Below are 72089 nucleotides of genomic sequence, written 5' to 3'. Positions count from 1 at the left end.
AATTATTGATTAGGTCATTGATTTAGTCATTTATTTTTGTTACTTGGTAGTTTATATAGTAGTTTATTTGGTAGTTTTTTGGGTAGTATATTTGGTAGTTGATTTGGTAGTATATTTGGTAATTTTTTGGGTAGTATATATGGTAGTATATTTGGTATTATATATGGTAGTATATATGGTAGTATATTTGATAATATTTGGTAGTTTATTTAATCATTAATTTAGCCATATTAGGGCATGATGGAATTGAACCACCATCCTCCTACTTATAAAGCAGGTGCTCTTCCATTGAGCTAGTACCCTTAAAAGAATAATACAAAAAATTAACAAAATTATCTTCCCAATGATCACTGTAACATGATATACTATTCTCAAAGAACACAAATTATAGTTATTATGAAAAACAATAATCTAAATCTTTATCAATAACAATTCAACAATTTTAAATTCTTTTGTTCGATCTTTTTAAAATTATATTTCATGTCAATTACACTTTTCTAAATTATTGTAGTGATAGACTCTTATAAAATATAATTTGGAGCACTTTGGCCACACAAATATTGTTTCTTGTGCTAACCTCTATAAAAATAACCTATAAAAAAAGAAAATAATGGACTAGTAAAGTTTGGTATGCAATGGCTATGCTTCACCTATTGATAACCCCAATTAAAGGATAAGCCCCAGAGCCATATATTAATGGATCCTGAGATGGTTGATCATAACCATATTCTTTGTATCCTTGAGAATAATGTAATGTCCTATTTTTAGAGCTAGATTTGAATGATAATAGAGCCTAAATACAAATTTAAACAAAAAAATTAAATTAAATATAATCATAATCATAATAATAATCTTGTTAATCAAATAAATAATAATACACTATGGCATTATTATTCAAATTATTATAATTAAGAAATAAAATATTGTTAACAATATTACATAATATAATTTATTATTACAAATATGATTAAGAAGTGACATATAACATAATAGTATGAATCATATATTTTAAGATGACAAATATAATTAAAATAAAATATTAAATTATGACTATAATCTTATCCCAAGTCAATATTTTAATATTATAGATATAATAATAAATATAATATATCATTATAAATAAAATAATAACAAACATCAAATATGATTAAGCTACATGTACTTAGTCATGGCACTTCAGAGGGATATATATAGAAATGTGATAAGTAGCTTACATTGTTATCACAATTGGGCACTTCCCAAAAATCATTTGCATCCACAAAATATAACAATAGCTATTGGATCTAAAATTTCACTATTTTGGGGAGAAAAACCTATGTTTTCAAAGAATTCCTGGCTATATTTCCATATCTATATCCCATTCAAGATAACCCACTTAGAAACTGCAAAGATGAGGCATGCCAAGTGTATCATTATGTCATCCATGTCACTCTTGTGCAATTATTATATTTTTACTAAACCAAATTAGTCGTAATATTTAATTTATCAATTGAAGCCAATTATGACCATCTGCTACAAAGGAGAGCTTAGAAAAATTATCATCAAAATGTACATTTATTCAAAATGGAAACATAGTTACATGTCACCTATTCCCCATGCTCAAATCATACCCTACACATGTTTGTATACAAACCTCATAAGACCTTTGGACTCCATAAATGACTTATCTTTGCTATTTCACCAATGCACACTTTATGGAGTTGGACAAAGATGGTGAAAATTCTATAAAGTGGGAATGACCAGAATGCATCTCAAAGAAATAAATTGCATTAATCTAACATTATAGAACCATGTAAAATAGACAAAGTAAGATATAAAATTTTTATCTGGCATAAAAGCTAAAGCCATTTTGAGGGGCAAAAAATGAAGTCAAGATTCTGTAGGGGGAGTATTAGAATACTAGTTTAACTTTAAAATTTAAAAAGCATTTACACTTATTGGTTTATGAGGTGGTCATAACCATTATCTGTTGTCATAGCCAAACTAGCATCAACAACCTCTACTTGCATTCTAGCTCTTTTGAGAGTCACATCACCCTTGATTGATGATGGAGAATATGATTTAACAATTAACATGCCAATCAAGCATTATTATCAATTCAAAATTGAATGAAAGGAAGGTTGTATGGCTGAAGACCAACAACTATGGATGGTTTCCATAAGAGAAATGACATTGGGTGTGTGTATGGATGTATTTAACCTTCCAAGCATTCCAAGCAAAAGATTTTTTTCTTAATGATCCACAAAGGAATGAAAACTAAATAAATGTGTGAGAGGCAAGTGTATTGGTCACTTCATCTGTAGGACCTTAGTAAAGTCCAATTAATTTTTTTCATTCCTAATTAGCAATGCTATTTTTTGATAGTTATGCCTTGTCTGATAAGAAGCAAGCTTACAACTGAATGAACAACAACATTAGGACTATAACCAGGCCTTTTGGCATGGAAAGAAAATGAAATGATGAAAAAAAATAGAAATCATAAATAATTACAAAGCTTTTAACTTGAAATCCTTGAATACGCAAAGAATTATCAATGTTCAAATCAAACATAACTAAATAGAAAGATTATAAGCTGCCTACCTCTTACCCCAAGGTGCTCATTGAAAGATATCATGTTGATGTATTATGGGCATTGAAATATGCAAGGGAAGCAAAATAAACATGTCTAAATTATTTAATAGTGGATTTTCTCCAAACCTCATAATAATATCTGAAATTTCAATCCACCCTATCAAAAACACAAGCATTGCCCCTTCTCCTTCAAATTGATAGATGTATTCAATTGTCGCTTCTACCTGAAATAAATCACATAGAGAAAATAATAACTCATAGACCATGCCAACATAAGTTATAATACAAAAATTGTAGCTCATTATTTAGATTGGAAAATTCTAGTATATTGAATTAGCTAGATGATACAATCATCAATTAGAATAGAAATATCACATCTATTCATATTGTACTCATCATCATTTCTTAGGGTTGAGTTTAAAAGTACAAGCAACAATAATAGAAAATGTAAATTCACACTTGGAAAATTATACAATCACATCATATAATGCAAATCGATATAAAATAATTGTAGTTTCCAAATAATTACGAGGCATGACTCAAGTATTGCAAAGCCAGGTGGTAACTTAAACAATTTGATTATAAAATGACATTGATTGTATAAGAGCCATTGTCACCTATCACTGAGATAACAACAATTAATCAGAAACTTTAAATACAAGGATAATTATCGCAAACCTTAGGTACTCAAGAAACCAACAACAAAATATTTAATCATTATCAGAAAAAAAGTGAGAACTAAAATGCCTCATTGTGTCATCCATGCTGCTACCTATACAAACTAGCTAGGGGGCTATGTTTGTGCTGCAAAGTGGGCTTGAATTAGTAAAGCACATGAGCTAGCTATAGCACTAGCATTAGAATGTTATTGGGAGAATTTATTATAGAATTTAAAATAGAAGCCTTCACAAATAACGAATCATTAAAAGAGAAAAACTCAGACATTGGTTAAACATTGAAATATGCATAATACTAATACTCTATTTAGAATAGAGAATACTCTATTTTGTTGATGCAACAAACCTATTTTGTTATAGCTCATGAATGGTGGTGGAGAATAGGCATATTATGTTATGAACATAGAATACTCTATTTCATTGGTGCAGCAATCTTATTTATTACAACTGATGAATGGTGATGGAGAATAAGTAGTGGATGTAGAGTTTGCAATCCAGACAATCTTCCATGTGGACAACATAAACCTTCATTTACACCTATTTCATTTACTCAAAAAGCATTAGCAGAAGCTCAAGAAAGACTCTAGAAAGTTTTGCAATTCTATAGAAAGAATTTTTGAATACCTCAGTGAAACCCATTACAAATATATATATATATAGTTGATATCTCAGTGGAACCCATTATGAATCTTTTTGAATATCTCAAAATAATGACCACTATGAATATCTCAAACTCTCCCAAATGAGTGATTACCTATAAGGGTCATAATAGAGGGTACAAGAAGGATGAAGTTATTCTAATACAATAATACAATAATGATACAATCCTTATCCTAACTGACCATCACTAAAGTTTCCTTAGAATTGATTTGAAGTTGTCCTAATGACACTTTGTGTTTATTATAGTTTCTGCCACGTATTTCTTATTTAATGTTTTTCTAATCATGTCTTCTTCCTACCACACAATTTGTGTTCAATGTTATAAAAACGAGATGCTTGATATAGTTGTTACACACCAAAATTTTTGCACCTCTTGCACCTTGGATGATCCTTGTTATGCTGCAAGAGTACTACAAAAACCTATAAGTTAATAAGGTTCATACTTTAAACTTGGTAAAAAGCACATCATTTCAAAAGACAATTGATTAAAAGTATTCATATTTTATTGTAGAAAGTTTCAAATTAGTATGCTATAGTTAATACATAGGTTATCTCTTAGTTGCCTTTGGATTTGACTGTGCATCTTTTTAGCATCAAATCTCAGATCACTAGGGTATAATTTAGTGGCTAATATTCGTAAATTGGCTAATTTTAGAATTTTTTTGCTAGTAATTTGGCCAATGATTTAAGATTTGATACAACCTAAATCGCCATAGTTTTATAAAATTTGGTTATAGAATATTTAAAATCGCTCAATAATTTATTTTATTCAAAAATTTAAACTCAAATATTCGCCACAATATTTGTTACATGAATAGATTTGAGTTACCTAAATATAATATATTATTGGAGAAATTAAATTGAACTGACCAATAATTATCATAATTATTAGATACTTTAGGGATATATCACCAATATTTATTTTTCACTATTGATTTAAAGTATATGTAATGATTCTCATAACATTCCACGAAGAAAAAAAATGTTCAATTTTGATTTGTAATATTCCATGGTGATTAATGAACTTCCTATTATTATTGAGATTTGTCAATATTTTATACAAAAAAACTTATGATTCAAAAATAATTGCCAATATTAATCATATTTAGAATAAAAATTTGAGAGATTTGCCAATAGAATTTTATTTTTTTAAGATAATGAGAGATTTGCCAATATTTTATTTCTTTATTTGGAGGTGGCTTTCTTAAAGTTTACCCTGCAGATCACCCTCTATGATTTACATCTCCTTGCACTCTTGAACATCATAGAGCATGAATCTTAATGATGACTCATAAGAGTGTTTTTTTCTTTCTCTTGCATGAACACAATTAAGGTAGCATCTCTACAAAGAAACAACTATAGATTTTTTTTCTCTTCCATGAACATCCAGTAGGACAATATTGTTTTATGCTATAGAAATGTAGATAAATTTAAAGGCAATCCCTATAGACCTTAGCATCTAGTTCAATCTCTTTAGGAAGAGATCAGTCATGGTACATGGCTTAGCTATTTCAATCAAAGTTTTGTTGCCATTTGCATTTTTTGCTAGAATTTTACCCAATTCATCTATAGGTTGAATAGTGAATGATGTAGGGGAAGTTACTTTGTCTTTTTGCTAGAATTTTCCCCAATGATTGGGCAAAGGTAGATTCAAAAGTAGGGGCATTAGTCTACCAAGCAAGAAATGCATGTCATTAGAAAAGAGTAAGCAATAATGTTGGAAGAAAATACAAAATAGAGTCTTCAAAAATTTGTTCTTAATGGGGTGGGGCTAAAAACATATAAACACTATAGCCAAACAAAAGATGAATTTGAGAATCAAGATGTAGTCCATCCTACTCTTGAGGGAAATCTCTTGATGGAATATAAGGCAATGACATAGAAGGTGTGGGAATATGCGACTGTCCTAATGATTCAGTTTGATCTGTAACACGTTGACCTCCAGATGGAAGAGGGGCTTCAACTTATCCACCTGAAATACAAGATGCCAAATTATTTGATAACCATAACCACTTTTGGACCCATGAACTTGAAGAAAGATGACATTCTTTAGAAATACCAAGTGTTGAGATTTTAGCAGGCTACTACACTACTATCAAATTTGATGCATACATGACTATGTTGATATTCTTGAATCTAGATAATGATAAGCTAAACTAACTATGTTGCACATCAAGTAGGATGTTATAATTTTCATTGTCAAATCCAATATATGCATCAGTAAGTATTTTTATTTGAATGCAAAAGATGATAATCCAATGTGAGCGAGTTATAACAAGTATGCCATCCATCACCATGTTTAATATAATGAGAAATATAGATATTATAAATTAATATGATATCAAAATTCACTCTTTCTTGAACCTATTCCATTTTGCATTTGATGTTCACTTAGGCTCTACACATGTTTTGTACAATCACTTCTATTATTTACCATCCTAAAATATACAAATTTTAAAGCATTGAAAGATAAAAAATTTACCTTCTTGCTATTATTGCTTTCCTCCATTCTATTTGTCCTCATCATTTTTATGAAAGTACTCCAATTTTCATGACAGTGTTCAACTTCTTTTAGCAGGATGTGCAGTTGTTGGAGATTGATATGCTAGAACTGTATTAACAAATTTTCTTCCATGAGTCATTGTAAATTAGAATAAGAGTGTCATGCCCAAAATACGAGGGCAAGAACACAAAATTTTGTTTTGAATAATAATTAATAATTAAAAATGCTCTAGATTTGATATGGTTGTGATCACAGTTTAAGTATAGGTTCTCTACATTGTTAAATTTTACTCTCGTTATTAAGTTGATATCAACAAAAGTTATGTTATTACATTATCTTTCTACCAAATGTGCAAATTAGGTAAATAACAATTTAAATAAGTTCATTCCAAATTATTTAGAGAATATCAGATCAAGGTCTCATTAAAGGAAATAATAATTGAATTATGTCTAAAAAGAGAATCTAACTTAATTAAGATATTTCCATTAAAGATAACGATTACCAAAATCAAACCAAATAATAATTAAATAATTCTTATATATACTTGAAATTAAATAATGCTAACTACTAAGCAAAAATAATAATTAACTTAATTCAATAAATCTATTACTAAACTAACCAAAAAAAAAATTTAATTAAAACTATTCTAAATTTCATAAATTTAAAAAAAACTTAACTTAATTACATACTAAATTTAACTAATTATTAAACTAAAACTAACTAATCTTAAACTTAATAAAATATCAAACTAACATCCATAACTAACACCTATTACAAACTAAATTATAATTCTACAAATTATACTAATAACTTAAAATACATTTACAACTAAACTAATAACTAACTTATAACTTTGATAAATTAAACTAATTACTAAAATAAACTAACCTTCTTAACTAACAATACTATTAAAAAAAATCAAAACACAATATAAAAACTAACAAACATAACATAACTTTAACACTAATACTAACAACTAATACTATTAGAACAACTTAAAACTACAATTAAAAACTTAATATTAATTTAAACTAACTTAAAACTAACATGCTAAATCTAAAATAACATACAATTTAAATAAATTAAACTAACTAACAAAATAAACTATCCTAACACTAACCCTATTACTAACACCTATACTAACCTAACATCATTACTAACCTAGCCCACTTGACAAGTGGGTTTCCTTTCCCACCTATCAAATCCACCCACCCCCCCCCCCCCCCAAAAAAAAAAAAAAAACTTCCTTCCCAACATGCCTAGGCGAATTCCTAAGCTGCCCCACGTAGCCCAAGGTCTACAAAATGCAGTCCCATTAGCCTTGGTCAAAGTACGTGGGCTGTACTAAGACAAGCCCAACAAAACTAGTGCCTCCCATGCAAGGAAAAAGGGTAAAAGAGGAGGAGAAAACATAAAGAAAAGTTAACACTACCATTAGCAATTCACATGCATCGACCTGCGTGAAGGGTATGGCATGATGGCACCTTGTCCATCAACGCCTAGGAAGGAGGGGGAGACATAAGTTTAAAAAGTTTATAATGCTTGTTTTTTTTAAAAAAACAATTTAACTCCCATCCAAAACATGAAGTAAGTTCTCAGAAGTAAAGGAGAAGATGGGGGATGTGACATGGTGGAAGGGTGATGTCACCCCCCCATGATGAAAATTGACTTTGTTTTTAAACAAAAACCATTTTAAATTGCACAACCAACTAACGCCCAAGGAAAGATGAGCAAGCATTTAAGACATAAAGTTATGTAGTTAGACTTAGGATATTTTAAAAGTTTATTTTTGCATTGATATATAAATTTATTTATAAATTTGTTAATTTAAAAATATATTTCAACCAAAATATAAGAAGGAATCTTTTAAAGATTCTCTATTGCAATGAGGGGAATTAAATTGCCTCCTCATACAAAATCCAGAGAGTTTTCACTCTCTTGGAATACTTTTTTTTTTAGAATTTTTTTCTAAGTATAGATTATAAAGTTGATATCTTACCAAGAGGGGGTAATATTATTTTATTTTTATTTTCAAAGCAAATCTAAAAGGATTGTTACAACTTGATATACCAAGGATGTGAATTATTCGTTTCATTCAATAATACAATAATTGTTTGATTCTGATAATCATGAAAACTGAATCTACATCCATAATATTATTATTATTTTCTTTTTTTTCAACATACAAGAAAACTTGAAATATTATTCTAATTAAATCAACATCATTTCCATCCTATTTTTGATGTGCATCCATCTAATTTAAAATTACGATTAAATCACATGATAACCAAATTATACTCAATCACCAATTTTATTAGTGAACCTGATTCAAAGGCTCAACTAGGAAAGAACCAGGAAGAAAACTCGGCTTCATTGCCATTACAAAAAAGTTTGAAATAAAAATTACATAGGATTTCAATCCCAAATTACAAAAATTTAATTGAATTTTCTTCATGACCCTCATCAAGGGATTCATAACAATTTCTGCAACACATTACTAGAACCATGGAGGGAATAGAATCTAATCAGGTGACAACAAACATGACCAAGAGACAATTCAAACATGCATATTCATACAAGGTTTTCACAATAGGATTCACAATGAATCAAAACTAGGGAAAGGTGGATTTTTCCAATAGGAGATGTCAGACACAACACCAAACCAGGTGCCCAATCAGGGCTATAAATCAAGAACTTTTGTTCTTCCATTCTTACATGCCAAAACTCATACATGGTTTGTGCTAACAGGTAGGGGCCCATAACACCCTACCCTCTCTCCCTCTTCTGATCCTGAGAAGAGACTCTACACTATTGGAGTCTAACTAAAAGGACCTTTCCCAAAATTGGCCACTTCTACCCTATCCAAGGGTGAGTAATACCAAAACACACATACAAGAAAATCTCAAAATTCAAACAAACATGAAAGAAAAACATTAAAAAAAAACATGGTTTTCAATCTTCTCGACATACCCACAATCATACAAGCATTCAAACATCAACAAGATAGCATAAGCATGAAACAAACATGAAAATTTGAACAAGGGAGATGAGAATTCCTACCTTCACAAAGATTTAATAACAAATGAACAAGTTTGAGTAGAGCTTTTCCCTTCCTTGCTTCAATCTTCCAAGACTCCTCTCTAAATGTAGAGATTAGGTAACAACCTCCACTAGACCAAGAAGGGCCTTTAAATAAGCCTCTAACTCAACCACCAAAGGGATCAATAACTTCTCCCACCCACCTACAAATCTAAAAGCTCCTAACTCAACCCATACTATGGTTAACCACTAAGTGGAGGTGAGGTGAGACAACTCATGGTAGCCATAGTCAATTTTCGCACAAAGGCAAAAAGAGACTTTTTGAGTGACCTCAAAAGTTAATAAAAGGGGCTTAGGGGTTGGAAAAGACCCCCAACCCATACCCATACTGCTTGGGTATAAATATTTCATGTTTTAAAGCCTTAAGAATAGGTTTAGAGCCAAACAAAAGCTAGGAATTAAATAGGACCATCTAACAACTCAAAAATGCAGATTAAGCACTAAATCAGATTAAGGGTGACTAAACTCAATTATGAACCCAATTAGAAAATTGACACTAACTCAATCCGACTTAGGTCCAGAGGTTACATAGCTAACCCTAATCAGCATGCTGAAGAGCATACACAATTCACGAGTGTCAAGTGACACTAAAAGAACATAGTTAGGAACATTAACATTCATTGAACACAGAAAGAAAATACATACGTCTCACAGTTAAAATACTTGAATTATGAACAACAAGGTTTCCAAGATTAGCACATAGGGATCAGTTCTATTCCTCCGTCAATTTTCTCGACTACAATATCTGCACACTCATTGCACACATCAGTAGTCCTGAAAATCACATGTACATATGTATATATACATATCAAGAATCACATAAATTAAAACATCCATCTATAACAAAATTAGGGTTCCTCTCATCCTATTCAATTCTTAGCCATTTAGAATGTCTTAAATCAAAGTATCAATCCTACATTTACTGATTTCATCAACATACATTTACATAAAATATTAAATGACAAACATCAAATATCTGAAAGTAACATCACACAGCATGAAATAATATAATATGTTCTAAGCATCAGATAATGTCTCGACATCTCGAGTCATGAGTATCAAAATAATAAAGTAACAACTAAGGCTATGAAGGGTCAGGGTGAGGCCTCACATCCTCCCCCACTAGGCATGAATTTCCTCCTAGAGTTCATCAAAAGATAAGGGTATTGAGATCGCATCCGTGCTGCATCCTCCCAAGAAATCATGACCTCATTGTAACATTCCCATTAGACCCTAACTTGGTCCAGCTCTCAACCTCAAGGAGCTAGGGTCTGTCAGGAAATAATATGGATAGTCTCTAGTGCTAACTAGCTGACCAACTCCACCTATAGCCTGATGCTCAGTCTGGCAGTTGTCAACTGCTGTAAAAACTCTATGGGACCTGCCCATGTCTCCAACTATCAGCTCTGAAAAAGCTCCTCTCTGACCACTAGATGACTGTCCCTATGGACACTCTCTAGCTATGTGACCCATGCCACTACAAGTGTAGCATGGTCCTTGGGTGTAAGATCATGCATCCTATGATCCAGACTGTTGTGGGCCTCCTGACTTGCTAGACCCACTGTATCCACCCCTAAAAGACTGTTAAGTCTGCACTGATGGTGACTGTGAGGTATGTACTTTCTAATCCTATTGTGACTACCACTGCCTGGACTTAGAGCTCTGATAACCCTATGAGGTTTCTTGCTGCTGCTGCTAAGACTGTTGGCCCTTAGAGGAACCTAGTGTATAATTTTGATTCCCTTTCCAAGGGGGTCTCTACTGAGTAGATTTTTGATTTTGAGATCGATCCTGTGACTCTTGCCTACCTCGAGTATCCTCAACGACTAGTGCTATCTCCACTACCTATCTGAAGGTGGTAGGGAAGGCCATCTGAACTAGGCCCTGAAGTGAGAAATTCAAACCCATGATAAAGCGATGTACCCGTAGTTTCTCATCCTTCATATATTCCACATAAGGAAGGAGCTTAAGAAACCTGCTCTCGTACTGAGCCACTATAAGACCTCTCTAATAAAGAGAATGAAACTCCTCTATTTGTTTCTATCAAAAATGCTCTGACAAGTACCTCTCTCAGAATATTTCTTGGAAAGACTCCAATGTGAGGGTGTCCATCCTCACTCCACCTATGATCTCCTCCTGATGCCACCAATTGGAGGCATCCCCTCTCAACTGATGAACTACTATGCATGTCTTTAGATTACTCCCATAGGGTTGTAATCCAAAGCACCACTATAGGCTTTGCAACCATGCCTCTGCTACTATCCCCTTAGTGGAACCCATAAATAATGGTGGCCCAAGTCGAATCAATTCCCTGATATCATCTCCTACATGTCTAGGAGGTCTGTCAAGTGGGGGTCTTCGCTAATGTATTGACTCACCTTCATGCTCATCCTACCCCTCTAACTATCTCAGTGGGGGATTCCTAGTCCTCTCTCTGCCTCTGGGCCCACCTCCTTCGGGCCCCTTTTCTTCCACTATAGGAATCTGCTGAACTAGCTGAACTACAAGTACTACTCTCTACTGAAGTACACCGATCAAAGTTTGAAGTGCATCTATAATGTCTTGGTTCAAGTTAACTTGGGCCTTGCTATTGGTTATAGATGGAAGAATTCTTCTAATTTGCCTCTAGGTGGCTCACTGGAAGATTGACTGGAACTATCTTAGATATTGGCTTCTAGGGAGTGCAACTCGTTGTAGGAACCTGATGTTTTGGCTTGGGGAGGTGCTTCTTCTGAAAAGTATTCTATTTCTTCTGGGTACCTTGCACTGACAAAGAAAATTTTTGGTGAGGTGGAGGTCTCTTGGTGGAAGAAAGTTTGGAATAGTTTTTCATGGCCTAAGTGTAACTTTTTCCTCTGGATTTTGGTTTACAATCATTGTCTCACTTGGGATAATCTTTACAAGTGAGGCTTCCAAGGGCCTTCCATATGTGTTCTCTGCCGCAATAGTGAAGGGACTATATCTCACCTTTTTTTCCAGTGCCCCTTTGCCAAACATATTTGGCACCTCTGGCAGAGTGTGTGGGGATGCACATGCTGGCATGTGTCCTCTTTGTCTGAATTTTGGGACCGTTTGGACCATTCCCCTTCCACGACTTCTTTTCTTCAAGTTGCTTGGACTATCGGCCCTTCCCTTATTTTATGGCATGTTTGGCTTGAGAGGAATAAAAGGATCTTTCATGATTTACAGTTTTAGATCAGGCACTTGTGGGGGAGAATTGTTAATTCTCTTTAGGAAAGACTCCTTGCTAAATGTGACATTGGTGGGGGTTTGGATCCTATTGATGTTGATATTTACTCTCACCTCTCCTTTCCTCTTCAGGGTTGCTCTCCCTTGATCCCCCACACTTGCTCTAGGAATAGAGCTAAGCAACACCCTTAGCGAGTTAATCACTAGGGACATTGGTCTCCTCCTAAGGTGGGCACTCTCAAAATCAACATTGATGGTTCTTCTTGGGGAAATCCTAGTTCGGTTGGTATTGGGGGAGTTGGGCATGATAGTTCTGGTGATATCTAGTTTTTGTTTTCTATATACAAGGGTTACCATACTAATAACCTCATGGAAGCCCTGGCTATCTTGGTTGCAGTGGAACAGTGTTGTCTACATGGCTATAAAAGAATCATCTATGAGACTGACTCGTAGGTGGTTGTGAACTTATTGCATAATAGGAACCTTGTGCATGTAGATTGGCATTTGGCTCTGGTTATTCAACAAATCATTCAATTATGCAATTCTCTGGATTTTGTGTCCTTTATGCATATCCCTCGTGAGTGGAACAATGTGGCTAATTGTCTAGCTAAATGGGCCTCTGAGTAGGGGCCAGCTTGGAACATTCTTGATCCTAGGATGCTTCCCCTTGATTTATCTCAGATGTTGGAACAACTTGTGGACTAGGATAAAGCTATGTAGTTCTCTTTGTTTCTTGTGTTGTTCAGATCTCTTTGATATTCAATAAAAATTTTACCCCTCTTTTAGTAAAAAAAATCAAAACTATTGAATCAAATCTGCTCTAAAATTAAATCAGTCCAATATTATTCTTGAAATGTTTTTCAAAGTCATTAATAAAATCAAAACTTTTGAATAAAATCTTCTCTAAAACTAAATCTTCTCTAGAAGGGAATTTGAGAATAAAGAATAAGTTCCATAGAACATTCCAAAGTCTAATAAAATCAGATTTTTTTAAAACCAAAATCTGCTCAAAAGAATTCACTAACTTAAGAATTCAATACTTGAATACATACAATTCCATTACACTATGAATCAGCCTTCTCACATTAATTGGATTTCTATGCCATTCTTAAATCTGATACCATGCATAAACCATTATTTTTGAAATGAAATTGAAACATACAACCAAAATTGACTTACACCATTACTCTATTTCCACTTGAGGCTTTCCAATCTTCAAATCAATATTGAAACTAGAGCAACTAGAGCATGTTGTTGCTAAAAGTGGAAATATTGCATTTCTTGAAAAACCAATGATACTACAAATGGTAGGAGTTCCTCTCTTGCTTATTCTATGGTTACCATTATGCTTATTCTTTGTTTATAATTCTCATAATATTTATATTTTAGACTCCATGAATATCATAAAATATGGAGTCTATCATTTTCACTCAATTTTGAACATCAATAGCAACTATAGTTAAAACATCTTTGCTTGTTGTGCAAAGATGTACCTAAATTGTGATGACTAGCATGTAAAAAGAATCTCTATGTTTAATTATATATATACCAATAATGATGTACTGGTTTGGAATGCCTAATAATCAAATAGACCAAACGATATTAAAAAAATGTTGTTTTGCTTTGAAATGTATAAGAAACAAATATTTTATTAAAGTTCATGTTTACTTGCCATTTTCATTAACTTCCATTCTAAATCTAAACAATACCCTAATAAATCAAAGCTGAGCGAAGTTTCAATGTTTTACTTAAAAGGAATTGTTGTGATCATATCATCATAATCCTTCATTCTCTCAAAAATTTTCCAACAAATTATAAACTATCAATTGACAATGAATTCCATATATTTTGGTGCTACAAAGAAGGAACACAATTTTCTTTAAGGAAAAATAAAGAAGAAACCAATGTACAAGTCACAGGGGTAGAATGCAAAACATCTGGTAATGAGAGCTCTAGGGTAAGCCTTGCGATTACAACAAACTACTCACTCACAATCCCTAAATTGAGCGATGAAGGAAAATTACAAAGCCCAATTACTCAAAAAACATTCCTACTACCCTAAAAATATATTGATGGACTCTTCCAAGCTCTGCTCACCAAATACTTCAACCTCAAGCTCCATGTGTCCCATGACTGATTTGTGAAGGACTTTTTATATAGAAGGACCTTATGCTTAAAAGATCAATCTTGGTATGGTGCACAAAAATGGACACATAGTCCCTCATATGACATCCAATGATGTTACAGTTCCTGATTAGTAAATAATTGTAAGTTTCAGCTTGAATTGTATATCCATTTTTATGAGACGAGATTTTAGAAATAGAGTTAGTTTGAAGTTTCAATTTCTCTGCTCTGTTCATATTAGTTTCAATTATATTAATTTCTATTTTTGTTTGAATTTCATATCTGATTTTTGTGCACATTTTTTTGACCAAATAATACTTTAATACCTTTTGATATTCTTGGGGAAGAAAGAAAACTAAATGATCTAAACTTGGGGCAGCTTTTGCTAACTAAAATATGATTTTTATAAGATTTTTTTATGAAAAGTATGGGACATCTTAGTGTAGATTAGAATTTGCAAAATCAAAATTTTAAAATTGTTTTAAATGGTTTATAGAATCAATATTTTATTCTCACCAAATATGGTAACAATTTTTAGTTTTATCACAGGTTGTTATGGTTTTAATATTGGATAATTTGAAATAGAAAATTTTGATTTATGGACAGAATTTTAAGTGATATCAAGAATTAGTTTTAATTGCATGGTTTGGGACTAACAATTTGTAATTACATCGAGAGGCGTTCTATACAATCACATCACAAATACCCAGAACGAGAATATGCCAAAAAGGATTCTCTGTCAATAAAAAAGAATTGGGAGTGGTTACAAACTTCCAAATTAAATATTAAAACAGAATTCCCAAAATAATAGCTGGTTAAAATAATAGGAAGCCAAATGGAGGCCGAAATAATAGGCCCAAAATAATAGGGCCCAAAAAAGTAGGGCCCAAAAAAATAGGGGCGAAATAATTTCAATATGATTTTTTTTTTGTTAAATATAATTTTACATGCACATTCAATCTTATTTTTTGTTGGGAGTGGGGGAATTTGAAACGAATTCATGGAATGTGAAGAGACGTCTGTTGGGGGATATGAGGAGCCTCTTAGAAGTTATAAAACCAAGGCTCCTCATTTCATTTTCATTTTATGATTTTTCAGGAAGGAAGAGGTGGAGGTTATTGGAGGATTAGATTGGAGTTTTTGAATAGGAGTAGATTGAAGTTTTGGAGTAACATTTTTGCAGGTGAGATTTCTACTTTTTATTTACATTTTCATTTAGATTTAGATGTAGATGTAAATTGAAATTCAAAATTAGTTATAATGTTCTACTTTGATTTAGATTTCAATTTTAATTAATTTCATTTAGATTTAGAATTTTTTTCATAACTATTTAGGCTTGCATTTAATAGTATAGTCTTGCATGCTTGATTTAGATTTAGATTTTTATTCAAAATCTATTTGATTTATATATTTTATAATACTTTCATTTACATATTTTAAAAGTGCATGTTTCAAATTTTTTTTTTTTAAATTCTATTTTTTTTAAATTTCCACATTTCCTTAGACAGTGACTCAAACTGCAGTCCTTGTATATAATGTAACTTCCCCAGGCTCTCTGTCCTCACCAATTTCTTTCCATATCCATTCATTCTATGTGGTGTCCAACAAACTCTCATAATCATTTTGATTTATAAATGGCTTTAATTAAATTCATTATACCCAAATTTTGGGTACAACAAGCGTTACTCCACGGATGGCCTGAAAGGTAACGTTAACATGCAAAGGTCAAATATAGCACGAATTCTCAATAATATTTATGAGAAGACATCTGGGGATTCGTAAAAGTCACCGTAAATATGGCTATCATCTCAACAGTCGCCTTTAGCATGTCCTCCATACCTATGCCATGCTACATATTTACCTTCACCTCCTTCCATTTTATCAAACTCTTTCAACTTCCATTTTCCTCTGTGTTGTTCAGTTCTTTTCTGGTACAAAGTGATGGAAGAAATAAATGAAATAGAGCTAGAAGATGGAGAGGTTGTTGTTTTATGTGAAGAGAAAAATGGACAAAAAAATGAGAAGCCTGCAGTTCCTATGAATCCTATGGAGGTGCCAAAGCATGACTCAAGTGAAATTGAAGGAAAGGCTCAGCAAGCAGAAGTGATAAAAAGTGAAGAAGTGCCTGAGGAGATGATTGAAGAGGTAATAAACAAGCAACAAGATATTGAAATCACGATTTTATGTGGAAATAAAAATGAAGAGGAAACAAAAGAGGAGAAGTAGCATTCAATTCCTTTGAATTATCTATGTGAAATAATAGCAAAGGCAAATGAAGCAGAAGCAAAGGATGGTGATATTTTTAGTTTTCTTGGGAAGAAGAATTAAGATGAAATAGATAAGCAACATGTGGTCTCTGTTTGCGCTATCCCATTTGTGGAACGCCATCATCAGACAAGTGAAGAGAGGAAAAGTTACAGGGATTTGCTGAAGTAGCTCCATCTCATGAGTAGCTCTTCTTCTTCTGTAGCTTCTCTTCACAAGATTATTGAATTGGATTATATTTTCAAAAGTAAAATATGAGATAATGATAAATTAATTTGTACTAGTTTGTAATATTGTATGAAAGCAATGTTGATGTCTTTGTGTGTGCAGGATAGTGACAAGGAAGTTGGAGAAGGAGGAGGAAGAAAGGAAAGAAAAGGCAGTGTTGAGAGCAATCTTCAAGGAAAAAGTCTTGAGCATGAAATGAAGGATGGAGAAGGACATCAGGAGAAGAATTAAGATAATTTTATGAAGAAGGAATTTTATGAATTTGAAGTCTACTGATTAGCTTGATGTTTTTTTTCTGAAGTGCAGGTTGTATTGTTTTTGAATTTCTGGAATCATTATTAAATAAAAATTATGAAATATTTCTATTTTTTAAATCATCTTTATGTTAATAAAATTAGATTAAATATAGAAGAAAATGTAAACTGTTAAAATTTTTACTTCTAATTAGTTGTATTGGCAATTTTATTTCCCCATTGTTCAATGTAACTTTCATGGAGAAGACAACAAGACAAAATAAATTTATTGTTGTATGAAAAATTTCTTCAATGGATGTGGCTACTAAAGATATTAATTAAGAAAGAAAATCACAAGTCTAAATAGATTCCTTAATGATAGGGAGATTTATTGATTAAAATTCTTAATCATTGCATTAACATTATTAAAAATTCAACAATATATAATGTTCTCACATCATCATGGAGAAATAATTTTCATAAAATTGACTCTTATATATTCTTTCACACTTTTAACATCATCTAAATTGTTGTGTTGGGACTTATAACTTCCCTTTCATGAATTAATTTTTCCACTATTTGAGTCATTTGTATAACATATATCCCAAATTTGACCATAGTTGTACTCCAAATACTCCAACACTACACCTAAATCTCATACTTCCTTAACCTTGTCCCTTATTTTAGTGTAACATTTAACCACTTATTAACCCTAACCATAACACTGAGTGTAATATAAATGAAATTGTAAACCTTGGATCCTAACTTTAACTCTTACTCTATATATGATTGTACTAATCATTTAGTAAATTATATACCTTAGCCTAACCCTATATGTACAAGTATCTAGAAATAATATTTTTTTTTTATAAGTGATAATATGTATATACACACACCCAGAGAGAGAGAGAGAGAGAGAGAGAGAGAGAGAGAGAGAGAGAGAGAGTAATCATTCTCAAGGCACCTATTTTCATTTTCATAATCCCAACTGTGAACAAAATAACTTTGGGATTAAATGAAAATAGGTGCCTCGAGAACGATTACTCTCGGCATAATATATATAGAGGTATATATAAGCTAGTTTGATAGTTCTTTTGCGAAACTAATTCAAGGATAGTAAATAACCAATAGTGAGTGGTGTATAATGGTAATGGTTTTGATAACTGACTACATGATAGATAGCAAATTATCAACTTTATTGAAATTGATTTGCTGGAGCAATATGCATCGATTCCTAATCAAGGCCATTATAGTGTTTGATAAGGCAATCATCATTTTTAGTTATATTAGTTTGTCAAATTTTTTTAGTACTAAGTTTTGTGTGCTGCCCAACCAAGTGCTCATTAAGAAAGTTCAAATCTATGACACAAATCGAGATCCCACATAGGCTAGCAGAGTTGGCAAAAGACTTTTTAAGAAAAAACATATGTTATCGAATAAGAAGATGGTTGGATTGGTAAAAAGGGTATGGATCAATTGTGATACCAATTGTGGAATATGTGAAACTTATATCAATATGTGATCATTATATTGGGTTTTTTAAGCATTTTGATATGAAGATTTGAATTTTCTTTAAGTGATGTCAGTTGACTTTGGAATGAGGAAATTTCAAATGTGTAACATTTGAGAAGTTATAAATTGTGTTATGACAATGCATTGATTTAGAGTTGTTCTTAGTTAAAGAATATAGATTACATTCAATGTTACCTCTTCCTATCTGTTCCATGATAGTAAAATGAAGTTTGAATTATTAGATTTTTGAGTTGTGCACAGATTGGGATGATGTTTTCAAGATGCTTTGCATCAAACATGATTTAGTTTTTAAACCAGACCAGAATCACTTCCAACAGTGTACATTCAGCACTAATATTTTTTAAATTTCTAAGATCATAATGTATGTAAAAAATTTTGAGTTTCTGTAGTTAACTATAGCTGAGGAATTCATTTATATTTTTCTATTTTAGTATAATTTTTCTCTTGGTTACAGTGGTATCCAAATGGTCTAAAACTCACAAGCTAGTGAATTGGTGTTGAGTTTTGGTCTACAAAACTTATTTTAAGGGGGATAAATGTCTTAATCCAACAAAATGGCATGGCTTCAGAATAGAGTACATGGTCTTAGCTCTATTTTAAAAATTAGATCTACTACCAAACTATTTTTTAATTGGCCCCTAGAATCAAGAACCTAGTTAGCAGAGGAACCCTTGTACAATATCAGTTGGGTGTACACTAATCCAACAATGCTGAACAGGGAGTGTAATTATCTTGTTATAAACATCATGAAGGCATCCATGGTTAAGGGAGATCATTTTGTGTCTGGAGAAAGGTAGGAATCCTTTGGTGTCTCAATTGAGACCCATATCTGACCTAGGAAAGCTATTTATTTAAAAACTAAAATGAGCCCTATTATTAGATGGATGGGAAGACATAGATTCATGGCTGATAAGGTCTCCATTAGGTGATAATACCTCCTAGGCCCCTAAATCATTGACCATCTACATAGTGGTCAATCAAAAAAGGGGGATCTCTGCACTAACACAAAGAAAGCCAACCAAATTTCTCTCAACCATTATTGAAATCCAAGCCAATAAAAGGTGGCATTTCCAATACTTGTATTTGTAGTTCATGAATGATAACATATAAACAAAGAATAGGGATTTATTCATTATAAAAGGTAAGAGATAGATAGGGTTTGATCCAACCATAACAACAATAGAAGCTGGAAGAAAATTCATATTCAACCAAGACAGGTCTTAATAGTTTTATTTCAAAAGAGAGAGAAGTTAATATAAGAACCTGGAATGGATTGGTTCTCATAGGTACTCACTCTCCTCCATTTATGGAAGCCATCTTTTCCCCTTCATGTATTGTGTCTCTCTCCCTCTGTGTGTTTCCCCATCATTCTAATTTTTAATCATTCTCCTTTGTGTGTTTCCCCATTGTTCTAATTTTTAATCATTCTCCTTCCTTGCCCCTTTTGGGAGAAGAGTAATGCTTAATAATGGAATTCTCCCAAATACCTAAAACCCCACTCTACAGCTTCTATGCATTGTTGTCATGCATTTCTTTTGTTTCTTTTTCAATTTTGGATTGTTAAGTTATAATGGCCATTATTTTAATTAGAAGAGTTCATTAATCCTCCCCAATGCGCATAGGTTTTGTTGGCTCCTAATTTGACAGTTCTAAAAATGACCACGAAACCAGATAAATGCATCTAAGACTAGAAACTTCCTATAATGGATACACCTGACTATAGTCTTGGGCCAACTATAAGGCATAACTCCTTCACTTCAAGCTCTGCAAGACCTAAGCAGGTTAACCTTGAGGTTCTAAGATATGGTACTAGTGCATTTAAAACATAAATATGAACCTATTAATAGCAGATGAAATCCCTTATTTCTCCTAATAACTTATGCAATGACACAAATCTACAGTAGCTGAATGCAAATCTATGAAATTCACAAGCTGAGTGAGGGTTAATTCCTTTCAGCCCACTACAAGACATGAAAAACCCCTAATATGCAGCAGCATGAACAAGTGATCCTATAAATGATCAGTATCTTATCTATTGGGAAATTCCATGAATTAATCACATACATATAGATATCTTAGACTTATTTATATCTTTAGATATATGATCTATCCATTCAACTTGTAAATAGACATCCATGTTCAATTTGAATCTCATTCTTACATGATATCCTTCTCAATAAACTTGCAACCCTATTGATTCCCTGAAGCATTTACATAACTCCTTGAGTCATAAGCAACAATAAAACAACATACAACCTTAAGGGACTACAACTATGACCTAAGCTCTTTATTCATAGATCATACAACATTGAAAACTCACTGAGATTAGAGACGAGAATCAGAATGAAACTAATGAAATTATTGCTCCTTTGTATTCATTTCCTTGAAATAATACATTTATATGCATGCAATCAAAACATAGAAACACCTAAAAGACTTGAACTATCTATATTCTCTTCATTTTTGTTGTTTAGACAAGAGAAATTGCTGAAAAATATGTGGTATCATAGTATGCAAACACATCAAAACTAGATCCAAAACATGGTATCATAGTAGTGACTGGTTTTTCTCCAAAGACTAGAACCAACTTGACAAAGAGGAAAAGAAAAGAAGATATAGGAGAAGAGTTCATTCCCAGATCTAATCTGAACATGACATCTTTCCACTTGGAAAACCTTCTCAACACATTAAAAACATCATTCAAATCTCTAACCTCAACTGGTGAATCAAATCTTCATCATTTAGCCTCCACCATCACAAAATATCTGACATATTTGATTGAACAAGATAACTGATTTTGATTCCTGAACTTTACTCATGGTAAAAAATGAAAATCAATTTAAAAATGAATTCTAGAAGCATGCAAATTTTTTTTAGAATTTATTTTAGCATCAAAAAACTCTAATACATATTCCCCAACTGATTCTGTGGCTTTATGATGAATTCTGGACCTTTTACTGAGAATGCCCCAGAAATTATAAATCTACTTATAACCTAAACCAGTGAGTTGTTGTGCAAAACCTAATCTCAAAATTAGAAAATTTACTTCCTCTCCATTCCAATGGTATAATGAAGTGCCTAATTCAGACAAAAAATGCCCCTGTTATGGCCATTTGAAATTCAGGCTCTTGGACTGAAGTAGAGCAATAAAATTCAAAAATTTAAAATATTTATATAGTTAGACTATATAAATCATCTAAATTTATTCAAATTTTTCATCCTGTACATTTGAAATGTTTGAATTTGATATTATTTTGAATTCTCCTTATCCCTCCATTCCTATGATGTCACATGTCAATCCTTTATTGGCCATCAATATTTGAGACATGTTTAATTAATTAACAGTTTAATATTAATTAATTTCCTTAATTCCCTCCCTATAGCACCTAAGGCATGCTAATTTCTCTTTACATTCATACACTTTCCAATGAAGATATTAATATTTTATTAATATCTCTCATATCTTGTAGGGTGGCAACCCCTTGAATTTTCCTTTTATGTCCTCACAGGGGCTATATTTCTTTAAATTAATATTTCATCTCGTAGCACCGGAGGTCCCTCAAATATTGCTTCCTGACCATATGCTTAAAGCTTCCTATTACATTCTCATGCTTCGAACATAGCATCGAAGATCTTGAAAAATTGGTCTACACCCTCACGCGAAGCTGGAACTGTCGAAGAGTCGTAATGACAATTTTTTTACCTTTTGTTCTTACGTTGAGCATATCAACGTAAGCCTTCAAATATCTCCTCGTGACCATCTACTCAAGCCTTCTTATTACATTCTCATGCTTCATTGTAAGAACGTAAGGTTTCTTGATGAGCTTCTCGAACATATGTAGCCGTCAAAACAAGTTGACCTTCACGCTCGTGGTCCCCTCCACATACATTTCACATCTTGCTTGGCTTATAAAAGCCACCGCTTCTAAGGCACCTCAAGTATTGTGTAAAACTATATTTAAACATTTCAAAACTCTCAACATAAACAATATGGGATATTGCCTTCATCCATTGCATGGCTTGCTTTTTTTTATGTTGTGGATGTCTCGTTTCCTATAGAGATTCTACTCTCTCTTACAATTAGCAGCTTCCTCTGCCACCTACATTGGAGCATCTCAATGAATTTTCTTTGCATGGGCATCTCTTTCTATCTTTGACTGCATGGGGTTCTTTACTTGGTCACTGTCTTCCAAATGCCCTACCCTCCCCTTGCGTAAATCTCTTTTTTTTGTTTGCGTTGGGGTTCCTCTTTCCATGGCATCTTGTAGTCTTTACCTCTTAAGGTGTGTAGGCTTCTTTTTATTGCACTGCCATAACCTCTATACTCTAACTGGCAGCTTTCATCATAAAAGTTGAGGCTTCCACCATATCAAACATGGATACCCCTTTGCATTGCCGACCTCTCTCCATCTTTAACTGTGGAAATTTGCTCCAGCATGGGGCTCCCAATGGCCTTTTCCCTTTATTTTGTAGGTTTCCTCTATTTTAAAATCGATTGCCCCTTTGATGAACCTAAAAAAAAGCAAAGAGTGACAAAAGTGGCATGTTTAGAAAAAAGGTGAGAAGTTGATTTTATTGCCAACTTGAGACATGCCTGGTAGAGAAGGTTGACCAGTAGAAATTTCAAACAATCTAATACTGTCAATTATTCAAGGCATCTCTAACTCTAGTGTTCTCTCTTTAGCACTTTGATTGCAAATGATTGGCTTAGCTTGCTTCTGCCTTGAAACTATTCAAATATTGCCCAAGGCTATATGCAACAATTGAATATTTTAATTGTTTGAATTTAATCAGCATATTCGAGGATAAACTTGAACACTGAGACATTCATTCTAGCTTCATTATTCTCATGCTTTGAATCACTCTGCCTGATGGAATCAGTCAAGCCCCAAAGTGGGTCCGACTAAAAAAAAAATTGATTTCGAACAACTAATATTTCATACTAATTGACTGACCTTCTCAAACTGACTAGAATCCAATTCAAGCAATAACTGATTTTTAAAAAACTCATTTTTCATTAATTTGCAACCTGTCAATTTTGCACCAGGAGGTCTGTTGACTAGGCTTAAAAATTGACCAGAATACTTGATCGGGATTTGAAAATTGGTACACTGATTCTTTGTCCCACACACTTGCACCCTATCAAATATCGTCTCATGAAAAATTTGGGGTCAAAAGATATTGACCATAAAATTTGCCTTCTAAGAATTACCTGCAAGAAAACAAGTCAGAAAGCAATAAATAGGGTTTAGATCTGGCTTTGAAAACTGGGCAAATGGACACTTAGGAAGACAAAAACTAGGGCATTGGTTCTCTGTCATGAGGACATTACAAATCTGTGATTTGGACTCATGATGAATAACTGGCCGCAAATGGCGAGCGATCGAAGTGCACTACTTGGATTTTGCAGATTAAAAACATTGGCAGAAAATCATTTTTTACAAATGGAATTGACCTAGAAAAGTGTGCAAATGGATTCATCATGACTTCCAAACTAACACACTTGGAGTATTTTCAGAGGACAACACAATGGTACAATCCATTCAATCTATAAGTAATCACAAGTCTTAAGTGATAATGTCATGAACAAGGGTACCAAACAATCTGCATTTGCTAACACCAGTAAAAAGATAGAAATTGTGTTTGGAATCACGTTTTAAAACTAATCAAATGGATTCGTAATAAGCTGAAACTTGAAACATAACAAGTCCCTGACATCTACAATGTAACAGAAAAGGAATTTTAGAATTTTGGTCAACTAGTCAAAAGTTATAGCTCGTCAAATAAGGCTTCCCAGAATTATGTGCAATGTGCATCAACATGAAAAATTTAAATGACCAACTTTGAGGAATTCAAAACCTAGTCAAACAGGCTCAAAATGACTCAAAATCTAAAACATAGGTTCTCTGGTATGTACACTAGGTACTCCCAAAGCGGCAAGTCATAAAAGATTTCTTGGTGCGAGATATTCAATTGCAAACATAGCCTCCTGTCATTGTTTGACACTTAGGTGAAAATGCAAAAATGACACCAGCTCAAAACAGGACTTCACGGAATGGCTCAAAATGTCAATTTAGCTTCATGGAATGCTTAGACAAGCTAAATGGAAGGTGCTAGAATCATTAAACACCTTAGGGGCCCCAAAGGTACAACCAAGTACGTGTGCATTTATAGGCATTCATAGGGCTTGATTTGACTCAAAATTTGAAAAAGAGGCTCAAAATGGGAACGTAATTTTGAGTGCCAATAGGTTCAAGGTAAACTATATTTTTATTTCTATTAGCACATTTCTTAATAATAAGAACATATATTTCTTATTAAGGTAACAATATATGTGTGTGTGTGTGTGTGTGTGTGTGTGTGTGTGTGTGTGTGTGTGTGTGTGTGTGTGTGTGTGTGTGTGTGTGTGTGTGTGTGTATTTAGAAAAAATAATAATAATAAAACATATATTTCTTATTAAAGTAATAATATATGCATGTTTCTAATGATGCTTCAGCCAATCATTTAATATAAGCTTTTTTTGTTATTGAAATATCTAGTATTAGAACTAGTATTTGAATTTTTTAAATAATCACAATATACAATATTAAAGATAACCTACAAGATATTTTCTTACTTAAATTCCACAAATAAAATATTAGGATAAATAAGAGATAAAACAAGGGTGTGGTGTGTGCATATGACCAAAGCATCTAAACCATTACTAGCAAGGAGCCTAACTCCTCTACCTTAACCACACTCTTATTTTCCACAAGATAAAAATATCAAGAATAATCTTCTAATTATTGATAAAAATATCAAGAATATTTCTCTAATTATAGATCAAAATATCAAGAATAATCTTCTAATTATTGATCAAACTATCATGAATTTATTATAGTTTGAACTCTAACTAAACACTAATTATTGAAAATTTGAATCATAACCCAAATCAAACTCTAACCCATGTTATAAAACATTTTTGATATAATGTTAAAGTAGGTTTGGGGTTTGGCAATGGGTAGGGTTTAGGATCAATTTCGTTTAGTATTAGGGTTAGGGTGCATTTTAATTAGAAATTTGGATTCAATTTACTTTAGATTTAGTGTTTAATGTAGCATTCAATTAAGTTTATGGTTGGTAGTTCACTTAGGTTTTAGATCAAGGTTCAATTTACTTTTTACTTAATCTTAACATGTTAAACTTGGTGAAAGTTTCATTGTAGAAATTAGATATAGAACTAATGTTAATCCTTACCCAAAGAGAAAACCAATTTTCATTGAACTCTAATCCTAGGGCCATATTTGAAATGTAACCATAATATTTCTTTTGATTACACTTGAACCCTATCTGTAATCATCAAAAGATTTATCATATAAATAAGTGTGATCGTAGTCATCATAAGATTAACCTTAAGTGAATACGAAGAGTAGTTAAACTATAATGTCAGTGAACCTAAGGTGAATAGAACTATTACACTTAGAGTTAGGAATGAATCTCTCTCTCTCTCTCTCTCTCTCTCTCTCTCTCTCTCTCTCTCTCTCTCTCTCTCTCTCTCTCTCTCTCTCTCTCTCTCTCTCTCTCTCTCACACACACACACACACACACACACACACACACATAATCTATTCATTTTCTAAGAAACTGATAGCAAAGACTAATAGAAAATACAAGATGGTGAACATAAAAGGTTATTTTTCCTATATAAATATCCATGCAAGTTTACAAATCTGTATCACCCTCAAGAAAAATAGACATGCATCTTACAAATTTGGAAGTTACATTGCTTTGAAAATTCTATATTGAACTCTTTAACTATAATATATTTGGTATAGTCTTTTTTTTTTAAATGAAGAAAAAAGTCAATCAATTTTATTTTAAAAATTACAAACTATATTAATTAAAATACATATCCTAAGACATATTAAGAATTTTAGTTGCAAGAACTTTCTTTTCTTTTATTTGTTTTATTAATCTTCACAATGACTAAATTTTTTGATAAAAAATATCTATTCATTAATAAAAGTTCCTTTTCTATGTATTATTTTGTTTTTGATAAATTAAATCAAATGTAAGTCTTGAGGAAATTTTAGGCCTCTAACTATCATCATGAAGTGATCTACCAATAGCATATATGTTATTTAAAAGTAACTTAAAAGAATAAATCATAAATTTAATTTCTAAAATGAATCTAATCATATTTTAAAACTTATCTCACAATATAATTACCAATAATTAAAACCATTGAACTTCTCATTTAATTTCTAAATGTTTACGTAAATACTATATTTCTACCAAATAATATATATCAGTTAGATTTATTTATCTAACATACTATAATTAAACAATATAGAATGTCAAAAGTTATTTGACTTTTATGGGACAAAATCTAAATGGTAATTGTTGAAAACAATGATATGATGGAATTAAAATGGTGTGTACAAAAAAAATGAAGAAATAGTAAAAAAATAATGATTAATAATATCATTCAAACATATAATAAAATAAAATACATGTAAAAAGATCAATGAATCATGATTATTGAATAGTAGTACATTGGTGTTAAAACAATTTGGATTGTTAGAATCTAAAATTTAGCTTGCTCTCAAAATAGTTAACACCTTTGGTATAAATATAATTTCAATCATATAAATTCATTATATTATTATTTTTATTATTAAATTATTTTATTTCAAACTTTAATATTTATTAAAAAGTGGTTCTTGTTATTTACTAAATACTAAAATATTTAAATGATAACGTTATGTTTTATACAGAAGGTTATTATATCATGTTGATGTGATTAATAACAATTATATGTTGAGATTATAAAACACTTGATTGATAAATAATCTATTTTATATATAGAGATAGACTTGAATTTTTTTTGAGGCCATGGAGGATTTTTACTTCTTTGGGAATTTATAAATAGATTTTGAGAAGTTTGAGTGTAGATTGGGTTATTTTTTATTTCATTTTGAGTTCAATATCAATTGAAAGGACATTGAAGGAAGTTGACTAGCAATTATATATTGATAGGACAAAAACTCAATCAATGAGTAATAAAAGATATAAAAAAAGTTAAAGAATGTATTACGATGATATAAAATTCATTGATGATTCATTTAGTCATTTTTTTGGGTGACTAATTGTTTAGTCATTTATTTGATCATTATTATAGTTAGTTATCTTTGTCTAACCTTATGATTTTACCCGATGACCAAATTAGTCATTTATTTAGTCACTTATTCTTATAAATTACAAAATATTACTAGAATTTAATCACATCTAGTCACATGACTAAATTATTTAGTCTTGTGACTTATTTTTATAGTCACGTGGTCATTTATTTACAAAAATTCTACTAGTGACTGGACCACAAGTCATAGTTCTACATCGTGCCTTTCAACTTATTTTTGGCCTAGAATTTTGGCCGAACCACCTTGAGAATGATAATTTCCAACCTTAACATAGATTGGAGGAGATCCATGGCATTAGAAAGGAAAATAGAAACCAAAGTTGAAGGAAATAACACATTCCTTGTGGCTGAAAATAAAAAATCCTCCCCAATTATAGTTTGAATTGCACGATGAATGTTGTGAGAGTGCACGGTGAACATAATGTCCAAAACCACATCATCAAGAGGATGTGAAAGGGCATCTTCATCCAATTTTAGATGAAGCTTGATTCTAAGATATTTTGGGAGAACGCTATGATGAAATTAGGAACAAGAGTCACATTTTACACATGGTTCTTGAGGAAGCAACATTGTGGAGGTAGATTAGATGGCAGGCACAACAATCTAGAAAGATGAAGACTTGAATAGAGGTCCATTCTACACATTTAAATAAATCCCTTAGCATATACACATAGGAAGTGGACTACCTACACTCATGTGTGTAATAAAGAGAATGCCATTAAATTAGAGCCCATTTGAAATTTAAGAAGGGAAAAGTACAAAACTATCACTCCCAAAACTGAAGAATGAGAAAATTATTCTAGACTGCTATAAGTGTTGAATTTAATCTTTCCATATGCAAAGTACCACGTGACCAAATTGGGAAAAGTTCGTACTCAAGTGATGTCAATAAATGAAATTCTACTCAGTGAAGAATATTTAGCACGATTTTACCCTAATCTCACACATGGGAGCCTAATTTATAAAGGCATCAATAAATTTTCAATACCCAATTTGGATAGTGGTCGATGACCATCAAGTGATGTTAGAGTGTCAATGATGGCTTACTTAGCACATGCGACATTCTAGCTTACTCGACATGATCTACAACTCGGCATGTGTAGATCACTTAGGACATGTAATCCTTTTGGCACCTAAACTCATTAACTTGCTCAGCATCGAGTGTGACTTGACACATATTGATCACTCGACACAAGAAACATGCTTGGCACTTGAAGTAGCTCAATGCCTATGAGAATTTTTTCTTGTCACTAGGGGTAATTCGACACCAATAAGGATTCTAGCTTGAAACATACATTGTACTTGGAATCTATAGGTTAGCTTATGTAGTATTTTGACTTTCTCGTCACATATAAAATAGCACATGAGGCTTTTTGGCATACTCAACACATATGGCATATTGGCTAGCTCAGCATTAGCTATAGAATGACATATAAAGAACACTCAAGATATATAATTCATTCAACACCTAAAGTCATTGGCTAGCTCAGCATCAATTATGACTCGACACAAATTGATCACTCAACATATGAAGCACACTCAACACCTGAAGTAACTGGGCACCTAAAAATGTAAGATACTAGCTTGCTCAACAAAAGAAACATTCTAGCTAACTCATCACAATTTTCATTATGGATTTCTTGACATCAACTATGATTCGACACATATAAATTACTCGGCACATGTAATCCGCTTGGACCAAGATCAGCTATAACTTGACACATGAAGCACACTTGACACCTAAAGGAACTCGGCCCCAATAGGGAAAAATAGCTTGACACAAATAGTATACTCTACTTCTATAGGTCAGTGACCATTAAATTCTACAAATCTTTATAATTCTCCATGAATGCAGAAGGGTTTAGTGTAAAAGTTGTAATCCCATTACATCCTAAGTTGGAAAGATAATCCACCATTCTATTACCCTCTTTGTATGTGTGTGAAACTCTAATCTCTTGAAATTGATCAATAGTATTTCAAATTTGTTGGAGCACATATTTGAGTTTCTAGGAAGATGATTGTCTCTTAATACAAGAAAAGATTATAACTTGAGAGTCACCTTCAATCTACACCTATTGGAAGTTCCCTTTCTTTACAAGAATTAGTCTTGAAAGAAATGACGAGCCTTAGCCATATTGTTAGTTCCTATAGGAAGGGGAGCTGTTGTAATTGCAAGGACTTTATTAGTGCAATCTCTAATGCATGCTCCCAAGCCTATTTGTCTTAGGTTACCTCCAGATGCCCCATCAAAGTTGAGTTTCACAAAACTAGGCATAGGGGGTTACCATTTGATAGTAGATCTATCTGTACGAGTTTGCACCTTTGAAGAAGTGCCAGTTCCAAATGGGATGAAAATTGATTTCCATTACTGAATGATACTTCCATCTTAGGAAGTGATAACTGGATTGAATGTACATCTATTGACACTTGCATTAGTAACTTTTGAGATCAATTTTTCAATGAGTTGGAGTACTTTCTCTAAGGATGATACTTCTTTTCTAAAAATACTCTTTTTTCTTTCCCACTAGATAGCCCAAATTACTAAAGTGGGTGTACACTTCTAGATTCCTACAAAGAGGGAATTGGGGTAAAGAATTGGCCAAGCCTGAAAAATGTCCCAAATATTATTTTTTAGTGGGGTGTAAAAATTTAATTTGTTTAAAACAAACATCTAGCATTGGTATGCAAATTGATATCTTGCAAATAAATGGTCAATTGATTCATCTTCCTCACCAAATAAAACACACTTGAAAGGAGAGGCAATATTCATCCTAGCCAATCTATCACTTGTTAGAATTCTATACTTAATTTCTAGCCACACAAAGCACCTAGCCTTGGGTAGCACTACTTTATTCTAGCTAAACATGAATGCTCGAGAAGGTGGTTTTGCCAACTCAAGTTGCTAGAGAAGTTTGTAGCCTTCCTTGATGGAATAGTTACCATTTTTGGCTGGAATCCACATTAGTCAATCCTCAACTTTTGATACAAAAGCCTATCTATCTAAGAAGATAGATTGAATTTTTTATTTGTATTGAGAATCTAAAGGAAGTTGGTCTGGATCTTTCCATATTACTTTCCTTGAGAAAATGCAAATTGCATCCATAAAGTGAACAACAAGTTTTCCCCATTCTACTTTTGTAATTGAGATTATATTTTTTATATTTGGCATTGTATTTAATGGAGGGTGTCCATTCCATGAGTCACCCCAGAAGTTAATCTTGTCTGCACAATTTAATTCCTAGAGAATGTAATTAAGCACAATATCTTTGGATGCAATCATGAAGTCCCAAATGATTGATCCCTTAGGAGGATCCAACATAGAGAATATTTTGTGTGGCTCATTGTTATCTAGATATTTCTATTGCATAATTTGACACCAAACTGATTTTGATTTAGTATACATCTGCCAAACCAACTTACCACCAAACGCTTTGTTCCTTATTGTCAAATCATGGATCCCTACTCCACCTAAAGTGAGATGAAATGCCATATTTTGGAAAGAAATAAGTGGAAGTTTCTTTTCATTAGTCAAATTTCCCAACCATAGAAAGCACTTAATAAGTTTTTGAATTTTTGAAACAATAGAAGATGGTGCGTCCATGATAGCGATGTAATAATTAGGTATTTGAGAAAGGTTTGACTTAATAAGCAATATTCTACCAAATAATGACAACCATCTAACTTTCCAAGAGGCAATTTTTCTCTTAATTCTTTGATATACACCCTCCCAAAAAAAATTCTTGTTAGAACCCATAAAAAAAGGAATCCCAATATAAGTGGAAGGTAGAAAATCCTCAGAAAACCCCAAAATATGTAGGATCTTATCTGAGATGATTCTGTTTGTATAAAATAAGAAGATTTTTGACTTTTGAGGATTAATTTTCTGCCCTAAAACTTCTAAGTATAGTTAAAGAATTTTCTTAATCTATTTAGCCTCAAAGACTGATGAGGCACCAAACAGTAATGTGTCATCAACAAATAGAGAGTGCGTGACAAGAATTGTTGTACCTTCAATTTTTGCTCATTTCCACTTATCAGATAGATGATGGTGCTTGATATTCCTACTAAGGGCTTTAGCCATGATGATGAATAAAGCTAGTTAAAGAGGGTCATCCTATCAAAGAACTTGTGTGGATGAAAAGAAAATAGACACTGACCCATTGATATGATTGAGAAACAAGCCCTCGAAATGCAAGAATTAATCCACTTACATCATTTCTTATCAAAGCCCATTTTTTGGAGGACTTGAAAAAGGAAGTTCTAGAAAACTTTGTCATAAGCCTTTTGCATGTCTAACTTGATAACAAAATTAGAAGATTGATTACTCTTGATGGAATGAAGTACTTCATGGGCTATAATTGCCCCCTACATTGTTTCTCTACCAGAAATAAAACCACCTTGTTTGGGAGAGATAATGGATGGAAGAATTTTTTGAAGTCATAGATAAATGGCTTTAGTAATAATTTTATAAGTCAAGTTGGAGAGTGAAATTGGGTGAAAATCTACAAAAGTTTTGGGCTCTTTGGTTTTTGGAATAATTGCTATATTTGTAGAATTGAAATATTTTGACATAGATTTGAACTTTTTGTATTCATCCATAGCTACTAGAAGGTCCCACCCAATAAAATCCCAACAGCTCTAAAAGAAAAGTGTAGTGAAACCATTTGGACTCATAGATTTGTCTAAAGGGAAGGATAATACTACCTCTCAAATTTCTTAAATGGTAAATGGAGCCAAGAGATTCAAATTCTCTTTGGGAGAAATCATTGTAGAGATATGCTAGATGAAATCCTCAACTTGTAAAGGTAAAGGTGAAGGATGTTCTATAGGTGCAAGAAGATTCTGAAAGAACTCGACACCTTCATCTCTAATCTGATGAGGATTGGTTAGAATATTACCTATTTTTGCATCTAAAATTTGAGAAATTGATTTAGCTGCCCTTTTTTGTTGGGCAGAAGCATGAATTTTTCTTGTGTTTTTATCTCCTTGTTGTAACCAGACTTCTCTAGACTTTTGTCTCTAGTAATCTTCCTCCCTGTTACACAATTCGTCCCATTCAGTCTGTAACTCTTTTTGCTTAGCATAAGTGTCACTATCCATCCTAGACTTGATAATGTAGCAATGAATCTCCTCCAATTGTAGCTAATCAACCTCTTTCTATTTGAAAACATTTTTAAAAACTTGTATATTCCAAATTTTGATTTTCTCCTTGACATGTTTCAATTTATTGGCAAATTCATGCATTCTAGACCCTGGACCAAAAGGAGCTCTAATCCACCATTGTTTTAAAAGTGGGAGAAAATGTGGGTGATGCAACCACATACTTTCAAATTTAAATGATGACTTATGTTGATTTTGATCGATAGATGCAGCTTGATCAATGTTTATGGAGATTAGAAAATGGTCAGATTCTAGTGCAAACAAAATCTCTAATTGAAAGCAAAAATTACCTAATTTCCAATCATGAGAGAGCAGAAATTTGTCCAATCTAATTGTAATTTGAGCAAAACCAAATCTCCTATTTGTCCATGTAAACTTTCCATTAGATGGTTGAATATCCATCAAATTGTTATTCTCAACAAATTAAGTGAAATCTTGAATGGTTTTAATGGGTGGGAAAATACCACCAACTTTCTCATTTTGATTCAATATCGCATTAAAATCACCCCCAAGGATGACTTGGTGGGAGTTTTGAGATTGAATCAACATTGCCATTTGATCCCATGTTTTCAACTTTTCTTAAGTGGAGGTAGGGCCATACACATTGAACAGAGTAAAAGAGACATCAAAGTCAAGCACTTGCAACATTTTCCAATTAGCTTGTTTTTGAATAAGATGGCCTTGAATTGTTAATGGGTTCCAAAGAATAGCAAGGCCCTTAGAGGCACCCAAGCTAGGAGAATGTATTGAGGACCACCTTGGCCATTTGGCTAAGGACTTTTGAAATTTTTCTTGCTATAATTTTATCTCTTGCAGCAACATAAGGTCACCTTTTGAGGATTCTAAAAACTTATGAGTCCTCCCTCTCTTGTCAAAGGCATTTATTCCTCCGACATTCCATGATACAATTTTCGTTGCTGACAAGGAGAACAGGCTATTCTCCTCATCATTCTCTTGTTGATAGCAAAGTTTTCATCTAGAGTGGTCTAGATACCTGAGGCGATCTCATTCCTAGTCTTAGAACCCTTTGGACATCCTCTAGATTTGGGTGTCTTAGTGATCTGAGGGCAGAGAGAGGGAGACTAAACAATGGAGAAAGTGTGTTGAATATCAAAGTCTGACAGGTTGTCTTGGAGCCCAGATTCAAGTTGAACTTTAGAGACCTCAGGCTCTTTAAAAGTGTTCTCTTGAAATTGAAACTCTAGCTTATCAACTGCCTATGGCAAGTTAGAATCCTCCATATTGCTTGGGATGTTTTGAGAATTGGGCTCAATTTGGTCCTTTTTTATCTCAAGTTCCTTCAAATTTATCTCTTCAAGATGAAAATTCAAATTATTTGCCACATGTTGAAAGAAACTCTTCTCAAGAACTAGTAGGTCTAGGTCAAAGCATGCCTCCAACATCAAATCCAATTTATCCACTTGGTTTGGAGTTTCAAACTCATCAACTTTCATACAACTAGATACATTCTTTTGATTGATTTGACTATTATAATATTGAAATTCCTTGAGTAATACATCAAGGTCGCTATTTTCCTAATTAACAATATTCAATCCTTCTTCCTAAGCAATACCAAATACTATATTGTTAGCAGTTGTAGAAGCAATTTGATCTCTAATTTGAAGAGTTTTCCAACTGGCATAATGGTTTTTGATAGGATCCTTAGCTTTGAACTAGACTAATGGTAGATCTGAAGGTGGGTGGCTCTTATCTAGGTCCAAATCATGCTGAGAAGACTTTAATGCTAGTAGATCATGGGAATTTTTCTATTCAGCTAGCAAAACTTGTATATATGGTAAGACCAACTATAAAAGTGAAGATAGTTTGGATGTAGTAGAAAGATATAAGCTCTAATTACCTCCTGAAGTGTAATCACACTAAAAAGGGGCCAGAGGGACCTTATCATGGATTGGATTTGAATGGGCATTATGGGCACATAAATTCAGATTAGTGCTATAATCTGGACATACTTCTTGAACCTCATTGGGTGAATCTTGATATTGAGTGTTGAAGTGACCCAATTTATCTTGAAAATTTTGAATTGCTTGCTTATTTTGAATTATGATTGACTAGTCCCATGAACCCCATTGAGAATTTATGACCAAATGAGAAGGAAGAGTTTGCCTCATATCTAATAGTAGACAAGCTCTAGGATCCAAATGTGGTCAATCATATGGAATAAGATCATGTAATAGGAAAATTCCCAATTTTTTTGTAAGAATTTCAATGATCTGAGGATCCTTATACTCTAGAGGTAAAGAGGGGAAGGAAATCTATTTTGGCAGAAATGAAATTTGGGGAGATTGCAGTTTGAAATTTGGAATCCAAATCAAAGTATATAAACCAGAACCATAACCAAACCATTCTTTATGTTTATGTACCAAATCTCTAGAAATTTTTGATTCAAAAATGGTGATGAAACATTTTGATTCAGAATCAGTATAGAAGATATCCCTTAACTTTGGCCAAGACACATGAGCCCAATCTTTAATAGTAAAAAATGAGAGATTTGGATGAAAATTTACTAATTAAAGTACTTTGCCAAAGCAACCCAATAGAGTTTTTTAGCATATGGCTAGGAAGTATGATCATTAGCCTAACATCAACATGTGTGTCTTTTGAAATGGATTAGGAAACCACTTTCTTCTTTCTCCATATTTTTTGTTTCTTGACTAGTATAAAGGGGGCCCTAGAAGGATCCTACATATCTTTGTGAGGTAGTTTAGCAGGGGGTTCCTAATCCAAGTCCTTATCTTGGGTTAAATCTAGCCATGAGTGAAATGTTGGTTCTGAAGGAAACCCTTGACAAATATCAAAGATTGGTTGTTTGCAATTAGATCCATGCTTTTGGTTTTGGTTTGAGTTCTTCTTAGCCATGTTACACAAAATTTCATATCATTGCCAGTCAGTGTATAATGAGCTCACTTAGGCATTGAAGAAAATTTCTTATGTCCATTGAGCATTCCAAAGTTTTCCTAGTTCAGAAGATAGTGTCTACTAAGTTTACTCAGGCTACAAAGGAAATTTTGTAGAAATTGGGTGTTAACTGAGTTCACTCACTTAATGAAGGAAATGTTGGATGGAACCTATGTTAACTGAGCTGACTTGGTTACTAAAGGAACTTTGAGAATATGCAGTGTTAAATGAGTTCACTTGGTTAACATAGGAAAATCACTTTGAGTTAGTATCTACCAAGCAAGGTCAGCCAATGAAGGATTTTCTAACTACAAAGATGAATATTAATCATTCTAAGTTGTATTCAATCTGACTTGACAATGTGCAAGATACAAATATAAGGTTAAGTTGTGGATTGAAAGGGTGGAACATAACTTGGAGATTTGATGATGCTTAGAGGAACCAAATTAAAAGGATAAGAAAAATAGCATTGATGAGATGCAAAGATACATTCAATCAAGAAGGATCAAGTATATGAGATAGAATTGAGATCTATAATCAGCAATTTAGTTCCATCAAAAATTAGGTCATCTTGTTGTTACTCTCTAACCATTATAGTAGTGATCTAAATCTCTTAATAGAGTTGGCTTAAAAGCTATTTATAAATCATCTAACAAGGTGGTATTTTTATTGAATTTTCCAAAGAAAACTAACAAGGTCACTCCTAATAGGGTGATTAAATCCTCTAATAGTGTCACACCTAACAGTGTGTTTTGTAATATTTAATAGAGTTAGATCCTAATAGGGCTCACTTCAAAAGAGTGAAAATTAGTAACCAATTGCAATTGGTGGTTTTTCCCAAATTGGATTTCCATGTTAAAATCTTGTGTTTATGTTATTTCTTTTATGCGTTTGCAATTAAGTTAAAGTAACATCAATCACATATAATATCTTAAGATTTTTATGTTAAGAATTTGGTGAGTAGTGTTTCCCAACTTACAACATTTTTCGTGTGTGTTTACTAGGTTGCAATAGAGTTCAATCTTATTGACATCTAAGGGATCTAAGGTTTATTTTTGTTGTAACTAATTCATCCCTCCCCTCTTAATTACTCCCCTTATATTTCCAAAAATTGGTATCAGAGCTTTTGGTGCTTGCAAAGAAGGTTTTTAAGGAGCAAAGCTAAAGATGAGGATGTCTTATGGAAGAGATATTTCCAAGTTGAACTGGCATAACTTTGTAGCCTGGAATGGACTTATGAGGTTGCATTTGGAAACTATGAATGATTCAGGTTGTAAACATATTGGTAGTGAATACAAGAATCCTACTAGAAGATCATTAGTTGAAGATATTGCTGAAAAGAAAAACCATAACATCATGATGACTGATATTGCTTCTACTCTTAATTATGCTAAATTTGATGAAGTCAAAAGTTCGACTACATCTTATAATATGTGGATCAAACTAAAAGCCATCTATGGAGGAGATGACAATGTTAGAAGAGCTAAATCTAAAAGTCTCAGAGGATAGTTTGATTAGATGAAGATAAAAAGATTGTAAAATATGTTGAGCAAATTAAATCAAGTGTCAGCCCAATCAAAGCATCTATAGGAGAATTGATGACAAAATAGTTGTAAGAAAGGTACTTAGAACCCTTCATCCTATTTATGTAATTAGAGTGCCTACTATTTAAAAAATGAGATGTGATCCAAATAGAAATATAACTTTGGATGCTCTAGTTGGAGGATTGATAGCTTTTGAGTTGGATAGATAACTATGTCCCTAGTTCCAAAAGTGTTGATTCTAACTTTGAAGCCAAGCTTTCACTCAAGATAAAGGGTAAGAAATCAATATCTAATCAATTAAAAAGTGAAGAAGAAGAAGAAAGTTCAGATAGTGATCTTGAAGTTCTTGAAGCCCTACTTGCAAGGAAATATTCCAAAGGTAGAGGAAAGTACAAAGGTAAGATTCCTCTAATCTATTTTTCTTATGAAGAAGTTGGTCACATTACTACAAGGTGCCCAAATAGAGAAAACAAGGATGAAAAAAAAAAATTCAATTCAAAGGAAAGAAAGAATTCACAAACTACAAGGACTACAAGGACAAAGTTGAGAAATCTTATTTGATGGCTAAAGATTCTGATAATAGTGAAGATGAATTTAATGATTAAGGAGATAAAATGGCACTTATCTCTAATGTTAGCAAAAATGATACATGGATTATTGATAGTGGTTGCTCACATCATATGACTAGAGACAAAAAAAATTTTGAACACATGAAACATTGTGATGGTGGTGGTGTTAGATTTGGAAGCAATTAACCTTGTTGCATAAAGGGAAAAGGATGTACCTCATTAATCAATGAACTTAGATGTTGCAATGCTTATTGGGTTGAAGGACTAAACCATAATCTACTGAGTGTGGCATAGTTAAATAACATTTGATTCAAGGTAGAATTAATGAATGGGAAGGCCAAACTACTAGATAGAAAATGATACATAGTTTGATCTAGAAAACAAACAAAAGGTAATGTATTCTATCTAGATCTTAGTGAAACTTCATGTTTTATTGCTCAAGTAGAAGAAACTTTGTTATGGCACAAATGATTATGTCATGTAAACTTTCATAATCTAGTCAAAATAATAAAAAATAGAAGAGTAAGAAGTATTCCTAGCTTGAGAAAACTTGATATGGGTATATGTAAAAATTGTGAAATAGGTAAGATGGGAAAAAGTAGTTTCAAAATTTAAAAACTATTATTTAGAAGAAGTTTAAGATCTTGTTCATACAAACTTATGTGGACCTATTGGAATAGAGAGTTATGGTAGGGATAATTTTTTTACTCTTTTTGTTGATGATTATTTTAGAATGATGATTGTTATGTATCTAAAATAAAAACATGAAGCTTTAAAAAAATTTAAGTGTTATCTAGTAAGTGTAGAAAAAGAAATTGGAAAGAAGCTGAAATGTTTGAGATCAAACAGAGGGGGTGAATACATTTCCAATGAGTTCGATGAATTCTATATTGAAAAAGGAATTAAGATATAGGTATCAACCCTTAGTATACCTTAGAAAAATGGTATAGCTGAAAGAAGGAATAGATCCATCATGGATTGTGCAAGAACATTGATGATAGAAAAGAATATTGCAATCAAAAAATAGAAGGAAGCAATCATTACTACAGTGCATACCTTGAACAGAGTACAATTGAAGAAAGATTCAAATAAAACTCCTTATGAACTATGGTATGGCTACAAACCTAATGTAAGTTACTTGAAACTATTTGGTAGCAAATGTTATATCTTGAAAGAATCTAAGAAAGGTAAATTTGATGTCGAAGGTGATGAAGGCATATTCCTAAGATACTCTTGTAGAAGTAATACATAAAAATATTTGAATATGTCTACTCATAAAATCATAGAAAGTGCACATGTGAGAATTGATGAGTTTTTAGAAAAGAGTGAAGAAGAAAGCAACAAAGAACTTGAGGATTATAGATGATTTGTTTATTATAAACTTGATACTTTGCCAAATCTATCTAAAATTCAAGAAGCATCACCTCTTGAGTTCCCAAAATCTCCAAAAGCTACCAAGTTGCAATTAGTACAACCAAATCATAGTTAAAAGCTACCTAGTTGTTGATAGATCACACTGAGTTTGATGGACCTAAGTCATAGATAGTGGGACCTAAGCTTAATATAGAAGATCATCAAGAGGTCAGTGAAACAAACTCTAGATCCAAAGTTCCTATGTTAGCAAGATATTTTACAAGACATCATGCACCTAATCAAATCATTGGAGACAAGTCAGATAGAACAATGACAAGAAATAAATTGAAAGGTACATGTTTCCTTGTTGAATTTAAACCTAGAAATCTTAAAGATTCTTTGGACAATGAAAGCTGGATTGAAGAAATAAATGAGGAAATAGAATAGATAGAGAAGAACAAAACCTGGACTCTTGTTCCTAGGCCCAAGGATAAAAATGTAATTGGCATAAAGTGGGTATTTAGAAATAAACTAAATGAAGATGGAAACATTTCTAGAAACAAAGCAAGGTTAGTATGCAAAGGTCATTCTCAAGAAGAAGCTATTGATTATGGTAAAAACTTTTCTCCTATTGCAAGATTATAAGGTTTTATAACTTTACTAGAATATATAGCTCATAAAGGATTTAAAGTTTATTAAATGGATGTAAAATTTGCATTTGCATTCTTCAATAAAATTCTTGACAAGGAAGTCTACATAGAACAACCTGAAGGTTTTGTAGATCCTAGCAAAAGAGATATGGTCTAAAAATTATATAAAGCATTATATGGTCTAAAGAAAGCTCCCAAAGCTCCTAGTTCCTACACCTGATCCCAACCCTTCTCTAACTTCTATTACTAGAATTTCTATAGGGAGCAATATTGAGCCTTCTCCAACATTCATTGTTTGAGATTTTGTAGGGAAAGATTCTAACCCTTCTTTGACTTCTACTATTTGAACCTCTGTAGGGAGTAATCTTAAACCTTCTTCAACATTCATTGTTTGAGATTCTGTAGGGAGTGTTCCTGACCTCTCTCCCATATGTACTTCTTCTTCTTCTATTGAGCCTTCCTCAACATTTCCTACACCTTATTGATTGGATACAAAAAATATATAAATAAATAAAATTAGATAAAAAAATAAGATTGAAATATAATTAAATTCAAAACCATAAAAAAAACTAATATATATAATTACATACCTTGTTTAATTCAATGATAACGTGCCATAGTCTTCTGAATATTTCTTTGTTCTGCTTCATTAGATCTCTTCCTTGCATATTTGTTTTGCCTTCCTTTCTTGTTTCCCATTATAAAATCATAAAAATAAAAATAAATTTACCCCTTTCCTCAAGATAAATTTTTTTTAATAACTATATAAAAATGTTGCTGTATGAATTTGCAGTATGGCTTCACTATTTTTAAGCTAACCTGTCTGAAGCTAATGTTAGCATTTTTTTTTTTTACATGTTCATGTGAATGCCAATTATTTGACATGTTTGCATGAACATGTCTTATTGAATTTTTGGCAGTCAAAAATGTTTAGACTGCATGTTTACAGTGAACACTGTGTTCATGTGAACATGTAAAACTAAAAAAATAATTGGCCCTTTTTTCTTTAAATTTTTTTTGGCTCTTTTGACACCCATAATTTTAGATGAATGATCTCCTACAATAAAATTTAAAATGCCAAAATGTGCTACTCAGAGCAAGCTTTCCAACAACTATAATTGTAATACATATTTTAATCATTGAGACTTTCAAATATGAGTTTAACTCATCATAGGTTCATTACCAATTGAACATCAACTAATTTCAACACTTCAGAAAAATTAGTAAATTAGGTCAAATTTTTTTTGAAAAATATCTAAGAAATAGCTTATTGAGATAGCTTTCTATTCAAGAAAAATTAAATATTTATAATAAATTAACTTCAAGTTATCTATGTCAAAATGAACATATGTCTGAATTATGATTGGTGTCACTTCAAAACTTCATAAACTATAGAGTTTTCAACCAAATTGAATCAAACAAAATGCATCCTCTAGATATTAATGTTACAAATCAAATACCAAAAGAATTACCTCATTATCTTTTCTAGAAAAAAAGTTACGTGTGTCATGTGGACTGTCACTCTTTAAAAATATTTAATTTTATTATGTACCACTTTTTGGAGGAGAAGAAAAAATTGACATAAATAAATTTTTTTAAGATTAAAAAATATGGTTACAAAGTAGGAATAGAGTGATAAAAATCACTAGTTTATGTCATCTTGAAATTATTTATAGTTTTAGAGGTATAGTTACTCGAACATGAGGTTTGTTTCAAAAATATTGATTTTAGTGTCAAAATTGGTCAAAAAGTGGAACCCATTATTGTGGGATCACCCTTTAGCCACATATACTTCTATATATTCATCAAATTTCACATTTTCACTTTCCACAACTTTTTCAGTGTTAGTATTTAAACACTTAAAAGCTTTACTTCTTGTGGAATAACCTAAAAATATACCTTCTTCACTTTTTGCATCTAGTTTACCATTCTTGAAGTCTTTGAGAATAAAGTATTTGCTTCCAAATACCTTAAACTATTTTACATTGATTGAGTGTCTAAACCATAGTTCAAAAGGTGTTGAATGAGTACCTTTCTTGACTTGTACACAGTTCAAGGTATATATAGTTGTACTTATACCTTCTCTATAGTATTTCAAAGAAATTTTTTTCTCCATCATGAGTATCCTAGCACAGTCCATTATAGACATGTTCCTCCTTTTAGCAATTCCATTTTGTGGAGGGGTTTTAGGGGAAGATGTCTATCTTTTGATTCCTTTTTTATTACAAAGCATCTCAAATTGATTGGATATAAATTCTCCTCCTCTATCAGATCTCAAACACCTCAGACTTTTACCTTTTTCCTTCTCATCTCTTGCTAAGTACTACTTAAACATTTGGAAAGCATCATATTTTTATTTCGAAAACATAACTATCATCATTCTAGAATAATCATCAACAAGAAGCAAGATGTACTTATCTCATTTGTACATTTTCATTTCAATTGGTCCACACAAGTCAGTATTAAAAATCTCTAGTATTCCTTTAGAGGTATATGTTTTTCTCTTAGAAATTGACTGTCATTTTTCCTAATTGACATCATTTGCACATTATTATTAGGATTCTTCAACTTAGGAAAACCTCTAACTTTTTTCATGTTACTAATACTAACCAAGTTATCAAAATTAACATGACATAACCTTTTATGCCACATCATCAAACTTTACAATTAGACAAGTAGAATCTGCTATATCAAGATAGAATAGATTACTCCTAGTTTGATCACCCTCTCCAATCAATTTTCCATCATTATCATATATCTTAGCAATTTTATCCTCAAAATAAACCTTATATCCTGAATTATTCAATTGTGACATACTCAAAAAATTATAGTTAAATCCTTCAACATAGTATGAATTGTCACACAAAATCTTTTTTTGTGAGTTTGATAGAACCTTTTCCTTTTATCAAACATGGTGCATTATTACCAAATCTTACACTATTTCCATCATAACAATTCAAGGTAATGAACTTACTTTTATCTTCATTTATGTGATGTGAACACCCATTATCAATGCACCACATGTCATTCTTGTTCACACAAGACACAAGTGCAGTTGCCTCATCTTCATCATATTTTCCCTTGATTGCAACATACACCACTTCATCATCATGTTCATCAAATTCATCTTTTGTTTCCTCTTTAGTAATGTAACAAGACTTCTTGCCTTTATCTTTGTAATCCTTGTTTTCTTTATCTCTTCTATTTTTGTACTTGTCATCAACTTTGTAGTTCTTCTTATTTGGACATCTAGCAACAATATGACCAACCTAAGTGCAATTGAAACAAATGATAGGTAATTTACCTTTGAACTTTCTTTTACCTCTATGGAATCTTCTTACCAGTAGTGCTTTAAGTTGATCTACATCCTCCTTATCTATATCATTCTCACTGGACACATACTTTATCTTTTTCTTCTTCTTCTTCTTATCAGGTTCTTTCAATGTCAGCTTATCTTTGAAAGAAAATTCAATAGTTTCAAGTATCTAGTTGTCAAAGTTAGATAGCTCAAAAGCAGTGAGCCTACCTACTAGACCTTCAAGTGATAGATTATTCCCTAGTATAAATCTTAGTTCTTGAATTGTAGAAACTCTAATAGCATATATAGGCAAAAAATTTCTTAAAATTTTACTTAGTATAGTATCATCATCTATTGTACTAGTATCTCCTCTTATTACATTAACAACATCTTTTATCCTTGAGAAATATTGAGCAATATTCTCATTTTCTTGCATTCTCGTATCATAAAACTTACCTTTGAGACTTTTAGCTTTGGCTCATAAAACATTAGTTTATCCTCATTAGATAGTGGTTAAGGCATCCCACATTTTCTTTTCACTATCAAGACTTTTGATATCATCAAATTCAACATAACTTAGGGAAAAGGCAATCTCTAGCATTTCCTTGCTATGTTCTTTCTTCTTTTTCATATCCTCAATAGTTGGAGCTCTATTAGGATCAACATGCTTAGTAGTAATGGTAGATTGTGCATGATCTCCAAGTCCTCCAAGGTGTAACTTCATCAAACTTTTCCATGCATAAAAGTTATCTCTATTAATCTTGGGTACATCTCTTTTTGATATCTTGATCTTTATGCTTCTAGTACCTTTAAAACTAGTCCTCTTAAGTAGATTTCTCTAATACCAATTGTTGTAATTCTTTAGAATAATTGAGAGGGGGTGGATCAATTATCCAAGGTCCAAATGTACTATAAATAAAACATTTCACACCTTAGTGAACCCATAAATCAATTATCATCATGCATTCATCCAAAAAAAAAAATTTGATCCATAAACACTACATGCATCAAAAATAATCACTTAAAACTTGTAGGTTACTGTCAAATCAATTAGCAAAAATGTAAACATGAAATATAAAAAATTTAGCAACACACTTGACACTATGATTTATGTGAAAACCCAATTTGGGAAAAACCACAAGTAACATGCTACTCTTTTTCACTATTCTGAAGTGATTCCCTGTAAAAGGCCAACCTATTAAAGGTTACAATACATATTGTTAAATGTGACCATGTTCAAGAACTTCAATCACCTTGTTAGGAGTGAGCTTTCTTAGGGGACTTTAGAACATTCACTTGGAATGTCACCTAGTTAAAGGATATACAAATGACTGTTTTAGATTATAATCAAAGCATGTTTTGAAGGGACCCAAAACCCTTTACAAACATCTAAAGATAAACATTTAAAGTACTACTAGGTTTTACAAGGACCTAAAAACCAAATTTCAAAAACAACCAAACCAAGTTTTTTAGGGACCTAAAACCAAGAGTTTAAACCATATAAAAAGATTAAGTTTTACAAGGACCTACAACCTAGCATTTTAAACAAATAGGAAAGAAAAAGGACAAAACTAGCACACTCACCCAAACTAGATACCAGCATGCATGATCCACAACTCACACCTATAGTGCCTCCTTGATAATATTCACCACATCTTCACCTACTTCTATAGTACTCTAGATAATATTAGCAAGAAAAGGAATAAGAGCCCTAAGAGCCTCAACAAAATTTTTCCTTGTACTCTACCTTGTTCGTTTACTAGGCCCACTAGGACTCCTCACTCCAACATTACCAGGTGACATAATTTCTTCATTACTTTTCTTTCCTAGATAGGCCACCACTACACAAAGACTAGAAGTGACCTTTTCCATTTTTAGTCCACTTTCCTTAATAAGGTGACAAAGCTCCTATTTGTATTCTTTAAGCTTATCAAGAATGCTACTGATTTGTACTTGTAACTGGGTAATCTTAGCCCATTCAACATCAAAATCTCTTTACTCTATCCCTATTTTAGTTTTGGGAGCCATTAGTTTATTATATAGCCATGAATCAACCTTAAGAGAAGTTTATCCCTTAATCTTTGTAGTATGAAGAAAGGAAACCAGATACCAGCATGCATGATCCACAACTCACACCTATAGTGCCTCCTTGATAATATTCACCACATCTTCACCTACTTCTATAGTACTCTAGATAATATTAGCAAGAAAAGGAATAAGAGCCCTAAGAGCCTCAACAACATTTTTCCTTGTACTCTACCTTGTTCGTTTACTAGGCCCACTAGGACTCCTCACTCCAACATTACCAGGTGACATAATTTCTTCATTACTTTTCTTTCCTAGATAGGCCACCACTACACAAAGACTAGAAGTGACCTTTTCCATTTTTAGTCCACTTTCCTTAATAAGGTGACAAAGCTCCTATTTGTATTCTTTAAGCTTATCAAGAATGCTACTGATTTGTACTTGTAACTGGGTAATCTTAGCCCATTCAACATCCAAATCTCTTTACTCTATCCCTATTTTAGTTTTGGGAGCCATTAGTTTATTATATAGCCATGAATCAACCTTAAGAGAAGTTTATCCCTTAATCTTTGTAGTATGAAGAAAGGAGAGCTTAGCATCATCCCTCCTATGATCCTCCTACCTGGGCTCAAAGGAAGTAATAGTATTGATCTGAGTATCATCATTTATGTCCATATTCTCCATCCTCTCCTCATTTGTACCTTTACTCTAGCTATCATCCTTACCAATAGGGTCTTTGTCTTCATTCTCCTTTGCCATTTCCTCCTCCATTTTCTCCTTACTAGCATTATATGAAGGGTGACCACTCTATTTTTCATCTTCCTCATTATGGAATTCTAACCCCATTTTTCTATCATGACTTCCTGCTACATTATCTTTACTAGTAGACACTTCTTTACTCCTAGAGTACCCATCCAGGTTAGAGCTAAAATCCCCCATTTCCATTTTCTCATCATTTTCCATTTCCATCTTCTCATTATTGTCCTATTTCTCAAACTTTGTAATTTCCTCATCATGTTTCTTAGTCCTTTCCTATTTTGAAACCTTCTTGTTAACACTTTCTCCTTCTTTATCCTTAATTCTCTTAGGGTAGGTCACACTTCTAGTCCCTTTCCTTTTCTCATTGACCAGAGAGGGCTTTATAGCCTTACTTTTACAATAGTTTTCAATAAGTAAAATTAAACCTTCATGCAAAATAGGATGGGACTCTTTTTCTCTATGAGCATAAAGACTAAGAAGTAGAGAGTGTATATGAGCAATGTTAGTATGCTAATAGAAACCAAATTTAAATAAAGCTTCTACAAACTAAACAAAATTCATAAACTTCAAGATAGACTAAGATGAACTCTCAATTGAGAATATGAGCCATTAATGGACTCTCTCAATGAGAAGCTCTCTTGTTGAGTGGCTTTGTCTAAATAGATAGGATGTATGCTCAAGCTTATGCTTCAAAAAAGGCTTCAAATGGAGTTGGAATTTGGATGTGAGTGTATGGTTTGGATGTAAAATGGCTTCTCAAAATGGCATTATGACTTTACTTCATGGATTGTGTTATTTTGTAAAGGGGAAGGATCCAATTTATAGGCAAGAGGCTTGAGGGTTTGAGGGCTAAGATGCAAGGATGGGAAAAAGCTTATGGAGGGCTCAGATTGCATGAGAGGAGAGCACATGGATTGTGCTTCCTTATAGCCAATCAAGGAGTGACACATGTCACATGGTGAGAGGATGGAGGAAAGGGCAAGGATGAGTCAAAAAAGGAGGCTCAAGAGATAAAATCTTCATAAAGACCCTCATAATGACTTGTAAGAGCAATAAAAGGGCTTGTAAGAGTCATTTATGACCTAGTGGACTTCATAAAGTTTTATGGTTGAGATATTTTGAGGGTGATGAGAGCAATTTCGACTTGGGCTTGATTAGGAAGGTTCTAAGCTTGCTTAGGCTTGTGCAAATGATTAGAGGATGGATTAGGATGGTTTAGAATTTAGCTTAAGGATAGGCAAGTGGATGGCATTTAATGAGGGTGGGTGAAGGAGGAGATATTTGTTAACTTTGGCTTGGGTTAGTAATTCTTAACCCATGTTTAGGGAATGTGACAAGGTTAGGAGGGGATTAGGATTAGGTTTAAAGACATCTTCTAGAAGAGTCTAGACTTTGGATGAGGATAAAGACTTTCTAGAATAGTCTAGAATTTCCTAGGATGAGGATGAAGACTTTCTAGAAGAGTCTAGAACTTCTTAGGATGAGGATAAATTAGATTTTTAAGAAATAAATAAAGTTTTATTTATTTCAAGGGTTTGGGTTGAGGAGATATTTATTAAAAATTTTTTAATAAACATGAGGATTAATATTTAATTTTAATTAAATATTTTGAATTGGGGTTAGGGGTAGGAAATGATGAGATTAGCCTTTAATCGAAATTAAAGAAGGATTAGAAGATTTTGGAAGAGGTTATTGGCCATAAGGAAATTGGCCAAGTTTTGGGCAAAAAATAAATTTTTTATTTATTTTAGGATTTTTGGTCAATTTATTAATTAAATAATTAATAAATAAGGAAATAATGTTTAAATAAGATTTAAACATTTTAGGGAGGGATTCCTTAATTAAATATTTTTAATTAAGATAAAGGGATTTAATGGCATAAAAATTAATTAATTAATTAATTAAATAATTAATTAATAAATGATGATGTCATCAGAGATTTTTTCAGAAAATAAAAATACTTTATTTTCTAAAGGTTTTTAGGTGTCTACAGAGAGTATTTCAAAAAAAGGGGAAGAAATCCTATCTTTGTGCCTAAAATGATTTAGGAAAACAAAGTGAAATTTATGGACCCTTTTAGCCCTACTATCAAGAATAAAATAATCATAGATACAAGATAGCACATCCCTTTAGATAACTTTAATTTGTTTCAATTCGTAGAAATCCCCATTTTTCTCCAACCTCTTCTATTTGGCTTTAGTCTTTGGATTTTTTTTGAAGGTTGTATTAGAAATGCTAGTCTCCTTACTAAATTTTAACCATTCATCTGGAAGCCTTGTAACCTCTACAATAAAATCTTTAGTCAAATTCACCATGATCCCATGCAAAGTCATCCTATCTTCAAACTAGTTTTTGAAGATGCTTCCATTATATAAGGTTTATAACCATGGAGCCACTCCAAATAGGTTGTCACATTTCATTTTTGCAAGATTTTCCATATAGAAGCCTTCACCTTCCAAGCCCTACAATTTCTTGGCTCTTGCTTTCTAGGTTCACCACCCATCTCAAAAACTTGAAAATCTCTATAGAAAACTAGAGTAGCACAACCTTGAAAATGAAGAAAAGTAATGTATATTACTAAGGAGCTAATAACTATACTTATGTGCCAAATGCAAATCATAATAGTCCACTTGTACTTCCTTGGGAATCTCAATCTATCCTCCGCAAACCCACCACTCTTCTTCATAAATTTTCCAATCTTAGGAAATCTTTCCTTCTCTTGAATGTGTCCTATCATTATTAACAATCATCATCAGCTCTATGCTCTTCCTTAAATTAGCATGCCACCTTAGCTTACTTTCTTGATAGATAGCTTGATTAGAAATCCAATTGGCAATATAATTTCCTTCTCAAAAAATATGAGAAAATATCATATTATTAAATTTATTCGTTAGGTTTTTTATTTTTGTTAAACTGGCTTTAATAGACCAAGTGATCAGATTCCTTTTATGGAGTGTATTAATATTAAGCAAATCTCCTTCCATCCAAAGATTATGATAACTAGTTTCCATAGCTAGATAGCACTATCATAGCCTCATCTTTATGGATAGTAGAGATCCCTATAGGAATAGTAATAGCGTCAACAATTCTACAAATATGGTCCCTTAGAACCCCTCCACAACTAGCTTTGCCAGAATTACCTTAAGTAGCACCATTAAAGTTTCCTTTGATCCATCCTATAGGCGGAGACTTCCATTTAACATTTTACCTTTGACCATAAATCTTCATTTTAAAGCCTTTAGTTTTCATAGGATTATTGAGTTGGAATTCATTACTAAATTTTATGTGTGAGTTGAAGTTTTCTTTGATAGCTCTGATTATGTTATGCCCTGCAACCCATGTAGGCATTTCTTTGTCTCTAAAAATTCTTTTATTTCTTACTTTCTAGATTCTCCACTAGGGATGGGGAAGAGTAATTTTCCACAAAAAACCAATATTTCCCTCCTTAGATGAACAAGTCCAACTCTAGAAACAATGATCAATTTTATTGTGATGAACCCAATCTAAATCCAAAGGATTTAACCTAAACTGATACAATTATTAGAGAGTAATAGTGAGGCTTGATCTGATAACAACTTATAACTCCATTTGTAGATTATAGATCTTTATTTTTGTCCTCTATTCTACTTGGCTTTCACACTCTTTAGATCTGATATCTTGTTCGTCCTTCAAGCCTTCTTTCTTAACGTGCCAATGCAGACTCTTCTCTTAGGTAATTTGATGAATTAAACCCCTTGACTCCTTGTCTTTCTTAGGTTCTCACCCATGACAACCCTTGCTTTTAACCAGCCATCCCTATAAATAAGAAATTAAGATCTTTTGTTGTTCATTCTCCATCATCCAATTTAGGGTTAGGACAAATTAGGTAGGATACAATGAATCTACCCCTAATTCCATATTAATTATAGAAACTTCTTGTTCAATCCTCTTTGAATTCACCTCAAAATAGTTTACCATGAATTATATGTCACTAGCTCATCAATCTTATCTTCCACCTAGTTCACATAATCCAAGAAAACAAACTTGTTGACTCAGGTCCATTGAATTCATGATCTTTCTCATAATGTAGTCACTTGGCATTATCTTGGTTTTGGTGCTCAACACATACTCTATTGCTTGGCATCCACTAAAAATTCACTCGGCATGAGCTAAATTTTACTCAGTATCCATTGTTTTTCTTGGCATACATTAGAATAGACTTTTAATCAAGCCCAACTAATTTTCTACTCAACTTGCACTAACTTATCTTGACTCCTACTAACCACTTGGTCAATCTTGTAGACAAACTTTGTTTAACATTTTTTTCTAAACTTGTTTAGTGTATCCAAACTTTGCAACCTTAAGTAGATTATCAACACACTATAATATCTTTGTCTTAGCTAATTGTTTTACTCCTTTTTATATCATAATTTAACCTTTTCTCTAGGTGCTATTGTTATATCTTTTTTATTAGAGCCTCTTCATCAATCAAATAAGTGATAGTACTTAAATCATATAAGCAGTTGTCTTACTAGCAAATAGAAAGTTTGATATTAGTGACAAAACAATTATTGAAACATATTTATCATATTTGTATCAACCTATTCTCAACAATCTCCTTCTTCAACAACAAGGAATGCCTTTCAATTAGAATATCATCTACAGGGACATTAAAAGAAATGATAAATGTCTAAGAAAGCAATAATTTATTTCTAAAATAGACTAATAAAAGAATGTATAGGATAATAATGTTAGGAAGTTTACATATATACTTGATCACCAATATTTAAAGGTAGAACATCGTCATCAAGAAGATAAAAAATAGAAACTTTAAATCTTGTCTCCCTCAAATAACCTAAACATGGAATGCAAAATATTGTCAAATCAAAGAAACTGATAGTAGAAGAAAAAGAGAGAAATAAAATTTGTGTATTGGTGAAATACGAGATTGTACCTGCAGTTGAATGTTCATTTTTTCTTCATTCAGATTTTGGAACTATAGAGACTATCAGTAGTCGCTAATTGCTACAAACAAAAAATAAAAGGCACATAATAATTTGTAAAATACTCTTCCTTTGCAATGATTGTGATAAGGAATCCCTTAATTGGCCATCAATTCATGAATCCATCAAAGTCAAAGGATATTTTTGGGAAATTTTCTATGTTACATTGGCCCAAAAGATACAAGTGTTGGTATTCATTCCAATTAAGTCTAACAAGAAATACGCATTCATTTGCATATCTTTATTAATATACAAACTTCCAATTATAAGTAGATACCAAGATAATTGCTAGTAATAACACCAAAATAGATCTAGAATTACATGTGATAATTCTTTGTACAAATTCAAGGCTGAAAACATTAAGACAATTTTGATGAACACCTGAGATATAATGCACACCTTACTATGAGCACCTCCGATTAGGTCAAGGTTGAAAAATGGCTATGATATTCTGGTAGAAATTTGCAGAGCCTTTTGGTTTAATTTCCATGTCCACAATATTTAATCAATTAAAAGAAGTAGTGGTACTGAGATCTTTAGAAGATTAAGAAAAAAGATAAAATGAACATATTAATCTAATACAATGTTCATAGACAACAAGGTGATATCACAATGTAGGTCACATGATGATAGCATATAGTTGTACATTTAGGAAAATTTATTCATAAAATCCTTTGAAAGAATCAAAATATAAGGAAAAATCATAGTTGCTACTTCTTTCAACCAATTTGGATATTGGACTAAGAAACTTGATTATGCTAGTTCAAGCCATAAATCTGCAAAACCATAAGCTTGTTCTTTTGATGCCTTGGAACTTGCAATGACAAATAATATCAATAATGTGGTTGTTTGAAAAAATAATGTAAGGTACAAACATGCAATATATTAACTATTTTCAATAAGATATTATTATTACCCACATGTCTTAATGAGTATAATATCCTTGAGCCAAAGATAAAAAATAGTTGGATGGAGTAGTAGAGGGAGAGTCATGTTGATGGGCTTAAAAATATGCATCGTGCAAACTTTTCTACTAGAAAAAAACCTAATGAATACAATAGAACACCATGTAGACTTTGCTAAAGGATGAAAACTCAATGAATACAATAGAATAGTAGTTGATTGATATTATATTGCTTGGTAACTAAGATAAAGATGATCATGAATAAATTGCTAATTTGGAACAAGAATGACTTTGGTAATAGTTTTAAAGAAAAAGAAAGGATATAGTAGGAAATTGAGGATCGTAAAAGAGTAGTGATTGATAAAAGGAATGGACATGGAACTCTATCTCAAAGAAAAGAAACTATTAGCTGGTTAGGAAGATATCCTTGGTATCTCTGTTTGAGCTTCACTTAGTTTCAAGAATACTTTAATATTCTCTTCTTAACAAGGCCAACCATGTGAAGATGGAAGATCATCTAGCCTCACCCCCCTCCCCCTAACGTCAATCTAAATTCCCCATTATCATCTAATTACATACTTCATTCATTAATTCATTTATCCATTTATGAACTATAACATTCAATCAATAAAATCACATAACATTCATTAATATGATATAAAATTCATTAATACACAATACTAATCAAGACTTCATTAACACATAAAAATATTCATTAACATCAAATAAAAATCAATATTAATATGAAATATTCATATATAACTACTTAAAACAATGTTCTTTCACTATCCAACAAAGCTTATCAAACAAGGTTTAGTCAAAGAGCATTTTTAAAAAACCATTTCTTATTTTCATTTTTCTTAGCTCTCTTAAGAAAAAGGCTAATAGGGGCATCAATATCTTCCTCATTCTCCTCCTCTTGTGGCACATGTAATGTCAAATTATGATGCCTCCTATTTTGAGGAGCAGGAAGCTACTAAACTAAAGGGGGCTTCATTGCAAGATGAAGTAAATGAGCTAAATTGGCTTACTCTTTTTCTTTTTTTAATTGTTACAAGTATTTAATTAACTAGTACAACTTAACATGCATTTTTCTTACCTAAAAATTACACATCATGTACATTAACATTTAGATCTACCACCATGTCAACATGTTCAACACTTGGAACATGCTCCTCTCCTTCACCATGATGCTCAACATTCTCTAAAATATTCAAAACAAGGTTACACGTCAAATTGCAATTGAAGATGTTAAATTGTATTCATAATTGTGTAATTAATTTTTAATAAAAAATTAATACCTCCACCACTATGATACACATCATGGCCTACATCATGTGCAAGTTCTGTGATAGGATATGAAGGTTGCTATGAAATGTTATGTAGTCAATTTATGTTTGCAACTAACACCAAAAAATAAATTTCTCAACTATTCAATTTGATTTACTTTTCACTTGACCAATTTACCTATGTCTCATTTGGTGCACTAGATTCTTGGGTATGGCTTTCAGATTCTTGGTGTAGGCATGTAGCCATGACATTATAGCCTTCCTTCAAGGAAATTATTTTATCTTCATCTATGGGCTCTACATTAAATTCTATGCCCTCTATTATTTTCTTAATATCATTAGTTTTTCACGTATGATTTGATTAAAAAAAATTATTTGTAGCTTTATTTTTAAAAATTTATATGAAATTCTATTGCTGCTACTTACAAGTCGATATTGAAGATTCATATAGACACTAGAGCCAAGTTTGTGTTGACCAACCTTTTCTCTCACTTTTGTAGCCACTAATTTGTTTTAGTCTATGAAAATTTTGAAACATGTTAGATTATATATTTACAAAGATCACTAATTAGTGCATGATTATGTTCTACTTAATAATATCAAGACATACATTCTTTTGTCCTCTTCTGGTTCTTTCCTTTTATCACATAGCCTTTTCTCTTTTGCATCTTCTATTATTTCATTCCACTCCATCGATAGAATCATAGGAGGATGGTCATCTTTTGGGTTCTCCTATAGATCCCTTCAATATTGGTTCCTCATTGTCTTTATATGTTTTGATGCTCTTTTGAGAAGCGGGGTAGTGTCAAAAAAAAATTCGAAAAGGTCCTCAAAAGATGTAATGAGCTACTTTTTAATTCAAGACCTTGGTCATTCCACCTTTTCTTAAAAAATAAAATTGTTAGCCCAATAACATTAATATAGTACAATAAATGGAAGAAAATAAAATTATTGTAGCAATGATATGAAACTATGTAACTTTTACATATGATGGGTCCAAATAGCTTCGGTGTCATATAAAAAAGATGATCAAAGAAAATTTTATTTCGTATAAAAACATCATGGGATTATCAGTCTAAAATGAGTTATGTATAAGTAAACTATAATTACATTGTAAATAGTGATAATTTTAAAGCACCTGGAAGCTTTCGTAATTCTAACAGAAACATAGTTTTCTTGTTCAACAACAATGTCCCCACAAATGAACCAATACTAGTCACAAGGGCTGCTCTAAAAAATGGATGAGCTTTAGTAGTATTGGTCTTTGTTGTTCTATCAATTGAAGGTCTACCTATTACTGCACAAAATAGGTCCATGAGTATAAAATCCACCTGGTGGAACCCAATATTTTCATATATTTGTTCACTTTCTTGCTTTCTTTTATTAATTAGTTCTTGTATGTTCTAAAAGGTTTTATGAATCAAATAAAGATTCACTTACTGCATTTATTTATGTTTTGACAAAAACTTGCCAATTGATTACGATGGATGCAGTTTCAAAATGTTCTCTATTACATACACATTATATAGTGTAGTCTTATTTAGTGACATACTAATTGGTAATAATCATTGCATGTTATTTAATTAGAATTCAAAAAAATTATTCACTAGTTATAGTGAATGTCTCCCAACTATCCCTATTAAATACAGACCCTATGCTATTAGAGTGGATTTATATCTCTTATTAGATGTCTCTATCTTATCCTCATTAGTGTTGAGAATCTATCACACAACCTTTCATCAATGTTGAATGAAATGTTTCCAATACTGGTTGAATTGTTTTTAATATTCACCATATTGCTCCCTCATTATTTGTCAGTGATAATGGTCTATAGATATATATATATGTTACGAACTGAATGTTGCACATTGAGCAATCTAAGGATGTACTATTGATGGTACATATGTTGATACTAGTTTTTTGACCCATCTTATGTGTTGGATAGCTATCATATTTAACTACCTATGGATGTAGCTCACTACTATAGATGAACATTTAATTAGTAACTATTGAGTTCATCATGTTTTCTTATCACTAGTTGATGAGGAACTTCCATCAGTAATAATCATTTGAGAATATGGTTGTGAGAATATTCACTTTAACTTTCATTTGGGAAAACTTATTTTATCCAAACTATTGCGCAATTATTTAATTTTTCTATCAGTATTTTTAAGGTTATCAATATAGCTACAATGATAAGAAATTAGATTTTGGGATACATCGCAGCAATTGAGTTTCAACAATTTGAAATCTAACATGGTGTTGCTATAGGTAATAATGATTGGGTTAATTTTTTAGTAGATAAGGTTCAAAGAAGACATAAAAATAAGTGATAGAGTTATCTCTATACTTTGTAGTAATGCATTTGATCTCTAAGTGGAGAAGGTGTCATTTTGATATACCAATGAGCAATAAGTCTTTGGATGTCATCGTATGTTATAGTGTTTATTATCTATTGCTAACTAGTGAGTGTGCAAAATCTTTTGGTGATCAAAGATAAAGGTTTGGATATTGCTAAATCTCATGACAATTATCATTAATTGAAGCAATAGAGGAGCATCTTGGGTGATTAGTAATGAGATGAAGTCATCATTATAGCTTTTGGTGATCATCACTAATCAAGAAAATAAGCTTTTAGACATGGTGACAAGTGATAAAGCAAGGTTATCAATATATTTTATAGAGATCATCATTGATCAAAGTATTGAAAATAGGCTTTGGCAATCAGCAATAAAGGTATTGTGATCGTTGAAGGATATGGTGATGAAAGGCTATATTATTAAGTATTTCTTGCTATATGTTGTGCCAATAACATAATTATGATCATTGATCACACTTGGTGTAATGGAGATATAAAGATCAATGATGAGATACATAATATTGACATATGTTATAGTGATTCTTTTTGTCATAATCAAAAATAGAGATTTACAATCTTCATACCTAACAGAAAAAAATGGTATCAAGGATCATAATTGAGGGGTTTACATTGTAGCAATGAGAAATGGTGTTATTGTTGTTATTATAGAAATGGGTATAGAGTTGAAAATAGTTCACTATTGCAAGAATTTGATTATGGTGATCAAGAGACTCATATTTTCATGTCACTAATAGTTATAAAAATGAATGCTTCAATATATTTTTATACACATAAAATGACTACATGAGATGACCTCTAACAACCAGTTCATCTATAGTGCCTCTCCCATTTGATTTTTGTAAGTCATCCTAATGGATGCAACCTTGTTGATCTTTCCTTGAGAGGTTATCATGATTGTAACCATGAGTGGTCTATGTTGTTGAGGTGATTTGAATTATATTACTGTATCAGTTTCTTTGATTATGCTTATGGTTGATTTATGAAATTATGACGTGATTTATGGTTTACTAATGTTTGTGCCAATAGTTACTAGGATCAAAGCGGTATCATGTTGTTGTTTTGTGATTGCCTTGAGATGTGTGCAAAGATTGTATTGTGTACTATTGACATGCCACACTAGACTAGGTTCCTATAGTAGTGATTAGTCATGTTTATGATGGTTTTCACTTGTGTGATTAAGTGCCTTTCTATGTTTTTTATACAACCATTATTAAATGCTTAAATAATTAGAAATGGATTGTCCATGTTGGATTCTTTGGTTATGTGTTATGAATATTTACCTTGTTAAATTTTGATCTGAGAGATATTTTGTTACTCATGTTATGTTTTACATTTGAGAAGACTTGAGGGTCAAATGTTATACTTTGATTTTAGTATCATAGATGTTAGATTACTATGTTGTTTAGTTGATCATATTGCATGATGATGCCATTTTGAGATGACAGTGTGTTTTTATGATGATATCTAGTTAGCCAAAATTTGGACATATCCCTGATTATGTTATGTGATGGATTTAATGCTATGGTTATTTACATCATTCTTGCTTAATTATGCTATATGAAAATGTGAGTGATTTAAATGGATTATTTCAGTATAATTGAATAAATAGTTAATTAGGTAATTTAATACATTTATTGATTATTTCAGTATAATTGAATAAATAGTTAATTAGTTAATTTAATACATTTATTTCTTTGGCTATGTTATTATATGCAATTGCACATCATCATATTGTTTAGTGTGAAGGATTTATATCCCTGGAAATGGCACATGGCATTAGTGATTTAGCCATTCATATTTTACCAATGTCATCCATATATGGTCAATGTATCCTTATTTTAATTGTTTAATTAAACCCTTCAGTGACTATTAAATCTGAACTCATTTTCATTATGTGATTAGACCAGTAAGCATGTCTGTGTATTTAGAGGTTTGCATTGTCATGAAAGTTTTTAAGGAAAATTTTATGATTTTGGGGTTTTCAAGCTTTATTTTATTTTATTTTAATTTTTGGCATCTTTTTCATAGATGAATTCCTATTTCTGGAAATAGCCTTTTTTTATTTGGGTCAATTTGGGGTTTAACTAGATTGGCTAGTTACTTCCCTAATCGATTATTCACTCAAAAAGTGAATAAGTATTGAAAATGAATTTAATTATGAAATTCTCACTTTTGAATTAGAAAGTTTGAAAGTAAAACAAAAAATCCTCTTCATGAGGATTTACTATTTTGTTCATTGTGAAGCTATAGGTGTGGGATCATCGCGAGACCAGTATCGTTGGATCCATCTTGGGGAGACCTTGGATTGCCGTGACTTTTAGCTACTTCTATGGGATTTTTATTTTATGATTTAGATTCTAGTTTTTCCCTTTTTAGTTGTGAGGTAGGGATCTCCTATTTTATCATTTTTGGTCCATTTCAGCTTTTATTTTTTGTAGTCATTTGTTAGGAGGCTAAGAACTAGTGTTCTCCTCTGTTTATGTTTGTTGGTTCTACCCAATTGGTCAGGTATGAACATTTTCTCTATTTTTGAGATGGGGGTTTGAGGTTTCACATTGTTATTTTGGTCATTTTTGCATATGATGTCTGAATCCAAATTTTATTGTATTTTTAGGTTTTTACTCTCAAAGACCAAATGGGTTTTAATTTTGAAGTTTTCTAATTTTGGGGGATTTTACCTCATTTTGTGTGCCACCCTATTTTCTCAGGTTTTCTTGGTATGAGTTTGGTTATGGACCAATATCATCTAGTTGGATGTCAATCAGACCATTGTTGCACTTTTATGTTTGTATTGGGATGCATGTTGCATCTGTACTCCCGACCTTATGTTTGGTTGAGTGATTTTATACATAGTGCTATGGTTTCTTTTGGACCTTTGTTGTTGTTTAATGGACACTAGGATTCACATAGAATCCATACTCTCATATTGAGGCTGATTGAGTGAGTTTATGATGTTTTTTTCTTATTGCATCATTGGGATTCATGTAGAATCCATACTCCTAGATTGAGGTCGGTTAAGTGAGTTCATGATGTATGGTTATGTTATTCATTAGGATTCATGTAGAATCTGTCCTCCTGAGGTGTTTTCAGTTGAATGATATTTTACTTTTGTTCTCATCCAATCCTTGTGTTATGATCTCCATGATGGTGGTGCACCACATACGAGTATGTGTGCATACATCTTTTAGCTAAATTGCGAGGCCTAATCTTTCATTGTACCTCCAAAAGTTATGATCATTGTGGTTAGGTTGGAAATTTGCATGCTCATGAGCACTCATCATTGGATCAGCGTGGGTAGGGTAGGGTAGCATATGGAGAGGGCTTCTATCTTTGCATCTTGGTGTCTATTTCCTAAGGGTTAGCATGCAAAAGCTTTGTAATTGAGTGATAACTAAATAAAATGTGTGAGTGATAATAAAAATTAAAGATAATAAGAAGGATTTGGGATGTGCTCCTTCTATTGGGAAGTGGAAATTGTTAGTACCAGCTTGGGCTTGTCGATGCAAAGTGACTCTCCATGATGTCAGCCCCTACTTAGTAGCCCATTGAGTGTCTGGCCAGGACCTATAGCTTATGCATTGTCTATGTTCTTGGTTTTAGTCATCATACTATCTAGCATGTGTTAGCCATAGACATTTTCTTTGTGTATATTTTTGGTTGGATCATTATCTCCATCAGCATAGTAGTTGTGGGCCTATGGGTTCTACATGGTTGGGAGGCATAGCTTAACACTATTGGGGACTGGTGTTTGAAGATGGTCTTTTGTCCTAGTGTGACCATTGTTGGATATTTTCACTTGGTAATTTGGGTTCTAGAGTATGCTTTCTTATGATTTATGCTTTCATTGGGATGCTTATATATCATGTCTAGATGATGTTACTATCGATGCATTTTCTTATTATGATGATTAGCATATGATAGATGATGTTATCTATATTTGTAGGATTATCTTATCCTTTGCTTCTAGCATGTTAGATTTCCTTATGATTTTGTTGTAGTGCGTATTAGTAGTGGTGTCCTTATATAATAGTACTAACAATCTAATCAGTAGCTTGGGATGTTACATGTGAGGGATAGCTAGGTCCCACAATGGTTTTATGATGTTATTATGGTTGGAAGGAACTACATACTTAGTTTGGTTGTACTATTCATTGTGATGCTATTTCTATTTATTGTGATGTTGTTTTAGTACATTGCAATGTTTCTGGTGCACTTTCCCTTCACTACTTGATTAGATGGTTAGATGTAGCTTTCATCTTTCAATATTGTGTTCAACTATTTATGCCTCGAATTGTGGATCTAGTACTCCCTAGTTTGGAGGTTTTGAACTATGTTTATCTCTTTAGTTTGTCCTTAGGAGTTTTTTTTGTGTTCCTAGAAGAATATGTGTTAGCATGGGGTAATACAATAAAATGTCACATACCCAATAGAGATCTATTGTGTGTTACCTAATTCTATCACACATCTCTTAGAGAAATATCATGTGATACTCTTAAGTATTGCACCTCCATTGAAAGAAGTATAATATGATACTTGTAAAGTATCACATGCCCTTGAGAGAAGTGTCAACCAAATCCTGAAAGTATCGCACCCCTTCTTGAGAAAGGTTGTATGATATTGGAAAGTATCACCTAGTGTTGATTTAAAGTATCACCTGGTATTTGCAAAAAACCTATCTGGGTGGACAGTGGGTACTTTTCAATTTGACCCAAACTTTTTGAATTTAGAATTTTTTTAATTTGAATTTAGTTGTGTGTCTTTCATAGTTAGTTATTTTGGTCAATAGTGGAATTTGGAGATCCATTGGTGTCAAGATGTTTGGTTAGTCTTCTGTTGCAATCTTTGTGATATATGTATGATGTTTTCATGTGCATTCATACTTGTAAAAGAAATATCTTGGCTTATATTTATCCTTGTTCCAAGGATCTATGGGTGGGGTATTACATCATCTGCTACAACGATAAAAAATGGCTTTATGTTTTTATTTGTGTGGAAAATAAATGCACAAATACAACATGTTTTGTAATGAAAGGGTTATCATTAAAATTTTATGGTCATAAAATCTCATAAGTGGGCTAGTAAAGTTAACATTTGTGTTTATTCTTCATACAAGATTTATTTTTTGAAAAGTATTAGGAACAATAATGGAGAGCTCTGGTTCTATTTAGAAAAGGAAAGTAGAGAAGGTTAAGAAGGCAATGGCTGAAAAAAAGTAGAAATATAATGATGAGGTGTTGTAATGAAAATTGAATGAGGATCTTGTTGAACAAATGGAATTTACAAGCCCCAAATCTAGAAGTGGCAATTTTTCTTCTCCAAACAATGTGGAAGACAAGTGCAGTAAGGTTGGAGATGTTTGGACTTAGACTAGAGGCTATGAGTTGTTTCTATATCATTATGTGAGAAGAAACCATAAGGCACCCATATATCATCCTTGGGGGATGAATTGGGGAAAATTGATAGTGTTGAATGTATTCTTCAATTTAGATATGCTCAAGGTCATTATTAGCAAATATAATGATGAGGATAGATGTATATACAATAAAGATGGGGAAAAAATCATGGAAGTATCTATTGAATCCTTGAATGAAGCATTTAGACTCACTACTAGCTTGACAAATAAATTTTCTTTCACTAAATTGAAAAATGAATATGAATGATTAGATATCTCATACATGTGGTGGAAGTTGATGTTGCATAAGATAGAAAAGGATCCTTTGACATCGGTAGGTGGGCCTCCTTTCAATGTCAAATTGTTTAAGACATGCTTAGATATGACTTATTAGTGATGTAGGAAATTAGGGGGAATGGAAGTGCCTAATCTTATGGAGGTTGGCCTTGTGGTGTTAGCATCAGATGTGTAGATGATGGAACTAAGACCCTATGAATACACAACATATGTTGTTGACAATATCCATACTACTTTTGTTAATTTTGATGATTTGGAATATCCTACCTTTAAGAACTAGTCATTATTTATGCATATGGTTTTTTATTTTGGACAAAAGAAAGGATTATGGGGTGAGGATTTAAAGTTAAATTTAAGGGAGTCCAAAGGGGATATGAAACTAGTTCAAATGTGGATGTCAGTATGGAATTATATGTTCAATTCTTCTTGTTATCTAACATTTGAATATCACTTTGTGCAACCTTTATATACACTATTTGGACACCACTCTTTCCCTTCAATCAACCCTAACATCAAAAGATTCTTAAGACCTAAGGAGAATGGGCTAGGTGAGAAGATTAGGAATAATTGGGGAGACTAGTATGCTTATGACTATTTCACAATTGTAAGAGTGTTTGGATTTGAAGGGAGACCATGCAGATTGTCTGCATCAATGCCTAATTAGATTGCTTATTTGTAGATTGTTAGGCATATCTCAAAGTCCAACAAGTAGCATTTTGGAGGTAAGTAGAGAAAGCAGTCTTTCCTTCCTACAACCTCATCATTTGGATATTTTACTATTCTTTCAAACAAGTAATATGATAAGATAGAAGAAAAACTATAGAATGAGTATCATAAGTATATTGTGGATTCCTAGAGTAACTATGATCTAAAAGGATACATTCATGTATGTAGAAAATCACAAAAGTTGGGCGATTACATTCACCATGGAAAAGAGTAGGAAGAAAGTTTCAAAAACATGGAATTAATTGAAGTACAACAAAATATTGAGGAACAAGAAAGGGAAATGGAAGAATAGAGGCAAAAATCCAAGGAGCAATTTAGAGTAGAAATTCAAGAGTTCCAAATTCCCCTATTCAAGTTTCTAGAACAATAGAAAGGCTAGTAGTTTAACCTATGGAACATGGTGTGCAAGTCCTAGAGAGGATAGATGTCAAGAAGGATGAGAGAATTTTAGAGTTTAGAAATTTTTTGAATGATGATACTTTCACCAAATCAAAAGAATTTATACTTGTGTTGTATAAACACAGATGTAAACTATTGAGATAGAGTGTCCCTAATATCTCTCCTCATAATGATTATGAATTAATGTCAAATTTTAAAGAAGATATAAAGAGAGAGGTTGAACACATGACTCCCATAAGAGGGAGACAATTGTTGAATGAGGTAGGGATAATGGTTCTACCTAGTTGGGACTTAAGTGCATCATATATTTTAGATAGTTTGATCAAGTTGGGCAAGTAGGATATGAAGTTGGATGTGTAAGGAGTTAAAGATGTTATCATTGGATCATGATTTATTGAATATTAAAAATATATGTTGCTTTGGGCTTTATGTCCACCACATAAGAGACCACAAATAATTGATTTTCATCAAGCATTTGGTCATTTAATGAAATTAAAATTTGGCGTCATAGACCCAAAAAAATTTGTAGGCATGCAAGTAAATCTTGTAGGAGTTGATGAAATCCAACTCCGTAGTTGCCAAGATCACTTTCATGTAAATAACCTATCAAAGGGAAACCAAGAAGGAAGAGGTGAAGCTTGGGAAAAACCCTAAATGGACATGAGAGACAACATATTTCAAAAAAATGAAAATGTATTTACAATGAGAATGGAATGAGAAAATACAAAGAGAGAGCCCGAATATAAAGGCCTCATGGAAGCTTGTAGAACAAGCTAGAAAGAGGTAGAAGATAAGGTTGACAAACAAGAACTCTTCCACAAAAAGGTGGAACATGCTAGAAGGGGAAAAACTCCCGTGTTGTCAACAACTCATCACTACATCCATTAAATACTAAATATTAAATAATTACATTAACCTAAGTAAGCTTAAGTAAATAGAATAATTAATTAATTATTTACTCTAACAACCCCCCCTTATGTGCAACTTAGGGGAATGCCTTAAGCTCACAAAACTAAGATGAAATGCAAAATGGGTCCCGACAAATAAGGCCATGTTAGGTACCAATGTACAATGCAAAATGATGCAACCTCTAAAATTGAGGAAAGAGAGAAAACCACGCGGGAAAAACCCTCCCCCCAAAAGAGGTAAGAACCTAGTAAAGAACTGAAGAAGCCTCCAACAAGGGGAATGTCCCTTAAAACACAAACAAGGAATGATCATGAAGAGCATCACTGAAGCATGAAGGAGCTGCAAGGTTTTCCATCAAAAAGAAACTACTAATTTGAAGAACCTCTGTGGAAGAAGAAGGCATGAACCAAGCATGTCTATATGGTAGATGGTCCATCTCATCGAAATGCATAGGTTGCTAGCCACTACAATCGCCTTGTATATAGGATCAACCACTAAATACATAGTTCACACTATTAAACCATCAAACCAAGGATGCATTAGAATAATAGCATAACTCCCCCTTAATGTAGATGGGGTGAGATGACAAGAAACTGAGAAGGTGGGCTAAAATCCTCTGTAGACAGAACCAAGAACAATGAGAGAGCAAGAGGTACAAACACCTATAACGACACGGTCACAACAACACTACATGGGGCTAATGTCATGGAAGGGACACTCACTTGACAAAGGGAGAAGGCCTAAAATAGCAAACAACTATCCCCCCCATGGTGCTTTATAAAAATAGTGCATGTACAACTATCTCAAAAAACAATGTTCATGAATCCAAAATGCAAAAGTGACACTTTATCTCAGTGCATATACATAAAAGCTTACAAATGATGTCTACAATGATCAAAATAGGAAAAAAGCTAACACAAAAGATAGGACAGCCTAAAACAAAAGAAACCATGCCAAGAAAATGATCCTTGGACCTAAAACACCCAAGATATCCACCATAGAGAAAAAATGCGAAAAATATGATAGAGAGAGCATGGGCTAGAATCTAAGGGAAAAAACTACATTTCTAAAAAGGTGACAAAACTAGCTTTCCAAAAAATAATGTTTTCAAAAAATTTACATGGGACACAAAAGATATCTATGCTAGAGTAAAAAATAGAACTTCCAACTTCAACTGAAAAAATGGGTAAGAAAACTACATCAAAATCTGAAAATACCTACACTAATATCTCTGTCTTAGAACCAACTTTCTGGTGCTTCTTTCAGATTGAAAAAATACCTCTGTATGCTCAAGTTATGGAAAAAAAATTGAAGGTAGGTCCAAAATGACCTTGAAGGAGAGGTGCAAGAAGGTCTACTGATACAAGGATGATGTCATGATGATGTCAATAGAACACAGATCTAAATTTGATAGCCCAGTAGCCATCATGGCAAAAAGAAGCCATGTGAAAACCACATGGTAGATGGCTGATGTGGTAGGGGCCAGGTGGCAAAGTGCCACATGGTTGCCTGCCATGAGTCATATGATGGCTAGGCAGAAACCCATGTAGACTGTACAGAACATGTTGAGTTGTCAGTGCTAACAGAGCCACAAAAAATCCACATAAGCATTGACCAAGCAAACATTACCTCCCATGTAAGTGCTAACAAAGCTACCAAATATACAAAAAATAACATGCGATATGTCCAACTATCGAGTGGAGTGGGAGCAAAAATTATCAAAAAATAAGAGCGACGAGAGTAGTTGCTAAGAACCACAGGCTGAGCAAAGAATACTATTAGAGTGGCAGAAAAGGAATGCGCCACAGTGGGGGCAGTGGATAGGCTAAGGTTGAGCCCAAGGTAGCACTGCCTATTGCAGCTACTGTAAGCCGCACACAAGTGGTGCGGTGCTGGTGCTCACCTTTTTAAAAAAAAAAAAATTATGCTAAAAAATCAGTATGATTTGTATGGAAAAGTCCTTCATTTAAAAATGTTTTGCCTCCCGGAGCTCTATCTCCAAAATTGACAAATTTTATATGGATCCTAACTGAAAGGCACCTTTTTGAATCCAATGGCAACATCCGTTTGGGCCCAAAGTGCTCCAAAAAAATGCTCTTCCCTAGGATTGAAGAAAAAAACACAAACAAACTAAGGTTTGTATCTCCAAATCGTGGCTTCAAAAATCCTTCAATGAAGCAATAGCAACTAGGCTCTGATACCATGTAGGAGTTGATGAAATCCAACTCTAGAGTCACCAAGATCACCTGCATGCAAATAAACTATCGAAGGGAAACCAAGAAGGAAGAGGTGGAGCTTGGGAAAAACCCTAAAGGGACATGAGAGACAACATATTGCAAAAAAATGTAAATGTATTTACAATGAGAATGGAATGAGAAAATAAAAAGAGAGAGCCCAAATATAAAGGCCTCATGGAAGCTTGTAGAACAAGTTGGAAAGAGGTAGAAGATAAGGTTGAAAACCAAGGACTCTTCCACAAAAACTTGGAACATTCTAGAAGGGAACAAAATCCCATGTTGTCAACAACTCATCACTACATGCATTAAATACTAAATATTAAATAAATTCATTAACCTAAGTAAGCTTAATTAAATAGAATAAATAATTAATAATTAATTAATTATTTACTCTAATAGATCTTGCATTATTCAATGAAGTAAGTGTTAAGTAGCTTACCTTTGAAAGAGATAATTGAAAAGATATGTATGAAGATTTGTTGAAAATAGGACATCCTTAGATGCAACCAAGGATATAATCATCTGATGATAACCTAAAGTCTAAATTAAAGAGGTTGCAAGAGGAAAATGCTAAATTGAAAGATATCTCAATGATCAAAAGGGAGGTCGTTAATACCATGATTATAAATCATTTCAAGAAATTGCTAGCTAAATTAGGTCTAGTCTAGGATGCTTATAATGTGTATAAACCTCTAACTTAGATACACATTGAGATATATAAGAAATTTGTTAAAGAAAGATCTACCCTTGAAGAGGAAAAAGATATAAAGGAGGCTGAGAAACTGATCAGATAACATACTATGTATTCTCAAGAATTCTAGGTTTATTTTAGACTAATGGAGAAATTAGTGATACAGAATGGAGTTGTATCTTACTAGGAAGAAAATGGTGACATCATTAGATAACATAGATGGATGGATACATGCCATGCGATGTAGATAGAAGCCCTAGAAGTAGTATGAAATGATGATCTAAAAATGACAAAGGCTAGCATGCAGATACATAATATATTTGAGATCAAACTAAAAGCCCAGGATATTATCAATGATGTAGATTTGGCATAGGATGACAAGTATGCTAAACACAACAAGCTATGTGATGATTTTATTGAATCATCATTAGAATCAATGATATAAAGCCTTCTATTTTATAATTATGCTTAAAAGTGCATTCAATTTATTGTTAATATGTCAATTAGTTATAAATTTTGTAAAGAAAAAGGTGTGCCCTTTCACAATGTAACCAATATGATGCCTATAATTATAAGGGTTGAATTTAGAATAGGATATCATAGGATAGAAAATTTTACATTATATATCAAAGGAAGTTGATTCTTTTTGTTCTCTCTAGATTTTGTCAATTGCATGCACACGCAACATATGTAACAATGTGGTGAAGCATTTTGAATTTAATATAAAGGCTTATATGCTCATTTTACCTTTTGGTGATATCAACTTTGTCTCTTTCATTTTGTTTCCTATGGTCAAATCTTAAATTTTTTCTTTAATTGCTAGTCAAATTGAATGTATGCAATAAGGAATTTCAATATTCAAAGAATGGTTGTGTTGTGTTAATTGGTCAATTTGGGCATGAACACCATCCAACAGAAAAAGAATCCATGGTTAGCACATTAAAAAATATAGAAAAAAAAAGGTTTTACCAGTTGTACTTGGCATAGTCAAAGATTTTTGCAAGCACCTTGTTTTCAAATATGCACTTGGCAATATCAGAGCAATGGCCAAAGGAGGCATCCACACTTCATCATGAGATAAAGAATACATTGTTAGATAAGACATTTTCAATGCATAAAGATCAAATGGGATACTAGCTAGAAGCATCTGAAAATAAATTTCAAGTGTTATAATGTTGATGAAAATAAACAATGTTGCACTAGTAGGGCCACAATATTTTGTTATTGCTTATATTGTTTTACAATGTGTACAACTGTTGCATTCTTTCTTCTCATAGGAATATGATAAATTATTGATTAAAGAGAAAGTGTAATAATACTATAATTTTCAATAATGTTGAATATATGGATTAAATATATATACTGAGTTGTCATATATCTAACTACAAAATTAGACCCATATACATTGCCCCTTGTATAATATTACTATTTAACTTATCAAACTTGAATTTTTAGAAGTTACCATTCATCATTATATAATAATCAATAGAAGGAAATCTCTTAAAGTGGATTTTTCAATATAATTATCACCAAATAATAATTATTCTAATATGGAACATTACACACCATAATGAAGATCAAAACTATTGATGGATGAATTAGGTGCAACCATATGGAACACAACAAATGCCCCTTCAAATGTTACAAGGAGTAGTAAGGAAGTGATAAGTAACTAAACATCTTTTAATGATATAAAGGGTATATATTTTTGCTAAGTAATTAAACATCATTTAACTTAATTATGTTATCTATTGCCTAAAATGTTATTGAGAATGGAATTTTGTTAAGTGTAGCAGATAATTCTAAGAAAATAACCAAGACCACATGGAAAAATACAACGTGGGCATCAATATGCATTCTGTTGGAAAAATATGATAAAGAAAACCTTAAAAAGCATAATAGAATTATGGAATCCTCTGTTGATAATAGTCAAGTATCACAACCAAGTTTTGATCCCAAGACCTATGGTTTATGGGGTAATTCTAATATGGAATCATATTTATCACATAAAAACCACATTTAGTTGTAAATTTTGATCGTAGAATGTCAACCTACATTTAAAAATATAAATCTTATACCTAATACAATCTACAACTTAGAAATGGATATGTTAATAGTAAATAAGTTCTTAGTTGAACTCGGTTGTCATAACACTCTAACCTTTCATCATCAAGCACAACCTAAACTAGTTCAAATTGAATGTGCCTTAAATAAATTCAATGCTATAATAATACTATAATTTTTAGTAATGTTGTATAGAGAAAGTGTTACTTACATGAAGGTTGTGCACTACAACCTTCACCATGTTTACCATGTAGTCTCACAGCTGCCACAAAATCCTATAGAAGAACACATAATATTTGAGATCATGATCCATAAGATACTATAAAATATAAACATCTATTAAACTTCTATATTTATTGAGATTAATTATTGCTTACCTTCAAATATTTGACTCTACATATCAATTCTTCTTTCGGTGCCTCTATCTCCTTGCTTGTGTCACTTTTGAGGATAATGTTAAGAATTTCATCAATTTATCTTTGTATGAGTTGGTGGACCATGAATATGGGGAAAACACTAAGGGCAATGTAATCTAGAAATGATGTCCATGTTTTAATTCACATTTGATCTACTATCATTTTTGCTTTTCCATATCAATAAGTATCAAGTTGTTATAACAATATCAATAAAATTCCATCAAAATAACTCCAAATCCATAATTAAAAGAACATAACAATTGTTGACATTACAATCATTTTTTTATTAGTGACATACACTTATTCAAATTGTAAGCATCTACCAAGCATTTCAACATCTACCAAGCTCTATAATTGCTACCAAGTCCAAGGGATAGTGTTAGTTTGCATTGATCAATCTTAGTAGTATAAACTAAGAATCTTAGTGTATGCCAAGTCTACTAGTATAAATTGATTCATGCAATGCTTACGGAGTTCCTAATTACAACAGTGAGAATCTAGTGTTGACTGAGCCACTCAATGTTAACCAAGTGATTCAGTTTATATGTTGAGTTTTACAATATTCATCGAGTCACCAGTATAGACTGAGCTCAAGACTACTTGGAAGTGATTAGTATGAACCAAGCCTCTACATCTATATATTGCATGACAATTTCAAGCATTAATAATTGATGTTGAATATTAGAACCTCACTGAACCAGTCTTCAGAACCTAAGTACGTGCAGTATGGGCCGACTTTATGCATCTTATGTAAACTTGTATTGTGGCCTTCTTTGTAATTTGTTAATTGGATTGGTATTTATGTAATGTATTATACCACTAAAGCTTGTGGGTATCATCCCCACCCTAGTTTTACTTTATATTTGGAATGTTTTTGTATCACCAAATTGTGTGTCAAAAGTGTTATTTGTGCTTTAATGTTTTCAGTTTCTCATACATACAATTGGAATAGAATACACATTGCTAATTAATGATTAAATTTGATAAGTTATTGATTCACCCCTCCCCTCTTAGTAACTTATCCTATCCTAATATTTCCAATAATTGGTATCAAAGCTTTTGTGATTCTCAAAGAAAATTTTAACAACTTGAGCAAAGATCAAAGGTTATGGAAATATTCAAACTTGACAAGGCTATTGATAATGAGAAGTTGGACTTGGAAATGGCTTTTGTACAACTCAAGAAAGAAAAGGAGAAACTCTCTCAATTCCTCAAAATAAGAAAAGATCTTGCAATCCAAATGAATGACCATCTCTACACTAAAGAAAGAATTGAAGGCATCCATTCAACAAGCAGCCTAGATGAAGCCAATGAAGCAATCAAAGAACTATTGGAAAAGAATGTTTTACTTCAAGGAGAAGTAATAAAATTAAGAAGAGAGAAATAAATTTAGTTAGTAAGACTGTGTGAAGTTATAGAAGAGAAAAACAAGATAAAAGAAGAAATTGAAGGAAAGAATAATGAGATTCAACATGTATCCCTTCAATTAGTTGACTTCATTAATCAACTCACAAATTCAAATGAAGAAATCATAAATCTAAGATCAGAAAATAAAAGGTTTTTTAATGATTTAAACATTGAAAAGAAAACCAATGAAAGGATGATAAAATCTCAAGCACACATAAAACAATTGAATGATAAAAATCACTTTAGACAATGGGTAAAGCAAGAATTGGATATACAGAAGAAGATGAATTATCCAAGCATGGAGTTCAAAAGAATCAAAGACCTACTTGTAGTCACTATGGTAAGATAGGTCATACATAAAAAAATGTTGGAGCAATGGAAAAGCAAAATTCAATGGAAAGTGCTATAATTTCAGCTAGCATGGTCATAAGGCTAATGAATGCAAAGGAAAACCTAAGTTTGAAGGAAAATGTCACAAATGTAAGAATCATGGGCACAAATCCTTAGAATGAAAAACTAAGATACTAAACCTAGAAAAATAGATTATGAAAGCTATATTTGGTTGGGACTATAACACTTGGTACAAATGTCATTATTGTTGAGAAGTTGGACACATTGGAATACATTGTGTGGAACATCACATGAGGACAAGAGACAATACCAGAAGATGTTTCATTTGTCTAGAACTTGGTCATCTTGCCAAGAACTGTATGAATACTTGAAGAATTGAAGATGATAAGAAGGAAAAATCTTACAACATCAAAAAACAAATGAGACACCAATGGGTTCCAAAATCTTTTGAGAGTGCAAGTTCGAGCAATGATGAACAAGTCACTCAAGAATTGGGTGACTCCACCTTCTCCACTTGATCTAACATAGAAGAACTAGAACTAGGATTTTAAAGATATCTCACATCAATTCCAGTTAGTAGAATGAAAGATCCAAATCAATATTCAAGATGCAAAGGGATAACCATTATTGAATATAATTAGGTTACAGGCTTTATCGAGTGAGGTCGAGTTGTAAGACCCAGCCTAGCAAGGTTAGGAGCAACTAAGATTTGTATATTTATTGAGTCATAAATGACTCTACCAAGCATTCAATACAAGAAAATTAGATGATAGTCTGTCATTTGAGAAAAGAATTATACCAGGGCATTTGTGGAAAATTTTGATAAAAGGGGAAAAATCAAAGTCATTTCTCACCATGAATTTTTGAGAGCTATCTATGCAAGAAAATCTTTAGAGTATCCAAGCAATTTGAGAAAATTATTGAAGGTTTTTGTGTTGTTAAAAAATTGAACAAGTGAAAATGGAATAAATCAAAAACAAATTTAAGAAAGGATCTAACACATTCATTTGAGGCATGGAGTGGAAGGCATCAAATTTCAAACTATGTCCTGTTGTCACTAAAATCTTAGATTTGAGTGGAGCTTAGTCAAAAATTCCATTGAAGGTATTG

Source organism: Cupressus sempervirens, chromosome 7 (assembly GCF_028749045.1).
Source record: "Cupressus sempervirens isolate cs-2001-9-10 chromosome 7, ASM2874904v1, whole genome shotgun sequence".
In the NCBI taxonomy this organism is placed as follows: domain Eukaryota; kingdom Viridiplantae; phylum Streptophyta; class Pinopsida; order Cupressales; family Cupressaceae; genus Cupressus; species Cupressus sempervirens.
This window is presented reverse-complemented; position numbering follows the sequence as displayed.